The sequence below is a fragment of the Cryptomeria japonica genome, chromosome 1, assembly GCF_030272615.1.
Source record: "Cryptomeria japonica chromosome 1, Sugi_1.0, whole genome shotgun sequence".
NCBI lineage: Eukaryota > Viridiplantae > Streptophyta > Pinopsida > Cupressales > Cupressaceae > Cryptomeria > Cryptomeria japonica.
This window is the reverse complement of record NC_081405.1, coordinates 648,358,225-648,430,313: the sequence shown is the minus strand read 5'-3', so window position 1 is coordinate 648,430,313 and position 72,089 is coordinate 648,358,225. Positions and strand designations below refer to the sequence as shown.

General features: G+C 33.8%; 1 protein-coding gene across 3 annotated transcripts; it reads left to right on the top strand.

Annotated features, from left to right (window-relative positions):
- The first annotated feature begins 42,572 nt into the window (after nt 1–42,572).
- LOC131050409 (GDSL esterase/lipase At2g42990) lies at nt 42,573–45,304 on the top strand. 3 transcript variants are annotated; one of them, XM_059207644.1, is made up of 6 exons: nt 42,575–42,811; nt 42,920–43,085; nt 43,892–44,022; nt 44,194–44,424; nt 44,515–44,773; nt 44,888–45,304. In XM_059207644.1, exons 2-6 carry the CDS (start codon nt 43,070–43,072, stop codon nt 45,079–45,081), a joined length of 831 nt encoding a protein of 276 aa, XP_059063627.1. In that variant the 5' UTR covers nt 42,575–42,811; nt 42,920–43,069; the 3' UTR covers nt 45,082–45,304. The 3 variants fall into 3 exon arrangements, with proteins under 3 accessions (XP_057840552.2, XP_059063627.1, XP_057840550.2); XM_057984569.2 differs by having other exon boundaries at nt 42,573–43,085; nt 44,870–44,988; XM_057984567.2 differs by having other exon boundaries at nt 42,575–43,085.
- Nucleotides 45,305–72,089: the final 26,785 nt, after the last annotated feature.

The following is a 72,089-nucleotide window of genomic DNA, read 5'->3' as shown; positions in this document are numbered from 1 at the left end:
CATACTATATACCACTCACACCAACCTTAAATTAATGACTCCAATATACCATTTTATTATTAAGTTTTTTTTCTAAGTCTATTGGTTTCATTTCACTAATGTTTTTTTTTATATTTAATATTTGTCATAGGGTGACATTCATCCAACACATAGCATAGACAGGGGTGTATCTCCCAGCCCTTCTACCCAGCAGGAAAACCTCATTGTAATTGTACAAATTAGATAGAAGCAAAATGTTATATTATTATATTCTTTTCTTAAGGGTTTTCAAGAAATTTTGATAATGTTACTAATATTCATGTCACAGATGGATGTTTAGGGAAAGGCACCTCCATTACCTAATGACAATACATCGGTGGACTCACTATTATGTGATGATGACATCGCATATTCCACAAACCTTGTCATGATGATGAGAAAGATCCAAAAAAAAATTAATAGAGAAATTATTGCTCTGGCATACCAAGTCCCTCAAACTGATGCAATAAAAGAGAGGTTGCAACAATTGATGCAGAGAGAACAAAACATGCAAGTAAGCAGTAATGAAATCTTTAATTATAACATAAGTTCAAAAATGGTTTATATTTTATACTCTTTTATGTTAGGAACTAAAATATGTATGTGTTGTTTTTACAAGAAATAGTGCATCCTTATCAAGTTGGTAGCCATGATCAGGGTACTCCAAGTAGTTCAGGTGATGTCCATGTTCCATACATTAAAAATACTGCTTTAAGAAATTGGTCCTAGTTCCTCATTGTGGTCTTTGTGCTCCTGCACCACTGTGTTATTTCTCATATATTTAATGTTTTGTATATTTAATGTATTATTTTTTAGGTGATGTCCATGTTCCTGTGCAAATGCCACCTCATCAAATCTGATCATCCCCACCTATATTGCCAACTACAATGTCGACAACACGCAACATGCAAACATCCAATAGTGCACATCATATTGACCCCAGAGTTGGTAGATCCCTCTTTTTCTCTCTCTTTTGTTATGTATTTATTTCCCTTGAAGTGTTCTTTCTTGGGGGCATTTCATAGTGGATTCATTTTCTCTAGCAAGACATGTACACGAGGATGTAGAGCCCACTAGTGGTGATACCATAGCAACATTTCCTATATCTTCCCGTATTGCTAGTATGGAAACATTGCCAGTCACATTTGTGGTGACCAAAGGTTTTCTTCCCATAAAGATAGAGAAGGTTCTAGGTACTTTACAGTTATTATGCTATATAAAGTAATTTTAATTTACTTATTGATCACTTGTTTTGGACTAATCATCCCATGATTTATTTACAGGAAATGATATTTAAAAAAAAAATCTTAATGAAATTACATTGGATATCTTTGGGACCACCATACATAAATGGTGGAATGAGCAAGAAAAAAAGTTAAAAGATGAGCTCGTAAACCCTTTGGTTTGGTTGTTCAAAAATGACACATTAGAGAAAAGCAAAGTCCTTGATCAAGTTGGCAAACATCTAAAGTATGTGAGGGACCAGTATAGGACACATTTAGAGAAGAACAAAATGTACGAGTGTCCCCCATGATTCTAGAGAGGGAGTGGAAGGACTTGATTTTGGATGCAAAGGAGAGATTTTAAAGGAAAAAATGAAATACAACACCATGCAGAAGAAGGTATGTGATACTATTAAGAATGTAAGTATGTACTAATTACTCTTTATATTTATATAATCTAACATATTTCAAACTTTTCATAGACTACTCAACACATCAAGGTAGCTAAGACATTACTAGAAAAGCACGGGCAACACAAACTCAGCTCTGGTGGTTATATGAAAGTTGCCACACGAATTGTAAGTATCAATAAATGAAATATCACATCGAAATAATAAATTACAAATATTTTTTTAATCATTAAATAATACAAGAAAAAATCATGATATTAAGCAAAACATTCAAGGCTTTGAATTCGATAGAGTGCCCACAAAAGATGACATGAAAATTACCTTCTGGGAGGGCTATAGAGTCATGGTTGAACATCTAAAAGGATTGATTGGTTAAACAAAAGAATAAAATGCATCCGTCAATCATGTAAATAAGCTAAATGAAAATTATTTAAAATTGAATACTTGAGAAATAATCTATTCGAGACGTTAATTTCTAGTATAATGTGACTATATTTGTTTTAAATAATCAAGCAATCATAACAATGCACATGACATTGGAATGCAACCTGCACAAGGTGGAACACAACCTACACATGATGAAGGTTGTGGTGTGAATCCCAGTACTAGAGGTATTCACGTGCTAAACAATTTTTTTTCTATGTAATGATTATTACAATTAAACATCTTAAATTGAAATTGGTGTAGTAATTAGTGTAACCTTTTTTGTTTTTATTTTAGAGTATGTAGACCGTGGTGAGCAAGTTGAGCCTTATCCAGGTAGACAAAATTAGGAATGTGATGGGGCCCCACCAGGTAAAGAGAACCACTGTTATAACTTTAAACAAATTAAATTGCAATTGGTGTATTGATTAATGTAACCTTTCATTTTTCAACTACAAAGGATTTAGAGGGTGTTCAAGATGTTGAGGATGAGCTTGTAATGATTATTACAATTAAATATCTTTATTTGAAATTGGTATAGTAATTAATTTAACCTTTTTGGCTTTTAGTTTAGAGCATGTAGACCCTGGTGAGCAAGTTGAGCATGATCTAGGTAGACAACATTAGGAACATGATGGGGCCCCACCAAGTAAAGAGGACCACTGTTATTCCTTTAAACAAATTTAATTGCAATTAATGTATTGATTAATGTAACCTTTCATGTTTGAACTCCAGAGGATTTAGAGGGTGTTCAAGATGTTGAGGATGAGGCTAGACAAAATGATCAGGAAGATGATGTGGCCCCATCAAGTAAAGAGCACCCTTGTAATTTTATTTTAATTAATGAAATATTTGTAAGATACATGGTTAGTCCCAAAGACACTGAGAGGGGGGAGGTGTGAAATAGTGTCTAACTAGTAGATGAAAGATTTAAACTTATTTGCAACTTTACAAACCAAATTAATATACTAGTAAGCAAGTAATAATGTAGTAAACAGAAAGAAAAGAATAATCATCAATGCACACCATAACACAGATATTTTTGGCGAGGAAACCAGGTAAGGGAAAAACCTCGATGGGATTGGTGACCCATAATATTTACTCACTGACCAATATGAATAAATATTACTTAGTACAATAGGGGCCTGCACATGCAAGAAGGCCAACTGCCTAGAGCTCACTACTCAATACAAAAATAGGCTCACACTGACTACACAATGGGATGGTTAAATGCAATGAGAATGTTCTGCTCAAAACAACATCTGCAATGCTGGATTCAATACTAGTTTAAGCTCTTTCTGATACCTCTTCCAAAAACATTGCTTCACTCTACTCTTCTTCTTATTCTCTCTCAAGATAAATACATCAAAATGCATATAACAATTATTCGCTTTCATATGCTGCTTACATACATACCTATATACATACACTCTCTATTCAAATGACCTACAAGTTCTCATACATATATGAGTCTTTACAATACATAATGTCGGCTATACAAATAAAATATTACATTACAATATATTTCGCATAAACAATATTATTTCCAAGTTAGCTTGGACTGCTGGTATAGTCTGTTGTCGGTGTAACTAGTTGCCAATTTGAATAACCTATGTAGTGACGACCGGTGTCGGTAGGTGAAGTTTGTTTGCCAGTAGAACCTTTGAACCCTATTACTAGTTGGTTTCCATCAATGACAACATCAACCATTCTCGTCTGATTGTATAATGCCAACAATCTCCCCCTTTGGCATTGATGGCAACACTCATGAGAAAAATCCAAAAACTGATATCCAAAATGAAGTCAAAAAACTGAGATTGCTCCCCTTGAGAAAATGATCTCCTTCTGTACATTTTTCTCATTACACCAAGTCCCCCTTTGACATCAATGACAAAGGATGTCAAAAGACTAAAAAATTCAAAATTTACCTAGAAACTTGTAGCTGGTTATGTACAATCTGAAAAATGTGTGCCAAAACAAAGTTAAGACCTTGCAAAACCTTGGTGCTATCAGAAATTATAGTCTCTCTCTGTTGGATCATCCTGGTAAGATAATGCATCTGTTGCTTCGGTGATCTTTCCCCTTGAATAGTTGCCTTAGATAGCTCATTTTGGTGTGTTAACAAATTATCCAATCTAGGACCAAGTTTTTTCTTTAACTCTCGGGTTTTTATCTTTAACCTTACTTTCTCCCTTTCCAATTATTCAATCTTCTCTTCATAAGTAGCCATCTCTTGATCCAAAAATGATGTGAGTTTTGAAGAACCAATCATATTGTCAGCAATATGATCAATTTCTTTTTGTGTTTTCTTTATTTTCTCATCAATATCTTTTGTTAGATGGTGAGATTTGCATGCTTCCTTGTATAGTTCTTTGTATTCCAGAATGGTGGAATTCAATGTCTATAACAATGAATGAATCTGTTGTGTGCAATCCTTTATTGTTTTATCAAAGAATTCATCCTTCTCCTTATTAACTCTTTCCTTAATGGTCTCCTCATTTATCTTATCTATAGTTTGAATGTTAGAAGAAATGAATTTGGACAATGTGTCAAATTTACCTATAGACCCAACAGTGTGATCAAGCTTGCATGCCGGTGCAATCATTTGCAAAATTGGTAAAGAATCATCAATAGCCTTAAATGCTAAGGCATTGCATTCTATTATCTTCTTGATGGAATCTAATAATACATCAATTGCATTTGTCAATCTATAATCCATAGTAGAAGTACTGGGAGGAGTGCTAGGATATGAAATAACTTTCTTCTCTTCTCCAGATACTTGTTAAGTTTCCTTAACCACTTCTTCTTCCTTGTTTCCATCCTTAATCTTTTCTTTATCCACTTTCTCTTATTCTCACATTTACTCTCATTCTTATAATCTTCTAGCTCTGATTGTGTCTATTCTTGTTCCTTTTCTACTTCAGCCGGTATTTCAATGTTCTACTAAGTGTCCACAGTTTTGAGCAATGATTTAGGTTTCTCAACATTTATATCTTCAGAATTATTTTCTTCTGCAGTTTCCTTGTCCAACACAATATTGATGTCCTGAGTGTCAACATTCATTGTGAATAGAATTTCTGACTCAAAATCAAAATTATTTGTTTTCACTTCCTCTGATATCTCTTCTTTAGGCTCATTTTCCTTTTCTGTTGGTGCCTCTGATACTATCAGTGGGGTGTCTTGTGCTGGTGGCAGAAAGTTATCCTTAACTGTAATGTTAGGTACACTGCCAACCTTACCCTTTCCCTTGTCTATTTTCTAATATACTTTAGTAAATGATTTATCAATTTTTTGTCTATCTTTCTCTTCTCTTTTCTCCTTCTCAATAAAGAATATATCCCATTTATCAGCTATTTCATCTGCAATCTCTTTTACTTTGTCGGCCATAAGACTAACTTGCCAGTGACCACTCACAAAAAGGAATCCTATTAGCTTCAGATATTAAGTCATCTATTTCTTGTTTAGAATTAACAGGATGAACGGCTAATAGTGCCTTAACCTTCAATTTCTTGTCTAACTCCATAACAAACATTCTTTTTGCTTTGAGTCTTAAGTATAAACTATTAGGAAGAACATATACAACCTCAACAAGAACCTTCTTATATATATCCACATACAAATAATTCTTTCCTCAATAGTATCCTTATCTGAATCAATAAAAGAATGATAAAACTTACTAACATTACTAAGATTTCCTTCCTGAGTTATTTCATTTATTAGCTCTGTCAGCGAAAGAATATCCAGTTCCTTTTGTTCCAATTGCTTCTTTGGTGTGACCTTCTTCTAACTACTGGGCTCTCTCACATCCCTTTGTTTCTTTTTTAGTGTTCTTGATTTCTTTGGTGATGGAGCAGGTGTCGGTGAGGGTTTTCTTTTCTTTCTTTTCACCCTTTTGAATTCAACAGCCTTATCACTATCAGAGTCAGATGAGGTAGCCACAGGAGAAATATGTGCTACTGGATGTTGTTCTGATTTTCCTTCTTTTTTAGTAACACCTTTCATCATATCTAATTTTAGTAATCCCTTCTTAACAACTTCCAAAAACTTTGAAGCACCTTTTATTACTTTGTCTCTTTTCTTCTTTTGCTTCTTCATAGCAACACCACTCTCTATAGTTTCAAAATTTCCAAATATTTTCTCTAAGGGTTCCGGTGGAGCATCTAGGAGTATTTTTGCATATGAATCCAAGATGTGTGAGTGAACTTCATAACCCATCTCTGTTATCCAAATAGTTCTAGGTCTAAATACCTCCATCCATAAATTATCTCTTTTAATGACAAAGCATATTTGTTTGTCGTACTTGTCTACAATGCTCTCGAGAATCCTTTCCCTTTGCCTCATTTTAGCTTGAAAGTTCTTGAAATAATCTTTTACCAATTTGTCACTATCTGAACCTATGCTGGTAATTCCCTCCTTAATCTATTTTCCAACACAAATATCATAGGCAAAGTCCTTGTGTCCAATACTGGGAATCTCCTTTGAGAAATATAGAATTAAGAATACAATTAAATTCCCAAACCTGAAAGTTCCCTTCTTGTCACCTTTGATCTTGCTTAAATTTTCTAACAGTTCATCTTTCAACCATTCACACATGTCAATTTTTGCATTATTCATAATCATCTCATAGGCACTATGATTGCATAAACTTGAAACAAAATTTAGTCTATTAGTGTGAGCAACTTTGTATCAAATAACCATACTAGCATATTTAACATTGTTGTCTACTATATCACTAACCCTAAGTGATCTGTTGTCAATTGTAGCTACGATTAAGTTCATAACCTCTTTGTTTGGAATTTTCTTTGTCTTCTTGGGACTAGTGCTAGTAGAAGCTAAACTAGTAACAACCTTAATTGCTTCCTTAGTGATCTTTAAAACTGAATCTAACCACAAAAATTCTCTATGTACTCGGCTAAGAACATAACAAACAATCTCATCTGAGAATTCAGGCATGTGAAGGATGTTAGTGAACCCTAAATCTTCAATAACCTTGTGTTCTGATTTGACTATACCTTGGTTGTCAGTGATAACATTCATGAACATGTTCCTTAAATCCCCAGACCCTAAATATTTGATGTTACAGTGAATGTATGCCCTAGGATCTTCAACAAACACAACTCCTTTCAGAATTTTTGAAAATGTACCAATGGAGTTATCTAACTTTCCTATCTTAGGGATTATTTTGAAAACTGGTCTAGGACACTTGAGATTTTCCACAATAGTAGGGTTTGCAATAAATTCAGGAATGGAGGATGAAGAAGCCATGTCATAAGATAAATATCTTTGACTGTCGGATAAATACCTTTGACTGTCGAATGCAAGTGAAAACTTTGGATGCCCTAAAAAATGTTTGCTGCTTTGCTTCCTAAATTTTGATGCTCAAATTTCACACTCTTCGAATGCTTGAATTCTTTGGTAAGTTGAAATGAAAAATTCAAGTGCTTTATAACCAAAAAGTTAACTTGCAATCGCATTAAATGCTTCACCGATGAAGTGAATTCCCAACATATGTGTCGGTAAAGAAGAAATATAACTTCTTACCACCAACTGAGGATAAATTCATGATCTTCAATTAGTTTCCTTACCCCTAAGGATTATTCCTTAGCTAGATGAAGAATCTCCTGCTAGTGTAGAATTACTCTATTCTACTAGTGCAGGATTACTCTGTTTTGCCTATGCAGAGACAGATTCATCATTTCTTCAATCTCTCTTCCTAATCCATTGTTTAGAAAATTCTTGCTTGATTTCATTTACCTTTTATTTTCCTTTCTCATTAGATCCTTTTTTGTTTGTTGGTACAGTCTTGCTTCTACAAAATTTTGCAACATGCCCAATCTTATTACATGCATAATAGGTTACATTGTTCCTCTGAATATCTTTTCCTTAACCTTGATCAGTTTGAGTTTTGTATTGATTAGATAGATGTCCAAATCTATCACAAACATATAATTTCACATTGATTCTACAATTATCTGAGTTATGACCATTTTTATTGCATTTGGAGCATTGATTGGTGGATGAGTTTGTATTCTGATTATTCCTAAATCTGCATTGATTTTCTCTATGACCAAATTTGTTGCAATTAAAACATTTTCCATTGAATTTATAAGCATTAGGTTGCCTTCCCAGTTTTCTATGATAATGATTATTTTTAGTTCTGGAACTTTCTCTATGCTCAAATCCAATTCCAACTATTTATCCATCAGGTTTTTGACTTTTTAGCATATCACCAAGCTTATCTAAACTCTTCTTGAATTTGTCTTTGTATTCATTTGCAGTGACCAACTTACCTTCAAGAGTGCTAACTTATCTCATAAGTTCCTCTTTGTCATGTTACATGTGAATCAAATATGTTTTAAGCATAGCATATCATTTTGATAACTAAGCCTTACAGATTCATCTGATCTTTCATTAAGTCTTCAGGCCAAATCTTCCTCATTCTTCTTTGTATCTTCAATATCCTTACATAGTCCCATGGTTAAATATTGCATCTCATTCCTCATGTTACTTTTCTCTTTTCTCAGTTTCTCTGCAATATCTCTAAGAGTTTCCTTTTCTTCATCATCTTGGTTTTGCAGTTGCACATGTAATTCTTTTCTCTTATTATTTGCTATAACCAAGTTATCTTGAAGTGGTTTGATAAATTCCCCAGCAGTTCTGAGTTCATCTTCCAGTTTGATATTCTTCAATTTTTTTGCATCAAAATCTTCAAGAGATCCTTCCAACTGTTGTCTCAAACTTTCCATCGATACCAGTTTCAGAATCTTCCTCAAGTTGTTAAGCTTTTGCAAATAGAGGACTAGGCTCTGATACCAATTGTTAAAATCTTGGTTAGTCCCAAAGACACTGAGAGGGGGGGCTGAATCAGTGTCTAACCGATAGATGAAAGATTTAAACTTATTTGCAACTTTACAACCCAAATTAATATACCGGTAAGCAAGAAATAATGTAGTAAAGAGAAATGGAAGAATAATCATCAATGCACACCATAACACAAATATTTTTGGCGAGGAAACTCAGTAAGGGAAAAACCTCAATGGGATATGTGACCCACAATATTTACTCACTGGCCAATATGAATAAATATTACTTAGTACAATAGGGGCCTAGACATGCAGGAAGGCCAACTACCTAGAGCTCACTTCTCAATACAAAAATGGAGTCACACTGACTACACAATTGGATGGTTAAATCCAATGAGAATGTACTACTCAAAATTTCCTCTACAATGCTAGATTCAGTACCGGTTTAAGCTTTGTTTGATGCCTCTACCAAAAACCTTGCTTCATTCTTCTTTGCTTCTTATTCACTCTCAAAATAAATGCATCCAAATGCATATACAATTATTCATTTTCATATACTGCTTACATACATACCTACATAGATACACTCTCTATTAAAATGACCTACAAGATCTCATACATATATGTGTCTTTACAATACATCATATCAGCTATACAAATAAAATATTACATTCAATACATTTCACATAAACAATATTATTTCCAAGTCGGCTTGGACTGGAGGTATAATCTGTTGCCAGTGTAACTGGATGCCGGTGTGAATAACCTATGTAGTGACTGCCAATGCTGGTAGGTGAAGTCTGTTTGCCAGTAGAACCTTTGAACCCTATTACAACATCAACCATTCTCATCTGAGTGTATAATGCCAACAATACTTGTAACAATAATAACAAAACTCATGAATTTAACCCATTTCTTTGTTATTGTAGTGGATCCCCCTTTGCAGATGCGTCCTCATCATGAGTAAAGGACTAGAAATAAATTAACTAGATCACAAACACAAGGCAGAAGAACTGAAGAGGAGACAAATGATGAAGACAACGATCGTCCACCTAGCCTTTACCTCCAAGCTTAAGAAAGAAAGAAAAAAAAATGATTGTAATCTTATTATATGTTAACAACTGGATTTTATGTGTTAATAAATTTAATTATGTGTTAATTAATGCTAATGAATGATATGTATTAATGAATGTTGATGAATCTTAATGAATGATATGTGTTAATGAATGTTACGTGTTAATGAATAGTAATGAATGTTATGTGTTAATGAATGTTAAGTGATAATGAATGAATGTTATGTTTCATTAATGGATGAAATAATGTTAGACATTAATGAGGAATTTAGAGTGATATTAGTAGGAGGGAGGGATCAAATGAGCTTCCAACTTTGCATGGTTGGCCCTATTAAGTAGAGAATATTAAACTGTTCTTGAAACAAAGAGAAGCTCAATAAGGTAACACACTTTTCAATATTTCATGATGCTCCATTGTTAATATTATTGATACTAAGCATCTTGTTTGTAGGTTACATATTCAGTGTTGCAGGTTGTGAGCATGCTTCTATGAGACAGTTCCCCATTACAAGTTAATGCATGCCTCATTGGTTTTGTGAGTTTATTTTGTTCTAGAATAGACACAATTTCTTTGTTCATTCCTTAACATTTTCTCATTTTGTTTTAGAATAGACACATTGCCTAATTTTATTCATTCATTGTTCATTTTGAGTTTATTTTGGGTCTAGTTTGAAGAAAGAGCATGCATAAAAGGAGGTGGAACTGTTGGAAACTGACTGTTAAACTAAGTTACTGATACTTCACTTAAACCCTTGCATCTTAATTTTGATTCTCCCTGGGTCCTGGTCCGAGCCTGATTCCCCTTGGATTCCTCCAAGGTCCTTCTTACATGGCTGGGTCCTCAGTGATTATTCATCATCTTCTGTGCCTAATTTTGGGGCAAATTAATAAAGTAGTGCTAGCTGAAAAGTGTACAATTTAAATTGTTGTCTCATATATGCTGCAACCTTTTGTAAGGGGTGTGATTTGACCCAAATTGCTATTCAAATTGCAATTCTCATAAATACAGAACCTGTCATCATTAGTGCAATCTGATCTTTATTTTTGTTTTTGTTTATTTCTTCATACTGTCATAAGGATGTGAAACTGTTATTAGTGATTTCTTATTGGTCAACTGGTTATCATATTGATTAGTAATCAACTCTAAGATCTTCCAATAGTTATAGTGGCATTATTTATCACTAGATTTTGTCATCCTACTATCTTGATGAGTAGATCTAGTATTGTCAATATTTTTCTGAGGGTTTCAAGACCTAATTGAGCATCATTAATCAAATCAGTTTCTGCATTTATGCAATTCACTATATGAGTGTTTACTTTGATTTCATTTAAGTCTATCATAAACTAAATAAATTGAAGATTACATTTTCTCTTAGCTACTTTTATATCATTGGAGTCTAGATTTTATGTCATATATGTGTATGTGTGTGTGTGTGTGTACGGATGTACCCATACCCATACCCAAGAATTATATTTTTTGGTGATGCCATGAAATCGTACTTGATTTTGTATCTGTATACATACATGAATTGGTAACTTAGATGTTAAATTATCTAAAATCCATCTTGTCTCATGTATGGCCTATGAGGGGCTTCTAATTGATGTAGAACTAATGAAATTGTCCTCAAAACTCCACCTTTTTCAGGCCTCAAACTGATGATGAACTTAGAAATCCACATTTTCTCTAAAAACTAAAGCCTGAACTGATGAATGATACTAAAAACTTGCATTCTAACTTGAAGTTCACTTAACTGAAACTCCCACCCTTTAGTCATTTCCATGTGCATGTTTATGGTAGTCCACTCTATTAAAAAATACTATCATACTATACTTTCATTTCTCATAGAAGGTGAATATATCTCCATGTTGCATTGTATAACCTCAAACTTACTATCATATGCCTCTATATTTAGAGACTAATTTCTATCACAATCCTTATTCTTGACTCCTCATTACTAGTCTGCAACACTATATCACCATTGCACTGAGCCTCTATGCATGCCTTAAGACTATTAAATATTTGAATGCCTTTGAGTTCATTTTTTTCTTTGATAGAATTGATCTTCTTATCTCTCTATGACTATACTTTGTCTTTCATTTTCTTTGCGATAAGGATTTTATCGACTACAATTGACATTGATGGAATCTCCTTGTATTGCCCTTAAGTTTGGGGCCTTGAAATGGAGTGTACACCTTATGATGGTACGATCTCCTTTGTGTTCTATAATATTCTCATGTCTCCAACTCAAATGATTATCTTTTACAATAAGATATATCTTTGTAAGTACTTTCTTTGTTAATCATTATCTCCTTGATCTTTGTATACCTAAGACTGAAATATTGTTCTTCATAGTCTTGCTACTCACTATTTTGTAGAGTTTTCCTTAGGCATGTGCAATATCATGTGTTTCCCTTTAAACAAGGTCTAGGACTATACTTTACCCTACATTGGTATCCATGACTGCATATTGATTTCTAGGTCTCTATCTTTATAATATCCTCCTTTGATAGAATTTTTAAACAACAATATGACTATTTGTATGACTATTTATGAATGATGTATGTACTGGTTGCAAGACATTTTTGGAATTTACTATTATGATTCCTTTTGATAAGTCTTCTTGCATGAATTCTTGTGGCTATTTCATCTTTATCTTCTTGATAATAAAGTACCTACTATGCTTAATCCTTTGTAAGCTCACTGATATTAATGCTATTGATATTAATCCTTTGCAATCGGCAAAAGTCCACCCGATGATAACACCTACAAGTAGAAGCATGTGATCGAGATAGCATACACCATTTAAGTCCATTAATTGAACACACACTAGTGACAATTGAGAAATCTTGTCTTCCCATTAGCCGATGATTCTATTGGTATGACTTATCTAGATGGACACTAGCAAAAAGTAAAATGCATCAAAAAAGGTTCCAGTGATAAGGGTTCATCGGTGTAGACAAAAGAAGTCAAGATTTTTTTTTTTTTAAAATCTTGGGGAAGATCAAAATTTTGATGAACACCACAAGACAACCAACAATGTTGCCATACCTATGACAACAAAAAAAGCATAGGATGCACCTCATCTGTTATCTTAATTGTTTAAATTTTGACATATCCTTGAAGATGGTCCATCGACATAACACACACTAGCGACAATGCAAAAATCATGTCTTGCTAATAGCTAATGAGGCTCTTAGTAAGACTTATCTCGATGGAAACTGGAAAAAGTAAACTGCATCGACAAATGTTACCACGTTAAAGGGTCATCGGCAAAGGTTACGGTGATAAAGGATGCAACGAGGTTGAAATTTTGATGTGTCCTCATCAAACAAACATGTTGCCTAGTGGCAATGGTGTCTTGCCGATAGCTGATGATGTTATCGATAAGACTTATCCCGATGGACACTACCAAAGTAAAAATGCACAAAAAAGGTTACGACAATAAATAAAGGGTCATCGGCAAAGGTTACAGTGATAAAGGATGCAAGGAGGTCAAAAGTTTAACATCTCCTTATCAAAAAAAATATTGTGGGTGCATATAAATTTCCGATGTGGTGTCATTTGATTTTAGACGTGAAACCATCATGTCCGAATCATCGATGAAAAAATAGCAATGAACAAATACATTAGAATTCTGACATTTAGTTGTCTGAATTCTGATGAACAGTCATCGAAAAATTGCTCCAAATGTACTAGTGTGTCTTTTGGAGATATAAAATAGAATTATTGTGATTTATTTGGATGATCTGACAGTATTCTCCAAAAATAGAGTTGATCATTTGCATGACCTAGAAGTTGTTTTACAATGATATCGGGAGGAAGGTATTTCATTAAACCCTAAGAAGTTTGTTTTTGTTGTAACTGAAGGTAAATTGTTGGGCCATGTTGTTTCGAGGGAAGGGATTAAAATCGATCCTAAGAGGGTAAAGGCGATCATGCAACTAATTTTGTCTACAAACAAAGATGGCATCAGGTCTTTCTTTGGCTAGGTAAACTTTTTGAGGAAGTTTGTCCCTGATTTTGCCAAACTGACAAAACTTATAGCAGAAATGATGAAGAATCATCTAGTGTTCAAGTGGAGTGCTAAGGGGAAATAATTTTTTGAGGATATAAATGTGGAAATCGCAAACACGCTAAAACTAATATACCCCAATTTCACCAAGGACTTCATCATATACTGCTATGCATCAGAACATACCTTATCATATATATTACTACAAAAAAATGAACAAGGTATTGAAGCCCCCATTTCTTTCATGAGCAATCTACTCAAAAAGTACGAACTGAAATATTATCCTCTTGAAAAACATGCTTGTGTAGTGGTAAACGCCCTTAAAAGTTTTAGGTTTTATATTTTGCATTCTCATGTTGTTGTCTTTGTGCTCAAAGCCACTATAAAGAGTATCCTCACCCATTAGGAGATTTGTTGTAACAAAAGAGGGGCTTGGATAGCCAAGGTGTAAGAATATGATGTAGAGATCAAGCCTACTAATTTGGTAAGGGGGAAGGGTCTAGCTAAAATGATTGCAGAAAGTAAGCCTACTGAAGAAGAGAATCTCCCCTTCATTTTATTTACTAGCACAATAGATGAATGGTTCTTAGATGTTTCATATATCTTAACATATGGTGATAGTCCTTCACATGTGTCCCCTAAGGAGAGAAGGAATTTGAAACTCAAGGAAATTATGTTCTTTGGGAAGGGAATTTGTACAAGAGAGGAGTAGATTGTACTTTCCTTAGATGTGTTGTCAAAGAACAACAATGGAAGTTGTTAGAATTATTTCATAGTGAAGCATGTGGAGGTCATTATTTAGCCTTCGTAATAGCCTTGAAGATCCTTCACCATAAGTTTTATTGGCCTGGAATCTCCAAGGACACATAAGAATGGGAGTCTAAGTGTGAAAAATGTCTGATGTTCACTGGTAGACCTCATCTGGTTGCTTTACCTCTAAGGCCTGTGGTCATTGATGAACCTTTTCAGCAATGGGGTATGGACTTTATCAGCCCAATTAATCCTAATTCTAGTGTTGGACATACCCATATCTTAATGGCCATAGATTATTTTACTAAATGAGTAGAAGTCATTCCTGTGAAGAACACTTCTTCCAAGGTGGTATGCAATTTCCTAAAGGAGAATATCCTAGTAATATCTGGGATGCCTAAGAAATTGGTCACTAATAATGCCAACTATTTTTCTTCTGCTGAGATCACTCTATTCTATTATGAAAATGGCATAAGTCTAGCACACTCATCGAATTACTATCCTTGGGGCAAGGGGCAATAGGCAATCCGAATCTAGTCTCCATCATTAAGAAGCTAGTAGACGAAAATTGGAGAGGATGGCATAAAAAGTTGTATGATTCTATGTGGGTTGATAGATTAACATATAAGAAAGTTATTGGTTTGTCACCCTTTCATCTGGTATATGGAGTGGAAAGTGCCTTACCATTACCGTTAGGACTCTCAACACTTAGTTTGAAAAAAGCTACCAAGGATGAGAAATTTCAATTTATAGTAGAAAATGAATCATGTATTTGAACAAGTTGAAATAACTTAGAGATGTAGTGGTGGATAAGACTACTCGACACTGGCAAATGGTAAAGAAGGTATTTGACAAAAGGGCCAGATAGAGGATTTTTATAGTTGGAGACTCAGTCCTCCTTTGGGATAGGAGAAGGGAGCCAAAAGGTGCACATAAAAAGTTTGATTCATTGTGGAAGGGACCCCTCAAGGTTAGGCAGATTCTTGGTGACAAAAATTTCCTACGGAACTACCAAGATGGCACTCCATTACCTCTTGTTTGTAATGGGCAAGATTTGAAAATCGGTTGTTAAAATGTTATGTTGTATTTTGTACATATTTTTGTTTTCCCATTTGTTTGGTTTGTTGTGTCTCATTTTTTACTCCGTTGCCCATTGAATAAGGATTTTGTCAAGTTTTTCTAGATCCTTTGTGTCATGTTAGTCCTTATCCCCTTTTAGAGCTAATGTTACCCTTTAAAATTTAATCATGACTGAGTCAATCCTCTCCATTTCTATTTATCAAGGTTCTCCTTGTTTGTCTCATAACTTAAGTGTTTAGTCATGACCTTTGTGTAAATTTGAAGCTAGTCGAGCGTTGTCCACTTTTTCTAACCTTTGTCATCAGGATATAGATTTTCAAAAGTCCCTAATCGCTTGACCTTCCTCTTTTTCTTGTTTTTTAGTCACTCACATGGAGGTTGTCAAAAGTTCAAAAACCCCGACCATAGGTCCTGAAGTTTTTGTTTTCCATGATCGATCGACTTGTGAAGCCTTGCTCAAATTTGCAGGGTGTTGCCACCATGTGGGGTTAGTTGTATGGACTAACCTTGATTTGTCTTGTCAACATGATTATAGGGATGAAGGAATCATTTTAAAACGGCTAAATAAATGCATTTTTAAAGACATATCACATCATATGAGTACATCAACGAGGCGGTGAATATTTTTTGAACGAGCTTTCATTATTCACTTGTTCTTTCATGAAGTGAGCTATCTAGTTTGAGCCCATGCAGAGTTGAATCCAGAAACATTGAGTGGGAGTGAAGGACACAAAGATAGAGCACTTGAACCTGGGAGAATTTCTGCGAGACCTTGAATAGAAAGAAAGGACCCCTTTGTGAGACAAAATATTTCAGAGTGGTTTAGCTTATGTAGTTGATTTTCCACCTATCGTGCCCTATTGCATGTTCTAAAAGATATGACCCAGTGACACTGGAAATTTGAAGAGAGGATGGAAAGGTCATTACACAAATCAACTCTAAAATTTTTTCCTATGCTCTATGCCTCCCTAAGAAAGAAGCCTCTGATTTGTATTTGCTGGTGAAGAGTAATTTCGAGCTCATGAAGAATGGTACAGATAATACATTGTCAAGGCCTAGTTGAAGTCTAGAAAAGAAGGCAAGTCTCAATTTCCCTCCAAGCTTAGAAGAATACATTTCAGGGATGAATTTTTAGAAATTATTGCCTTATTGCATCATGTAGTAGGAAATGCCTGTGTCGACTCCTTTGAATTTTGGATGTGCTGCTTCATCTTAGTGATTTGTTAAATGTAAAATTCCATCAATTGGGTCTTTGTAATTAGTCACCACCTAAATATGCAATTGAGGAATTTTCAGTAGTTTTGGCCTGTACCATGTGTTCATACTTAGTATATGTTCTAGCCAATCAACAGTCCATTTGGCCTGGGTTCGAATTGTAATGCCCCTCCTCTACATGTTTGCCTATTTTCAAAAAAAAATTGCATCTCACCTTGCAGGTCGACATGCAAACCTTTTCCCATGTAAATGATGTCTTCCTATTGGGGCTTGTTAAGGAATTAGAGGGAGACTCTAAAATATTAATTTCTCATGAGGCCACTACTTTTGTGATGGAATTTGGGAGTTTCTATATTCAATTTGATAGGTTCACATACCTCAGAATTGGGGGTTTTGATAAAGCTCTATTAAACCTGCCCTATTTTTCTGCTGAATTTTATGATATTCTTGGAGGCTTATCACTAAATGGTCATGGTTAAGGTCAAATATTTGAATATAGGGAAGAAGGGATATTCCTTCCCATTGTCCATGTCTCACTTTTCTTGCAAAACAAATGGTGTTGAGAAAACCCTAGAATAATTTGGTTTTCATTCCTTGTCGGCCAGGGATAGTTTTGATAGCAAAGGCAATGTGAAACACTACTTGTATGTAGCCAAAAATTATGTACATCGGCTAGATATTGAAATTTTTTAGGAAGATTGTTCTAGCGATTGATAAGTGTTTAGAAGAAGTTTCATGAGGCTCACTTTGCAACAAATTCATGCTTTTGGCATTTCTTTTAATATCCCTAATAACATGGTGGAAGATGAGGTCATTCTTGACCTAGAATACCACACTCTTGCTAACAAGGCTCCACTTGGGATTGATTGGCTAGAAGGTGAGCTCTCGGATTTGATGGCTTGTATAGCTCCCGTGTTGATAAGAATATTTGATTGGTTGAATGGAAAGTGGAGATAGCATGTTAACCCCTCACAAGGATAAAATTCATCATCTCATAGAGATCAAGTGGTTGTTTTGACCACTTCTATCTAGATGTCAACAAATAAAACTGCCTATCAATTTCCCAGCCAAGGTTCATAGTTCGATGGTGATGGGGAAAAACCTGAAGAAATTGGAACCAGGCTTAAATCGTCCTGTAAGAAAGATGAAGAAGTTGTTTCATCAAAAGGGAATACACCACTTGTTGACTCTGAGGGAATTTACAAACAAATAATTAATGATAATTCTTTTTCTGATTTATTGGAAATTCCTTCCTCTCCTATTCAAAATACTCCTATGAAAATAGAGGTGGAGATGAAGAGAAAAACTACTACATTTACCACCAGTGAAGTTGATACAATCACCCTATTGTTTCAGAGTTCCTGGAGGCCCAAAAAGGCAAAAAAGATGTCTCGAATCATCTCTGATTCTGTGTATGGTCACAAACTATTCGAAATTGCCGACCCCATAAAGGATATGAATGAAGGTGAAATAATAGAGAATGATTACAAAATCACCCATGTCAATATGGGACTTTCTACCCTGGAAGGAGATGTTTATCATTTTGAATTTTTAGTGAATGCACTAATTAAAAGAGAAAAGGAGAAAAAGAAAGAATATTTCAAGCTATAGTCTCAAGTGCAGTCATTGAAGGATTTTATTTAATCTATTATAAATCCTATCACAGGGGAGACCTCAAGTTAAAATGTGTAGGGAATAGCCCCTGATACTATATAGAAAATCAAGAGCAACCTCAGATACGCCAAGGTTGTCACCAAGTGGATGGATGAATTATATTAGGGTTGTGTCATTTGTGTTACCAAGTTTAGGAGATTGTATATAATTGTGCTAAATAAGAATAAGGAATTCATGGTTGAGTTACAACAAGTGCAGAAAGAACATGGCAACATGTTTGTGCTTGCAAAAGAGGTCGCAGAGCTCCTTTCTATGAACCATGATACGCTGGTGATTGAAAAATTAGTGGAGCATCCTAAAGAAATTGACCCTACCTAGCTTGAGGCATTGGATTGGAAGGTAAAAATTTATGATGATTATATATATGACATTAATAAAGCACCGGGGAGTTACTTTGATGCCTTGGTTAAGATTAAAGATAATTTTAATGCTTTGGAAGTTGATCTAATGGATGAATTTGAGGAAAATATATGTGAGCTTAATCAAATACAGAATCAGTTCAAAGAGATTTATCAGAAGGAAACTAGAGATCCTCAAACCACTTTCCCCAAGATGTTTTAGAGGTTGAGTAATCTACAAGCTTACATAGTAGCCTTTGAAGCTAAAATTGATGGCATACACATTAACTTAGCTAGTATAGACAAATCGCTTTCTAAGTGGAAAACAAGGTTGCAAATCATGGCCACACATGGGGATAGAAGCATTACCATGGTCATCAATAGGTACCGAGAATATAAGAAGAAGATCAAAGATCAAGTGGCGGCATGCGATCAACAAGAGGTGGATGTTATCGGGGATCAAGATTTTAAAGTTGGAGTGATAGTTGTCATTTTATAGTTTTTATTGCTTTTATTGATATTGGCTCTCTTGCCTTTTTAAAGACTCGATTTTAAATAATGGTTGTCTTCAAGAAACCATTACTTTTAAGCTTTAACTAGTTGGACTTAAACTAAATTAAGGATCTTTTGGACAAACTTTAATTTTCTCATTAGAGAAAAAACTTCTATTTATTATGTATATTTTTGTTTTCAGTTAATTTGAATATAGAAAGACACTAATGGTTTCATATATCCATGATCTTTGAGTTGTGGTGTATGCACTCCTTTGTTTGTTTAATGACATATTAATGAATGATCTATATTAGAAGTGATTGATTAAGTATTTATGTTACTACAAGAGTGTTATCTGTGAATGATGCTTCGATGGTGGTTTTTGGTTTATTTAAAGATTGGAATTTTTTTTAAAAAATGATTTATGTTGCATGTATGCCTTTCTAAAGCTGTCTGGTTAAGAGCATTTCCTTAGTTTTCTTTCTGGTTAAAAGAAATTATTAATGGCTCATTATTTATTGAAAATCTTATGAAGGTAGCTGCCACCTTGTAAAATAAGCAAAGAATCAGTCAGTTAATGGTTATTTGAGACTGGTTCAACCGTGGTTACATTTGTCACCTTTGTGGGCATGAGAATATAGAGTTAGGTGATAAATTTGTTAACCAACATATGGTGAGGTTGAAAACTAGGGAAGATACATATCACTATGCCCTAAAGGTAAAGGATAAATTAGAAACAATGAAACGAGCAAGAAAATTTAAAATTTTATTTTGTAGAGGTAGAGGATAGTTGGAAAACAGTATAGCCATGATAAGGAGGCTTAGCCGTCAAATAATCAGAAGGTGGAAAATGAAAAGAGAGGAATACCATATCATGTGAGATGTAGAAGTGGATATCGAGAAGTGGTGTAGATGGAGGCTTTTGAGGGACCTATTTCACATGTGGATAGTCAATCCAAATATTTATGAATTCCAATAATATATGTTAAGAGGATCAAGGAGAATAGTGGTTGCAACTGCACATGCAACCACAAAGAAAAAATAATAGATACAAGGTTTCTTAGTCAACTAGGTGAACTTAATAGAGGAGAAGTTCTTATGATAAATAATATATTATTGAAGCGAACAAAAAGAGAAAATAAATGTCCAAACAAAAATCTTCTTTAGAATAGTAAGTGAAGTAAGGGGTAAATTTTGCGAGGTCATAGTAGTTATTGTAAGTACTAACAATTTAGTCTAAATTGAAATGGTAGATAAGCCAGGGCTAAAAGGAATAACTCATCCTATTCCTTTCAATATGCCATTTTTTTAAAAAGGGTACAAAGTCATTGTTGATTGCTAATTCCTAGTGATTTTTTGAATTGGCACTTATGAAGATGAGTTTTGGTATGATATCATACCTATAAATGTACGTCATTTTCTCTTTGGAAGGCTCTGACAATTTGACATAGAGGAAATACATGATGGTAGAGAAAATACTTATACTTTGGAAAGAAACAAATTGAAGCATATTCTAATACCATTGATAACTAGGAACTAAGAGGTAGAAAATGGTTCAAGGGTAAAAGCACAAACCTATGTCACATTCAATGTTGTGGTGGTAGAAAGGATTATTGGATTCATGGAAAGTGTAAATACAATTGTTATGAGAATTCAATGTTGTGGTGGAACTATGAACGAAGATGAAATTGTTTCTAAAGTCCTATGAGCCCTACCACCAGCTTACAAAATGAAGGCTACTGCTATTAATGAGTTGAGAAAAATGGCTAATACATCTATCAACAGAGATACTTTGTGATACAGATGACTTGAAACAACACTACTCTTATGGCACTCATTGACCCAAACATCATTAAATTTGATAGGTTTAAGGCATCTAACAAGATTAAATCCAAACTTCCATAATTTGTTCATCAAATTAACTCAATAAAATAGAGACATTCTTGTTACAAACAAACAATCATCTTACCAAAGCACAACTATCATCAACCAATCACAAGATCTGATCAATTCAAAATGAAATTGTCCTTTTCATTATGACTGTCATAAGATTTCAGCAATTTTGTATCAGTCGTTAATAACTTTTTCAAATGACCATATTTCACCAATCTCTTCAGTGGAGTTTTAGATAACTTCATGATAGATGTTTAGTTTGATTTAGAAGGAGATCTAATGGAATGCCAAGTTATGCCATATTTCGTATGATAGGTAACCCTAGGAACAGATTTGGTAAGTTTTAGAAGATTTATCATAACTTTCAAAATACTCAATGAAAAGGCATAAAATAAATTCCAAAGAAAAGTTAACTCTCCCTTATACAACTTCCAATAGGTTTTTTAGACTCATTCAATCAAAATACCAATAGAAATATGCCTTGGAAGTAGTAAGAACGTGACTGTCATAAATGTTGAACAAGAACATCAATTTTTCCATTGATTCTTCAAAATGCATTGCAAATGATTCGCATAGAATTCACTTCCTTCCTCATTCCTTCTACCACTATTACATGAAAGATTTGCATCCACAAAAAAATGGTTTGTGAACTCTGTAACTGTCAACAATAATGCAGAATTGTGTGATAGTTAGAGGATTTAAAGTTCTAACTTTACAAACTGTCCTCCAAACTTTGTCACTATTTTGAATTTGACAAAACAAGGGATTTAATAGAATCCTATCAGTTTCATAACTGTTCTAACTGCTCCATGGCTGAACTGCAACACTTTGATAACATTTTAAGCACTTTTTTAGCTTAACAACCTTTGATGACAATTTGACAACTTTTGTGTTTGAACTCCAAACTTAATAAAACTTTGTATGGATGCTCTAAACATCCTAATATGGAATCAAATAGATACTTTACATCAATTTTACCCTTCTTTGGGTATTTTACATAGTTGGACCTTCTTGACTCAATCAGGACCTTAACGAACTATATGAACCATTGGCTTACATCACCTTACAAGATGAATCATAATACTTTGAAATGACTCTTATTTCATTAAAAAGACTCATAACCTCATGAAATTTCCCATTGAACACATGGTGTATCTATGGTACACCACTTTGTTTGGGAAACTATCTACTTTTGAGCTTAAAGAATTTGGACCTTCTGGAGTTGTGAAGTCTGAACCTTCTTTTCATGCATCTACATCTACAACCGATAAGTAAGACTGGAACGCTTTGTATGCAAAGGAACTGGAAGATATGAAGAGAGAAGATGATAAATTTGAGCAACTTGAAGCACTATTTGCTAGAAGAGTACCTAAAGGACCAGTAAGAAGTAAGTATGAAGGAAAAATACCTTCAAATGTTTTGCATATAATAAGATTGGTCATTTTGCATCTAGATGTCCTGAAAGGAATTCAAGATTTGAAGAAAGAGTTATAAGGTCATTTAAGCCTAACCCTGGATATCACAACAAGTATAAGTACAAGAAAAATAGAGACAAATAATGATACATAATGGATGAGGAAGGCATTACTGATTCTGATGATGAACCGACAGAAGATTCTTCTAGTGGTTCCAACAATGGGAAGGAATGGGTGTTCCTGGCTATCAAAGAATATGATCTGGCATTGGAAGATAATGTACCTAAAGGGAAGGCACTTGGTGCTAAAATTGAAGACAAGGATGAATGGGTAATTGACAGTGGTTGTTCACATCATATGACTAGAGATAAAGGGAATTTTCTATCTTTACAAGAATTTGATGGCGGTCTAGTTAGATTTGGAGATGACAAAGCATGTATGATCAAAGGAAAAGGAACTATATCATTGGATGGTAAGAACAACATTGACAATGTTTATTATTTTGAAGGTTTGAAGCATAATATTTTGAGTGTAGGACAACTATTAGATAAGGGATTTCAATTACAGTTCAAGGATGGAAAATGCAAAATCATTAATAGATCTTGATTGGAGATTGCAACCGGTACATAGACAAAAGGTAATATATTTTATTTAAACTCTGATGAGAAGACATGTTTGATTATGTAGATTGATGAGAGTTAGATATGGCATAAAGGTTGTGTCATGTGAATTTTGGTTGCATTGTGAAGATCAGTTTAACTAAGGCAATTAGGGATATACGTAAGATTATGAAGCCCTATAATCGGGTATGTAAAGAATGTCAAATGGGTAAACAAGTCAAAACCTCTTTTTGGAGTATACAAGATAAATCAAATGATGTTCTTGATCTTATTTATACTAATTTGTGTGGCCCTGCTAGAGTTAAATTTTTTCAAGGTGATAAATATTTTATGCTAATGATTGATGATTATTCTAGAATGATGTGGGTTACTTTTCTAAAAGAAAATTCTGAAGCCTTTGAAAAGTTTAAGACCTTTAAGGCTAAAGTGGAAACTGAGATAGGATTGAATATTAAATGTTTGAGGTCAGGTCATGGTGGAGAATTCACATCTAGTGAGTTCAATAACTTTTGTGTGAAGCATGGTATAAGAAGGCAATTTTCCTGCTCCCCGAACACCTCAGTGGAATGGAGTTGTGGAAAGGAAGAACAAAACTATCTTGGATGTTGCTAGAAAAATGATGATGGAAGCTAGTCTATCTCATATCTACTAGAGAGAAGAAGTGAGCACAATAGTTTATACATTCAATAGAGTACATATCAAAGGAGAAACCATTAAGACACATTATGAATTATGGTTTGGCAATACACCTACAGTTAAGTATTTCAAAATTTTTGGTAATAAATGTTATATCAGGAGAGATGATATCATTGGGAAATTTGATCCTAGATTTGATGAAGGAATATTTCTTGGTTATTCTAATGAAAGCAAAGCATAAAGATGTTATAATAAGATATTACAAAGAATTATGGAGAGTGCTAATGTCAAAGTAGATGAGCTGAATAGAAGTCAGATCTGAGTTTATGAGAAGGAATCGATAGTGGAAATGATTATATCTAAACTAGTAGCACCTTTACCAGAACAAAGTGTTGAACCAGTTACTTTGGCATTATCAGAGAATTCTATAGAACTGAAGAACATGGAAGACTAATAGAAAGTCAAAAGACTCCTAGGTATGTGAGATTGAATCATTCAGAAGATTAGATCATTGGGGATAAGGGCAATGGAGTGATGACAAGAAGAAGACTAGCAACTAATGAGGTATGTTTAATTTCACAATTTGAACCGGTATCAGTAATTGAGGCATGTAAAGATGAATATTGGTTGAAATCTATGGAAGAAGAATTAGATCAGATTGAGAAAAATAGCACATGGACCTTGGTTTCTTAGCCTAAACATAAAAAAAGTTATTGGAACTACATGGATTTTTAGGAATCAATTGATTGAGGATGGTCAAGCTATAAGGAATAAGGCTAGATTGGTTTGTAAAGGATATTATCAAAAGGAAGGAATTGATTATTGAGAGACTTCTGCATCTGTAGCTAGCATTGAAGTTGTAAGATTATTTCTTGCCTATGCTGCATATAAAAACTACAAGGTTTATCAAATGGATTTTAAATGTGCATTTTCGAATGGGGATCTTGATGAGGAAATTTATATTGAGAAACCTAATGGTTTTTCACTATCAGATGATACATATATGGTTTGCAAGTTAAGGAAAGCTTTATATGGATTGAAACAAGTACCTCGAGCTTGGTATGCAAGGTTGGATAAATATATTTTGAAGCTTGGTTTTACTAAGGGTAGTGCTAACAATAATTTATATTATAAGATCACTGATGATGATATATTAATTATTGAAGTATTTGTTGATGACATTATTTTTGGAGGTGAAGATAAGTTATGCATATAATTTTCTAAACATATGGAGAAATAATTTGAAATGTCTATGATTGGTGAGATGAATTTTTTCTTAGGTTTGCAAATTACTCAGACTGACAAAGGTATTTTCATCTGTCAAACTAAATATTCTAAGGAATTGTTGAAGAAATTTGGTATGGGAGATTCTAAACTGGTAAGTACTCATATGGTTACAAGTGAGAAATTGACAAGAAAAGATGTTTCTGCACCGATAAATCCTACAAGATACAAATCTATGATTGGAGGTCTGCTTTATTTGACTTAGACTATGCTTGACATTATGAATGTTGTTTGTATTGTTTCAAGATTTCAAAGTGATCCTAGAGAAAATCATGAGATTACAGTGAAAAGGATTTTTAGATACTTGCAAGGTACATTAGAATATGCCTTGTGGTACCCTAAGGATGATAACTTTACTTTATGTGCATATAAAGATGCTAATTGGAATAGATATGTTGATGACTGGAAAAGCACTTCTAGTGGAGCTTTCTTTCTTGGAAAGAAGTTGGTTTCATGGATCAGAAAGAAACAGTCATGTAATTCTTTATCTACTGCTGAAGCTAAGTATGTTGTTGCTGCTACTAACTATACACAAGTTCTATGGATGAAACAATTGTTGAAAGATATAAAGGTGGATTGTGATGCACCGATAGTTATTCACTATGATAACTCTGTTGCTATTGATATGTCAAATAATCTGGTATTTTATTCTAAAATAAAGCACATATCTATCAAGTATAAATTCTTGAAGGAAAAGGTGGAAGAAAATGAAGTTAGATTAGTTTATGTGAACACTAAAGAGAAGATTGCAAATATTTTTACTAAACCTTTGCCCAAGGAATCATTTGATTACCTGAGAGATAGATTGGGAGTTTCTTCCCCTTCGGTAGAGACTTGATTGATGTGGTTTGGCATCAGTCCGACATGCATTATCAGAGATACTATTCATTCTGGCACTAAATGGGATGCTACTACTCAGGGGGAATAGTCAGCTTTGTGATTCAGTGGTTCATTATTTTACTTTGATATTTTTGTCAAATTTCTAGCATTGATTTCAAAGGGGGAGAGATATTGATGTGGAAAAGACAAAGGAAGAAATAGAAAAACTCATAGGGGAGAAATATGAATAAAAAATTAAAGGGAGAGATATTGATATTCAGAGTTGTATGTGGGAGTTTATTGGTTGTCTTCCATTGGGGGAGACTTGTTTGGCATTTCTTTGTACTTAGATGTTTTTCACATTTACTGTTGCCATCAATGCCAAAGGGGGAGATTGTTGGCCATTTGGTGGAATTGATTATGTGTTGCATTGATGTTTCGTCATTGATGCCAACACTATATGTTTGGATGCTTTATCGACACCCTTCTTCTCCCGGTAGGTTGAGTGGTTTCTAGTTAATTTGGATTTGGCATGATTCAGTACGATCTAGTATAGTTTGGTGAGGGAATTGGCTTGTTCATGATACTCATGCTCATATTTGGTTAGTTGGTTTTGGTCTGGTGATCGGATGCAATCATGTTTACTTGGAAGCTTGGTTTCTGGTTTTGATGAGGGTTTCATCGACAAAGATTTTGATAAAGATCTTTGATGAATTACATAAGTAGTGTTGGTGTAGCTTCTGGTGGAGTTTCAGTATGTTGTTGGTGATCAAGTTTGAGACTTGGCAGATGGAGATCATTGATGTAGCATGTGGACCTATATTGGGTCCCGGCTGATCTAGGTTATGGACCATCTTTAATGTACTACATGGATTGGACCTCTCAATGTATTTTCGGGATGTCTTATGTGTTGGATATTATTTGTCTGTTGTAAGGCTGACATGGTTTGTAATTATGTAATTGGTTTATTATCTAGTGGCTGACCTAATTGTTTATGGTCAAGGGTTTATATATATAGATGTAATATCTCATTGTAGATCATCAAGGTTATGTCAAAGGTCATGGTCAAGGAATGTAATGTGCGAATAATGTAATATCATTTAGGAAGAGGAGTTGGCCGATCATTAGAGATCAAATTGGGTTTATGTAAGAGGATTTAGTCCTCCGATATTGAGCTTAATCGAAACTATACTCACGTATAGGAGATGCTATCTTTTGCAATTCAACACTTCTCTGGGTTGTAGTCTGGATTTTTGTGTAGTCAGCGAGGCTCCTTTTGTGATGAGTAATGTGCTCTAGGCTATTGGCTTTCTTGCAAGTGTAGGCCCTTCAATTGTAATTCATATACTTACTACAGAAGTATTATTTGATTGTGGGTAGGCTTCCCACCGTGGTTTTTCCTTTTACCAAGTTATCCACGTACAAATCTTAGTGTCATGTGGATGGTATTCTGTGATTATTTGTTTATGCTTAATTGGTTTAACTATTATTACAGTATTTGGTTTAAGCATTTCAGTATTCATGTTTTGTGTTATGATATTAATGTTTTGGGTGTCGGTATTAAAGTTTAAATTGATAATGGTTTTAGTAATCCATGACAACTAATTCACCCCCGCCCCCCTCTTAGTTGTCTTCTGGTTATTTGAACTATCTAACATGTATATGTATATATGCATATGTATGTGTGTATATGTATGTGCGTATATGTATATGTGTGTATATGTATAGGTGTATAAGTGTGTATATGTATGGTTGTATATGTATATGTATGTGTGTATGTGTGAGTGTATGTGTATATGTATGTGTACATATATGTTTGTGTATGTATATGTATGTGTTTATGTATATTGTATTTGTATATGTATGTGTACATAGATGTATATGTTCGTGTATGTGTATATATATGTGTGTATGTGTGTATACATGTGTGTGTATGTATATGTGTATGCACATATATGCATGTATGTACATATGTATGTCTATATGTATATGTGTATGTGTCTATGTATGTATGTGTATGTGTGTATGTATATATGTATGTGTATATGTATATGTGTATGTGTGTATGTATGTATATGTGTATGTGTATGCATGTGTGTGTATATATGTAATATGTGTGTGTATGTGTATATGTGTATATGTGTATATGTCTATATGTCTATATATGTATATGTGTATATGTGTATATGTATATGTATATGTGTATGTGTATATGTATGTGTACATATATGTATGTGTGCATGTATATGTATGTGTGCATGTATATGTATGTGTGTATGTGTATATGTATATGTATGTGCATGCATGTACGTGTATGTATATATGTATGTGCACATATGTATGTGTCTATGTGTTTAGATGTAATATGTATGTATGTGCATCTATGTAATATGTATGGTTCTCATACAATATATGAACTCATTAGATCGATTAAGTGGACCATTCATTATCAGCTAGGTATATTAGTTAAGTGGATCATTCATGTTCATTTTATACGTTCAATTGACAAGTAGAAAAGTTAAACATGTATGCATATTTAAAGTTGGGTCCAATTGACTTAACATGTATGTGCATGTGGGCATTTGTATTTAGGGGTCTGTAGATTTGGATTGCTTCTCGATAGAAATTTGTCCAATGGGAAATAAAAGGAATAGATTACGAAAGTATGATCCAATAAAAGAGACAAAAAAAAGGGATACAACACTTGCTCAAGAACAAGTTCCCATTGATGATGAAGTGGTCCCGATTTAGGAAAGAGAAGAAATTGTCCTAGTCAATCCAAAAAATATTCTTTGGTATGTCCAATTTGATGGAGATGGATGAAGACACCCTTTTCAATGAGATTTCAGTTGAGGATATGGTACCAGAAAGTACAATAAAACTACACAAAAAATTTTGGGGGATGAATATTTTCAAGATAAATCTCTAATTGGAAGAGCACAATTGTTTGCAAAGTTATTTAGGAGAAAAGAAATGACCCCCATTTTGGAGTTTCTAGGTGTTGATAACAAGAAAAAATCATCAAAGGGATCAGTAAATCAGACAGTGATTGAAAATTTGCAAGAAGCTCTGAAATGTATCGAGAGCACAAGTTGAACTGCTGATTTAAGTGTTGCACAGAGAGCATTAATAACTATGATTTCTAGTAAGAAATTATCAAAGAGAAGACAAACTCAAGTAATTGTCCAGTTATTGGATGTCTCTAGAAGAACTGTGCAGAGATATATTAAGAAAAGAAACAGGTTGGATGAGAATATTGAAAATAAGTGGGTCAATATTTGCAGGGTTCTTCAAAAAAGATAGAATTGCTAAAGATGTAAAAAGACTTGTTATTGAATACTGGACCAATCACTCTCATGTTTCTTCAAATAGAAGATACACTATATATATTAGAGATGGAAATGGTACAAAAATTGCACATCCAAAATACTTTATAGACACAACATAGAGCGAACTATTTGAAGAATTCAAACAAGAATTTTCAGATGTCAATATATGTCAAAAAATGTTTAAGGGATTACGACCATGTTTTGTGCGTATCAATAAGGTACGTGAAACTTGTTGTTGTCGAGATCATTTTGAATTTAAGTTGCACCTCCAGTCATATAAAAAGGCAATGGTAAAAACTAATCCAAATGTAGTCATAAGTGCAACACAGTTTGTGAAGTCTATTTTATGTGTCAGATTAGAAGGTTCAAATGAGTACAATGTGCAATTTATAAAAAATACATATGTTTATTGTGGAGATTTGAAGAAATTTGTACAAATTGAGAACATTGATCTTTTAGTGCAAGTTCTATGGAATAAATTTGAATATGAAAAATATTAAACAAAGTTAGGAGCTGAATAAAAAAGAAATTATGTTAAAAGATAGTAAATTGCCTTACAAAGAGTTTGTGTAGATTTTAGAATATGATATATCCACATATCCTACATTCTCATGGTGCAAGATGGAAAGAAAAACAGTTTTGTATCTCAAAAAAATTCTTTCCTCTGAGTTGTATTCTTTCAATAGTAAACTTCTCTGAGAACTATGCATTCAATCCTCACATAGAGATTCAAAGTCAATAGTATCATTCTGAGCAAGTTGCCTTTTTTGTACAAGTTTTGTATAGACATGTAGAGTTTCATGTGGATGATGTAGAATTTGGTGAAGATGAATGCATTATCATTAATGAAGTTTATTTTTATATCATTGATGATACTTGTCATGACAGGAGTTATGTAGCACATTGTTTTGAGATTTTTTTTTTAAATATCATACATCATCGAATAAATTATTGACAACATTGGATTTGGTCTAATAGATGTGCTGGTAAGCGAAAAAATTGATTAAATTTCTTGTAGTCTTTTAATTATCTAGTATAATAAAGTTTTGTCAACTAATATACTAGATTTGATTGTAACTTCATAGGACAATTTAAATCTATAGAAGCATTCAATTGGTTGTCATGACAACATGCTAAACGTGGTCTATTGTTTTTGTGGAACTTTTTTGGGAGTGGAGATGGCAAAGGAGAGCATGATGGAGCAGGAGCCTATGTGAAGTGTGCATTTCGCTAATATGAACTTGGAGGTAACAACATACAAAATTTAAGTGAGATAGTAGAATGGTGCAACAATCATTTTGGTGCACGTGACATGACATACAACAAACACTATTTTTAGAAAGTTAAAGATATTAATCGATCCAATCCTTATAATTGCCAAACAATTAATGGCATTATAAGTTTTCATTAAGTGATGACTACAGGACATATCAAACCTCTAGTGATTCAGGTTAGAGAAAAATCATGTTTTTATGTTTATTGTATTTAAAACAACCCAAATATTCAACAATGTTAGAACATTAGAGATGAATTTGTTTCACAATGAGAGATGAAACAATTTGTTGCAATGCATCCTTTTGAAAATAGTGAAATTGTAGATATTCATGATCCTATATATTCAGCTGATTGTGAACGTGTTTCTGATTTAGTTGTGTCAAGTACACTTGTATTTTATTTAAATATCCTTACATATAAATTCATGTGCTTTGTTTAAATTTTAATTCTTTTTACATTCTACCATACACTTTATAATTTAATTATTTATAATTTTTGTGTACAAGTGATATTTTTGTCATGCTTGCAGATCTTGACAATGTAGAAGGTGTTGACTATTACCTACTACGATGCACAAACCATAATCAGTGGAAGATGCTGATGGGAAACAATATCCCACTGGATCAGTTGTTGTTGAAAGTACTTACTATCAACAAATGAAGATAAATAACAATGGTGTTACATTTACTAAATACATGCCCGACCAGAATTTTTTGCATTATAGTCATTTAGTAATAGCAACAAGATTACATTTTGAAACTTTACAAAAGAGAGGTTGTGGCCCCCAAAATTGGAGGTTGCCTATCAAAGATCATGAAAGGATATTAGAAATAGTAAAAGATAGAGAGGATCCAGATTTTATGTACCATGAGATCACTTAATTTATTAGAACAAGTGAACTCGTGTATTTTTTTTACCATGATACATGTATATATATGCATATATGTATACATATATGTATATATATGCATATATATGTATTTACTATTTCTTTGGATCGGCATACATATGTACGTATGTACATTCAAGCTACTTTTTGGATAGCTATACATATATACATGTATGTATGTACACATTTACACATATACATATACATATACATTTGAGTTATTTTAAATTGATTAATTTAATAATTAAATCAACAATTCAACTAACTAAATCAAATCAACAATTAACAATTTAATTAAATAATTGATTTAATAATTCACTGAATTGGTTTGAATTGATTTGAATAACTTTTTGATTTGAATTGATTTGATAAATTTAATACTTAAATCAACAATTCAACTAACTAAATCAGATCAATGTCTTCTTCTGGCCAGCTTATCAATTGGGTTAAAAGTGAAGTGCTTTTCATCAACACTCCTAAGAGAAGACAACATAGAACTAGGAAAATTATGGAATGTCAGATTGCTAATCTCCCTGATACCTACATCGACCTCCCCCTAGGCATCTCTCCCCCTGATTCCTTTTGAAGTTATTTGGTGGATAAATATCAGAGAAAGCTTGCTGGTTGGAAAGGTGCTCTCTTAAGTCAGACTGGCAAGTTACAACTTCTTAAAGAATCCCTTCAAAGAATTCCTATTTATGCTCTTAGTCTCTTCAGAATCCTAGTTAAGTTTGTTGATGCTATTGAAAAAATCCAAAAAAAAATTCTTTGGTCTAGGGTTGAGGAAAAGAAGAGAATGACTTTAGTGGCTTGGGACAAGGTTTGTAGATCAAAAAGCAAGGGTGGTCTGGGTCTGAAGAGAATCAAGACTCTCAATAAAGCTCTTTTGTCTAAACAAATATGGAGATTGTTCCACTCTGATAGTGAGTGGTGTGAAATTTAGAGAAGTAAGTATCCTCTCCTGTCTTCATCTCTTTTCTCTTTCATCAATTCTGATTTTAGTATAAATGGATCTCACATTTGGAACCATGATTCTAAGTGTAACGACAACATCGCCAAAGGGGTTAAATGGAGAGTTGGTAATGGTAGGAAAGTCAGATTTTGGGAAGATCCCTAGTTGCTTGATAAGCCTTTTTTGGAAATCCCTGATTGGGCCCCTTTTGCTGCCCCTTGTAAAAGAGTTTTTGGTTCCTTGGTTGAGGGATACTGGATATGTGACAAATGGAAAAATATTGAAGGTATACACCCTAGCCTCATCAATCTCAAGAAACACTTGTTTTCTGCTTGGCTAAATAATGAAGAAGATATTCTTATTTGGAAATTTGAGCCCAAAGGCGACCTTACTATTTCTTCCATGTATGGAGTGCTAACTCTAGCCCCCTTACAGAACCCCTTCTGGTCTAAAGCTTGGATTAAGGATCTTATTTCGAAGATCAATATCTTCTACTAGGCTATTCTCCAAAAAAAAAAATTGATACTAGACAACCTGAAGATTAGAGGTTTTAATCTCCCCAATAGGTGTGTCTTGTGTCATGAGGAGGAAGATTTTGTGGACCACTTGGCTATTCACTGCTCTTTCATTGTATCTATTTGGGAAAGATTTCTTAAGAATTTTTGTATGGAATGGGTGTTTTCTAACTCTATTCAAGATTTGTTCCATTCTTGGAGTTACCATTTGTCTAATCCCTCTTTGAGAAATTTGTGGCAGCTCTCTCTTCCTCACATCCTATGGAGGATTTGGAAAGAAAGGAACAACCACATATTTAGGGATACTTCTCTCCCCCAGGCTGTTGTTTTTTCAAATAATTCAAAGGGCAATATTGGAGAACCTCAGGATCATTAGAGAACCTTGCGATCCTATCAATTGCCTAGAAGCTCACATCCTCAACTCTTGGAACTTGAAGAGTGATGTTAGGATTGATTCTAAACAAAGTAAGAGACTTGAAGCTAAATGGTACTCTCCCCCTCATGGATGGTTCAAAATCAAGTTTGACGATGTTGCTAAAGGCAATCTTGGACCAGCGAGATGCGGTGCAATTCTCAAAGATGAAAATGACATTTGTAAGGAAAATGTTGATGTTCCTATAGGTTGCCAAACTAGCCACATGGTAGAAGCTATGGCTTCTCTCCAAGGCATCCTTCTGGCTAAAAGGTGGAACTGTCCTTACCTCTGGATCGAGGGGGACTCTAATAATATCATTAACTACCTTAAAGGAATTACTAAGCCCTCATGGACTATCAACAATATCATGAAGCTTTCTAGGGATCTTATTAAAACCTTTGATAAATCTTTTATCTCTCATATTTATCATGAAGCAAATGGCCCTATTGACTAGGTAGCTAACATGGCTATCAGTCATGACAATATGTTTACCTGGAAGGGTGAAGAGGATCTCCTTAATGATGCCAAATTGATCATTTTCATAGATAGATATAATTGCACCTCAAAGATTTTAAATGGATTATATAATGATTAATAACATGACTTGGAGGGCTAATATTAATTATTATTGTGTTAGTACCAATAATGATAAGATGAATGCCACCTTTTCCCATTCTTTCTAGGTTTTTGGGGTCGCTTCTAGAGATTTATTTCCTATAGCTATCTGCAACTCTCAATTTTCTGGTTTGAGCTGTGAAATCATGGGAGGTAGCAGGCGTTGCTACGATCCCAGTTATTGTAAGGAATCAAAACAAAAGGAGGAAATCTGGAGTATCGTGCAGAAGGGCGTGCTAACAAAGTAAATGGAAAGACTCCATGGGAGGGATGCTAAAATCACTAAGTTTTTTAGCAAAAAATAAAGGAAAGGTGCCCTGAAGATGGGAGATCAAACTATCTTATTGATGAAGACCTCATTGCTCAGGTGACGGGTCTCCGAAGGGAGGGAAATAATTTCTACAGGGACATAAATCTTAGCAAGGAGGCCACTGAGCGATACCCTAAAACTACTAAGGAGAAGAAGCACCTGGTTAAGCTTAGCAAGACCTACTACCCTCCCAGGGCTTTTGGTAAGCCTTGGAGGGAGGTTCTATTTTCAATAATGCGCTACATCACTCTGGATGGTAGATTTACCAAAGTTTATGGCTACCATTTCATGTCGCTCAACCATTTCAGGTATGAAGACAAAGTTAGCATACCCTATTTCCTGATTTGCTCGATGAATGCCACTATCAAAGCCCATAGATTGAACCCTAAGGGAGACACTATTATGCACCAAGGTCTTATGGTTCTAATCATATTAAAGCTAATCAAATCACCCACCCCCAGCTTTCTATCTCTGATTCTGAGGAGGAAGGGTCAGATTCTGATTTTTCTGTGGGTGAGGATTCTGACGGTGATTCAAAAAGTGAGGTTGAGGAGAGTCTAGAGGACTTTGAGGTTGAATTTGGTAAGAAAAGAAAACATGTGAGAACTAAGCCGTCCTCTTCTAAGGGAAAGAAAAAAAGCAAAGAGAAGGTCTTCCAAATTCATTCTTCCTCCTCCTCGGAGGTCTCTGAGGACTTTGAAAAGGATGACTCTTTGTCCCCTCAAAAGAAGAAAACTAAATCTTCCTTTCAAAAAAGGAAAAAGTAGAAAAGGTAGGGCAATTCTGATTTGGAGTTGGAGGACAAAGAGCAGAGCAAGGATTCTGATGCAGACCAAAAATTTGAGGAGGAGATTATGGGGGATGGTTTCAACAAGAGTGTTGGTGGTGATGCCAAACAGATTACTGATGGAGAAGTCCCCAAAACTGATCAGGCCAAGGCTGGTGAAAAAATCCCCCCTTCAAACCCCTCTGTTGTGGGTTTGAAGGGGTTTGTGGATACCCTTGACTAGCTCATAAACAGTCACATGAATGTTGTAGAGGAAAACAAGAAACTGAGTCATAGGGTTCAAATTCTAGAGACAATCAACATTGATGAAGGTAAATCCATAGTTGAGTATGTTGATGATTTGGGAAAGACTATTGCCAGAGATGAAGAGGCTAGGGATGCCTTCAACCCAAGGTTTGAGCAAGTGGAGAGGGCCCTGGAGGAAATTAAAAACAATGACACTGCTAGGGACCAAAGAATGGTTGATGCTGAAAACAGACTCAACAAAATCGATACCTATCTTAGAAGCGTTGCTGAACAAAGTTATAAAATTCTGAAGGCCTCGGCTGACAACATCAAAATCCTAATCAGTAAGCTAGAGAATGAGAAGGGATCCCTGGAGCAGGAACCTAACACGAAATGCATGGGAGATGTGCAAGGACCAAGAACAAGGACTAGAGGCAAGAAGAGGGAGAAAAAGCCAAACAAGGAAATTGAAGAGCTCAAAGTTTCTTCGGCAAATTATGACCTATTGGTCATCAAGGTTGTTGATCTTCTTAAGTCTCTATAGGCATTGTTAGCTGACTAGGTATTTTTCTGGTTCTTTATGCTTTGTTGTTCCTAGTCTTTCGCTGTCTATTCGGATCACTGGCCTTCTCGCCAGTCTTTTGTTTGTTGTCATTATGCTGGTCTAGTTGTTCTTTGCTAAACTATCTTTTGTTCTTTTTGTCAAAGGTTTTAGGTCATTAAAACCTGTTCTTCTAATTAATCAGAACAATTAACAATTCAACTAACTAAATTGGATCAACAATTAATATTTCAACTAACTAGTTGATTTAATAATTCATTGAATTGGTTTGAATTGATTTGATTAATTTATTTGAATTAATTTTATTAATTAATTGATTTGAATTAATTTTATTTATTCATTGAATTGAATTTATTTGATTAATTTCATAATTAAATCAACAATTCAACTAACTAATTGATTTAATAATTTATTGAATTGGTTTGAATTGATTTGATTAGTTGAGTTGAATTAAATTGATTAATTCATTGAATTGAATTGATTTGATTAAGTTAATAACTAAATCAACAATTCAACTAACTAAATCAAATCAACAATTAACAATTAAAGTAAGTCATTGATTTAATAATTCAATTTATTAGATCAACAATTCAACTAACTAAATATCAAGATTTATCATATAAAATAACATGATCAATTCTATGTAACTTGAACTAATTTTAAAAATATAACATAGACACGTGTAATAAACAAACAAGTGTGTCTTATATGTATATAATGTCATCAAACATGTACACATGTCTAATATCTACAAGTGTCAAATACATATATGTAAAACAATGTACATGTACATATAATCTCATCAAACAATGATAATGTATAAACTAAGTCAGTCAACCCTCCACTAATCCATGTCTTAAATGTCATCCCTACACAAGAAAGTACACATAAGCATACATATATATAAGCACATGAAAATATTATCTAACTATAAGTATGCAAATTTTACTTCAACATACGTACATGCAAATTTTATCTGGCCTGATCCATCATCTGCACCACCAGAGTGTGCATGACCTGCATGTATCTGAGATGAAGAACTCAAACATGGTCCACAAATCTGGATCATATATAATTCAAAATTAAAATTGTGTTAACTAACAATTTTGAAGTTGAAATCCACTATTTAAAATCAATTAAATAATATGACCTTGTAGAAAAAAAACAATGTGCATTATGCTTTAAGTTTCTAGATTCAATTGTGTATATTTTGTTAGCATCAACGTTCGAGATCACACTCCATAAACCATCATCAGAATGAGAGAGAGAAAATGGATAAATTGCAGACCATATAGCTTAAAAAGGAGAGGGTAGATGAGATGCACAACTACCTAGGACAAGAAAGGACACAAAATAAAAATAACATAAATAAATAAATAAAAGAAGAAACACCAAAGAAATCAAAATAGAAATGGAAAAAAAAAACAAAGAGCACACATGCACACAAGAGAATATGTATGTGTGTGTGTGTATACATGTATGTATACTTATATATTCTCTTTTGTGCATGTATTCTCTCTCTTTTCTTTTTGCATTCCTTTTTGTATGGATTGTTATTTTGGTTTCTTTGGTGTTTATTCTTTTATTTATTTATGTTATTTTTATTTTGTGTCCTTTCTTGTCCTAGGTAGTTGTGCATCTCATCTACACTCTCCTTTTTAAGCTATCTAGTCTATAATTTATCCATTTGCTCTCATTTTCTCTCTCTCATCTTGATGATGGTTCATGGAGTGTGATCCAAAACATTGATGCTAATAAAATATACATTATTGAATCCAAAAACTTCAAGCATAATACATCATGAACTATCCTTAAAACAATGTGTATGTGACTGTGACCATGTGTAGAAGGAAAAGGAGGCTGCAAATATCCTAATGTTTCCAATGTAATAAGACATTGTATATAATTTAAAATTTAAATTGGGTTAACAATTTTGAAGTTGAAATCCACTGTTCAAAATCAAATAAATAATATGACCTTACACAAAAAACAATGTGCACCTCACAAGACTCAAAGTCTCTCCCGATCCTATTGACCTTAGATGAATGGAAGGACACGTGGTCAACATCTACATCTAGTGATGCATCCTCTAAACCATCAATAAGAAGACTAGTATAGTGACCATGAACTCAAGCAGGAGGTGTAAAAGTAATAGGTAGTAGCGGTGTAGGTCATGGTGGCTCAAGTGTCAGATCGCCTGGTGTAGGCTAAGGAGGAGATGAGGGATCAACTAATGTATATGGTGGAGGGGCTGTAGGATGCACTGGAATTCCCTCCTCTCTCCCCCATATAAACTTGAGATGCTATACCACCATGGCTCCTAGATCCACCTCCGTGTACATGCTATCTCACCTGTGTCAGTACATCCTCAAGTGAGATCCCAAGAATCAAAGAAATAAGTGTATATGAATTTCCAATAAATCACTAGACAACAAACACTCATCCATTAAAAAGGATCAACCTTTATCAACCGTGCAATGTCAAGTGGAGATGGTATGTGTACAAGGGCATAAGGATCAGTGCCACTGCTAGATGTCACATCTGTAGCCTGTGAAATGGTACCCTATGATCACAAAAAATATCTCTGAACATGATCAAATGTAATCTAGTTGACCTAAGTGGCAATTTGTGCAATTCTGGAGTAGATATGTCACCTAGCATCATTAGCTGTCGCATCTGCTACCTGTGATAACTCCAAATATTTTGGTAGAAGCAAAAGGTTTGGACCAACTAGCGTGCATTTATTAACGAGCAATGGTGCATCAAGTCATCTAAATTTATCACTGAGTGTCCCTCTCCCCTACCCAACATTCACTGGTATAGATATATAATCAATGTCTAAGCCCATATGAAACTCTCTAAACAATTATTTGCAAAAATAAAGTGGCGACTCATCCTTTTGTGGTGACAAATGATGAGCTACCAGCCATCTAGGATATATGAATGGTACCAGAACTGGATCAGTGCATCTGGTAACTAAATATCCTCTAATATTGCTCTGTCTCAGACCCTAATAATGGTGGAACATAGTATGGACCTGTGTAGAAGATACATCCCTGCTCACGATTTCTCATTTCACCATGCGAGTGACGTTGAAAGAAAGGGAGATATAGAAAGAATCGATGGAGATATCATCATAAGGATTATATGTTTGAATAGTGTCAATCATATGTAGCAACTCATCCCTAATAGTCTGTGCCCTTTCCTTATTAGATGGGGCAGTGGCAGAATCTAATGTAGATGCAAGATTGTCTAGAGCATGTTGTAGGGCTTGAGTGGTTTTGGAAGATAGTTGAGCCCTAACATCACTATTAGTAGAAGGCATTTGACCAGACTATCTAGATATTTGGTCAGTACCCTCACAATGAACACTACCATTTGATGCTTGATCGACCATGTGGAAAAAAATTGTATGTAGATAATTATAAAAGCAACGAATTTAAAAAATAATTATTCAAAACTATTTTAAACAATTCAAACTAAACCTGAAAACTATTTTAAACTTACTCAAATATATTTCAAAATGATATACAATTGTAATTTAAAGTACAATTAGAAGTAATTAAAACATTTGATACAAATTACTTTAAAGAAACATTAAAATTAAATACGTGTGCATACACATACACATACACATACACATATATAAATTACTTTAAATAAATATTGAAATTAAATACATACACATACAGATACACACATACATACACACACACATACATGTACACACACATACACCCACATTCACATACACACATACGCATATGTGCATGCATGCATGCATACATACACATACACACATGTGTGCGCATGTTTGTATGCGTGTGTATGCATGCACACATGTGTATGTGTATATGTGTATGTGGGTATGTGTGGGTGTATGGGTGTGTGTATGTATATATGTGTATATGTATATGTATGTGTGTTTATGTGTGCATGTGTGTATGTATATATGTATGTAAGTGTACATGTGCATGTGTATGCATGTGTATGTGTATGTGTGTATGTGGGTGTGGGTGTATGTGTGTGTGTGTGTGTATGTATGTATGTGTATATGTATATGTATGTGTGTTTATGTGTGAATGTGTGTATATATGTATCTATGTATGTAAGTGTACATTTGCATGTGTATATATGCATGTGTGTATGTGTATGTACATGCATGTGTGTGTACATGTGTGTATGAATGTATGTATGTGTGTAAGTGTATGTATGTTTATGTGTGTATGTGTATATATGTATGTATGTGTATGTGTATGTATGTGTCTGTGTATACAGACATAAACACACATACATACACATACATAGACACATACATACACATACATACATGTGTTTATGTGTGTATACACAGACACATGCATACACATACACACATACATACATGTACATACACATACACCCACATACACACATACACCCATACAAACATGTACATATACACATGCATGCATACATACATATACACACATACACATACATATACATACATACATACATACATACATACACACATACATAATACAAATGCACACACATGTAAATCTATGTATGCATGTGTATGTGTGTGTATGTGTATTTGTATGTATGTGCACGTGAGTCTAGGTGTGGATGTGGGTGTAGGTGTATGTCTATATGTCTTTGTATGAGAACGCCAATTTATTTTTTATGTGCAATGTATTGATTATAAGTTTTTATGGTTTATATGTAAGGGTAATGAGAAAATGAAAATTTTTCAATTATTTAATTGATATGTGCATATTTTTTTAATACTTTTCTAATGTTTTCATTCTAATTTTTTTTTAATAGTTTTCTAGTGAATTTTTTAATTTTGCTAGGTTTTATTTTTTTTAATATTTTTCTAATGTTTTCATTCTTAAATTTTTGAAAAATTTTATAAACTATTGAATAAAAATAATTATAGCAATAAATATATTAGTTTTTTAAATTAAAAATACAAAACCAACAAAAAAAGGGAAAAAAGTGAATCTACTTGAAAAAATGGGGGCTGTAAATAAGCTCCTTGTGAGTCTGGCTAAACTAATAAAGCTCCTTAGTGTGCAAATGGGGTCAGTGGGGAAAATTTTGGTTTATATAACCAATAGTCTAGTCGGACCAGTCTGGTTGGCCTCCTGGTGCCATTTCAGGCACCACGTGGCGCCATGCAGCTTAGGTGTATTCTGGTTGGACTGAGTCCAATCAAACTACCCATAGTTGACCGAAAGTGTGACACGGGTTCATGCATTTACCCCCAAGGCATGTTGATAATAATAGGAAAATAAGTTTTGAAGGAGCTCAAACATGAAAAACTCTCTTTTTTTTTTACTAATAATAGATGGAATTGTTGGCTTACACAATTTATGAGGAATTGTCTTTATGTAGTAATTGTTTTCTAAAAGGTATGTGTTATTATATGCATTTTAATTTTTAGTTTCTTTTTCCTTAGTTAAGAGATGGTTTTCAAGACGAGAAAGCTCATTATCAAATTGAAGAACAAAGAGATCAACATTTATCAAAGAAAACTAAATGAATATGTTGTCTCCAAACTATCTTTTAACTAACCTGAATGTGCATATGACTAACCTGATGTAAGGGCATCACCCTTTTTTTTTTCTTGTCATTATCTTGTTCTACCTACCATCATGTATATTTATTATAGTTTAAAAAATTTCAACTACTTTTAAGAAACAATACCTACTTTCTAATGCATTAATGAACAAGAACATGGAAAAAAGGAGAAGAAATAATGTAAGTGAGAATTTTGAACTCAAAAATGACTTGTTGAGCATTTATAATGAGATTTTGAGCATTGTACTCATTTTAAAGTTTAGATTTTATAGAAACTTTTATATTTTGGAGATATTTTATAAGAGAAGAGAATAGAGGAAAGCAGTGGAGGAGAGAAAGAATATGGAAGAATAAAAGGGCAACAATCAATAATAAGGTAAAAATAGAAAATAGAGAACAAGAAAAACAAAAGAATAGAAGGGAAGAACAAGGGACCCAATATTTTGAAGGGAACTAAACATGATTATTAAATTGAATTCTTTTTCTTTTGAATGTTAATTAGATCTTTTTTGTGTGCATATCTAGGTTATCTTGTTGTGTTGTGTTGTCATAAGATTTATTTACTTCCAAGATAGATCTATGTTCTCATAGTGACTAAGTATTGCTCCTATAGCATAGTACCTTTGCCGATCATGTGGGTTTCTTTCAACAAACACAACCTGCCTTATCCATCTACTGGATTCGATTCAATGGGATATTAGCATCTACAATAAGAGTTGTGTGCCATTAGTGTTGTATCAGAGTGGAACTATGGCTTTGGGAAGGAAGAAAACGAATTTCGATTAGATTGAAATTAATCTTATAATAAGTGACTATTAGTGTATCTCTATTGCAAGGGATGTTAAAAAACGTGATAGGTAAATAACTAATAAAATATGAAATTTAATATTTAAGACAATTTAAGCAATCTCTTATATTGGCAGTTTGGTGCTTACTTCACCCATACTGGTAGTTGGGGGTTTGTGGCAACATCATTTCTCCCATATTGTCCACAGACGTAATAAAACATGTTATCCTAAATATGTTATATTTGGAGTATCCATTTCCACCACTCAAATTTGGCAGCCATTCCACTATGAATTGGAAACCTCGTGGAAGCTAATCTTCATTGCTTCAGTGTTGTTAATTTATCTTCAAAACTGTTGAGTTAATTTTGTACTGCAATTGAAGGATTGCCTTGTGGGCATAAAGTAATAATGAAATTTAGGGCAGAATCTCTCATTTTGCGCTCTACATTTTTTATTTTGATCATCATAATAGCCCAGAAATGTGATTACCTTTTGTTGGTCATGGGACAGAAAGTGCCTGCTGTTTTTGTGTTTGGAGACTCCTTTGGAGATACAGGGAATAATGATTTTACTGCTACAATAGTTACTAGTGATTTTCCTCCGTATGGAAGAGATTTCAAAGATCATATTGCCACTGGAAGGTTCTCCAATGGAAAGCTCATGTCCGACTACTTTGGTAATCTATATATTTCTTACTGTCTATAAATTGAAAGCATTAAATTGTCTTGGGTGCTTTTGGATTTGACATTTTGATCAATTCTTTAATCAACATTTCGATCATGCTTCATGATCCATCATCAGAATAAATTCATCATACAGTCAAATCCAAAAGCCAATAAGACAATTTATCATAGATTGTGGAAATTTCATGCAATTAATTGAAACCACTAGCTGTTTTATGTTTGTTGCACTGAAGAACCCGTGCTCAGTCTTAGCTCATAAATGTGAATTGTATATTGACTTTGAGAAGAGAAATAATTTGGTCTTGCAAGAGTTTAAAACATAACTTATTATGTCAGGGATATTGTTTTTTATTTGGATAAACAGTTTTTGAGGGGACCAGAAACCCCGTACAATAAGTTTTGAAGGGACCTGAAACCTTCAGATTTTTCACGGATCTGGAACTAACAAAGGGATGCTGCAGAAAGGTACAACAAAGCTAAACAACAGCAAAGCCACAGTCAACCAAACTGTAGAGGCACAAGAGGCTGCAAGACACAACAGCCAAAACGAAACAACTGCCAGCCACACATAATTAGAGAGACAATACAAACCAGGCTGACAACAGCAGCAGACCTAAACCATCTTATAGACCTGAGAAATAAAACACGAAGATTTATCATGTCAGAGATATTATTATTTGTGAAGTAAAATTGGTATTATTAATTGGAAGATTGTTGTTGTTTATATTTACATTAACTTATTTTTTCTCTACCCATTTTCAAATTTCATGATACTTATAACTCTACCATTGTATTACAGCTGAAGGACTTGGAATCAAGGAACTGTTGCCCCCATATTTGGACCCAAACCTCAAGGCCCAAGACTTGCTAACTGGTGTCTGTTTTGCAGCTGCTGGTGCAAGTTTAGACAATCTCACTTTCCAAATATTGGTATGCAGTTACAACATATTATAAAATTTTACAGACTGACATAAAATTATATTATAATCTTTCACAGGACCGTAATACATTTGTAGGAGAATAGATGTGCAACTGATGTACGCTTTTGTCAGCCTTTTTCTACTCTATTTTTATAAGCTGGATTTGTGTACATGAACGCAGAATGTGATACCATTTGGGAAACAAATTGAGTATTTTAAAGAGTATAGAAAAACAATAACAGGGCTGGTGGGAGAGGAAGAGGCCACCACCATAATTAGAAAGGCGATATTTTTCATTACTATAGGCTCCAATGACTTTGGTTACTACTTCCTAGTCTCACCTCGTCGACTTCAGTTCAATGTTCAAGAGTATACAGATTTCCTCTTGAATACATACACAGTTTATATCAAGGCATGCTTATAACTTGTCTCCAGTCTTTGAGTTTAGAAGTTTCCAATCATAATTGCAGTGAATTCTTATTTCTGAGTCTTGATTTTGCAGGAATTATACAGTCTGGGTGCCACTAGAATTGCTTTGATTAATCTTCCACCATTGGGATGTCTACCAATAGAGAGAACGCTTACAAGCCTTAGGAACAAGGGAGCATGTGACGAAGAGAGAAACGAGGCTGCATCTGGATTCAACTCAGGATTAAATGCCATGATTGATGGACTGAAACCTGCTTTTCCTAACCTTAAAATTGTTTCTCTCGATTACAACAATCTGATTTCTGAATTGATTGCAAATCCTAGCAAATATGGTATTTTACATTCCCATGATTAATCAGAATACAAATGTCATTATGCCTAGATGTTTTGGTATATTAATATATAGGTAGACTTGTCTAATCTTGCAGTGCTATAATACATTCCAGGCTTGGAGGTGATTGCAAGGGGTTGCTGTGGGACGGGCATAGTTGAAAGTTTGTTCGTGTGCAACCAGTTAAGTCCCTCTACATGCCCTGATGCTTCCAAATATCTCTTCTTTGATTCCGCCCACCTTACTCAGAAGGCATATCAAATCATTTCAAATGTATTTCTTACCCGAGATGTTCCTCAACTTCTTTAAAACTTGGTTTATAATTTTACAAGTTTGCAATTGCATATGATTGGCTGCAAAGGTGTCATATCCCCTAAAAATTATGTTAATACTTTTGTATGAGCCTAGTGCCAATGTAATTTGGACTGGGGATGGAATTTTATCCATATTGTTATATGGGCATATTTATATGTGTGTCAGTATTGAGCTTTGATGTTAATATTATTGAATGTAATTATTATTTTTATTATTATTTTGATGTTAGTATTATTGAATGTAATTATTATTTTTATTATTATTGAATGTAATTATTATATTTTTTATTACCAAATATAAATATTATCTTTTTTATGTCATCTGTAATTTAATGTGTTTATTTTTTTTAGATTAATCTGAATTAATAATTTGTTTGGTAGACTTGTGCGAGGTTTGTCGTTTCATTGCAGATATTAAGGTGCAATATGAAGTGGATTTTCTAGTTTTGTTGATGAGAGAACAAGAACTGATCCACCCACCATATATCCATAAGATAACTACTAGCAAAATCTCCATGAAGCAAAAAAAAATCCAAAACGTTTTCAACTCAATCTTTTCTGATGAGATTCCATTTTTGCTCGTGTCTGTGCACCTGCTCATTCCAGATCTCCAAGGGAATTGCTCATCCATTTTACCTTGCCTCGACAGCTTCCTAACTTTCTTCTTTATCCTGCTCTGCCCAGACACAAATCTTATGGCAGTTTTCCTCGTTATGCTGTCGGTAATGCTTGCACAAAATTTGATTTTTACAATTAAATAGGAATTCACACTGCAAAAGCTAATACTTCTTTGTGTAGTTAGCTGAGTCTACCTAGATTGGTTCGAGTCTGTATGTCTAAATTCTAGGAACCCTTAGCAATTGTTTATTTGTTTCCATTTATGTCCACAAGACATGGGTAAGAATTTAATTTGATCAAATTGCAGGCATTGAACAATAATGATGATAGTAGAATCATATATATATATATATTTATTGTTATATGACTAAAGAAATGAAGTATAAATATAAATAAGAATTATTGAAAACTTATATAAATTAAACTATATATATTTGATTTATAAACAAATAAACACTGAACATAAACATTTATAATAAATAAGATATCATCGCATGAATGGAGGGGCTAAATAAATAAGATTTAAAACAAATGTCAAACAAAATAAAGATTAGTAAAAATAAATGAATCAAAATCGAGCTATCAAATGCCTAAGTCATGAAAATAAAACAAAGGAATATATAATAAAAACATGGTCGGAAATAGAAGGGCATAGGAGAGCACATGAAGTGCCATCAATGGAGCACCAACTCCTTGAGAAGCTTTTGGAGGGATGTTTTTTCTTAGCTCGTTAGAGGGAGGCAAGATTGAGGCATCAAAAAATTTGGACAACTAGGTGAATTGATTGGGAATGGATTTCAAGCACTCAGATTTCTACAACTTTTAACTTTTAGGTTCTTTATTCATTTTTTTATTTTTTTATCGTTTGTTTTTTGATGTTGTTGGTTGAGAGCAAATAAAATATGACAATAATGTTGGTAGTTTTCCAATTTTAGATGTCGTTGGTAGATGTGGGAAAATTCTAGTTGGCTGTTTAGTTTCCCATTTAGCCTTACTATATTGTTGTTTGAGTTTTTCCAACTTATATGTGTGAATTTAAAAAAGGTGGGCTTATCCATTTGTTGGCGACTAAGCCAGACTTAGCAAAGCTTGTGCTATTGCCCCTATTTTTTATACACATACAAAATAATGTTAATGTATGGATGCTAGATATTTTATTTGAGTAGGATATGGCCAAAGATGGATTATGTTTGAGGACCATGGGCACAAAAAAGAATAAAACACATCACAATATCATATATGGCTACCAACTAATAAACCAAGGAAATAGAATTAAATTGTTTACTACCCTATAATTTCATATAAGATAGCATAAATAAACTATGTTAAATGGTTTTGTGGATATTGAAAGTATTATTTTAGAGCTAATTGCATGTTTGATTTTAAGTAGACAATTGTTATTGCATCACTTCCTATAGAGCTACAACATAAGGTATGGATGTTGTGTTGTTTTTGTTTGATAAATTGTGTAGATACCCTTACTATAGCTCACTCTATTAGAGACATACTCAATTAAAAACAAAGGAGAATTCATGTCCAAATCTTATCACACAAAATTATAAATTAATAGAAAAATTTCTACCTCAATGATGTCGCCTTGCATATATTTCTCAATTCTTAGTGAAGAATTTATATACATGAACTTTATTAATTTTTTATTAGGATAAAATAGGTTTTGAAGGCGCCCCAAAACCCTGACAATCATAGAAATACCATTAATTAATGGACTAGACTACTTGGCAGAAAACAACTATTTTAGAAAAGGACTTGAAACCTTTTGGACTTACAGGCGTCTAGATCCCAAAACCCAGAGGCTGCAAGAAACATAAATAGAAAATCATACCAGCCACAACCAACCAAACACCAACAAAACATCAAGTGTAAAACAAAGAATGAGGGTTTTATCAGGCACCCTCAACGAACAAGATAGGTTTTCTCAAGCTTCCATAACCTGTAACAAAATATCCAAGCCACAAAAAAACAAATCCTGAACCTAATCAAAATCAATCACTGGCCAAACTGGGCCCTTGAAAACTGCAACATCCAGCCTATCCCTAAGAGGAACAAAAAAGCATAGGGTTTTTCCAAGCCCTCTCAACCTCAAGAGTGGGTTTTACAAGGCTCGCACAACCTATAAGAGTGGGTTTTACAAGGCTCCCACAACTAGTCGAGGCCCAGACAATAGTAGCTCGTCCTAAAGGCACATTTTAGGACATAGGATTTTGACAAGACACCCAAAACCTTTTGCAAATAATTCCATGAGCTTTTTGATAGGCCCCCTTGACCAAAAACATGAACAACAGTAGTCTCAAAACTGACTCACACCATCTCCACCTCCATAGGAGAGAAAACCACCTCAAGCAATGATCCATGATAATAGGAAAGAGGAGAAAAAGAAACCCTCACCAAGGAACAAGCAAGGAGAGAATAGAGGGTCCACACAAAAGAAACATGCCACTCACAGGAGAAAACCATCTCCACCTTCAAAGAGTTAATCCCCACCTCAATAGGGGGAGAGGAGAAAGGATCCAGCTGAAGGAGAAGTCAATCCATATGCAGCCCAACTCTAGAGCCACCATTTCCTAGCAACAAAACCTTAGTATCAACCATAGAGGATATGCCACACCAAATAGGAACACAGCCCAATCAGAAACCCCCAAATTGCATCGAAGGGAGACCAAGAAGGGAGAGGAACGAGGATAAGGCTACAAAATTAGAATCAACATTACCATCATCCTCTCCACCTTCAGTATCTCCCTCAACCTCGTCTGTAGAAGAAACCTTACCGCCTCCAATGAAAACCCTACCTCCACAAAAAATTGCAGCAACCACTGAAGAAGGTAGACATACCACCTCCCCAACATCACCTCTGCCATCGAAACCACCTACCTCATCTGTAAAAACCCCTCCATGTAATAGAGGGAATCATTCCCATCATCATCATCCTCGCAACCATCTTCTCTACTCTTAGAATCCCCCGAAACACCCAAACCCACCTTGCCTCCCATCGTGCTCATTTCAAACTTGATGCAGGAGCACTAGTTTAGTTCTTACCAGTTGAGCAATTTTTTAGTGGAATTGGTTTAGATCATGACATTTCTTCTTATTTGAGTGTTTGGCATTGTCATTTAGGGTTTATTCCCTTGTGTTCATAGTCTTGTTCATGTTCGAGTTTCATGGCATTTGGAATTAATCCTGGTGTGTTATTGATTCTGGTATTGGCCCGGTTGATACATTCTTACCAGTTATTCTGACATTGTGTTGAACGAAGTTGGATCGGGTTGCGGTTGATCTCCATGACTTGCAGATCATTGATTTATGTTTCTTGTGCTGTGTCCGATGATCTCGGAGGACCGTACATTGTCTTATGCATTTTGGAAGTTGTTCTTAGTGATTTGAGCCAACATGCTAGCGTTAGCGTTACATGTCTCATGAACCGATTGGTCTTTGGGCCGACTTGATTAAGTTATTATTATTTGCGGGCGGTATAAATGGAGTTTTGTGAATCATTTAAGAATACATAAGTTAGAAGATTGAAGATAGAGTTTAGAGATCAAGTGAAGATGTAGATCCAATGAGATTTTGATCGGGTGGACTGAGGTCGGAAGGCTAAGGTCCGGATTAGGGTAGAACCGACAAATTGATTCTAGAGGCGATCTGATATGTGGAGGATTTGCGGATCTTGTAATTGTATTGTAAGTATTATTTGTACCTAGACTATAATCCAACAATGTGGCATGTGTAATTCTTCATATTGTAATAAGATTTATTCATACTCTTTACCGGTTATGTGTTCTGTTATGGTACCGGTTGTTCTGTCTATTGTTTCTAGCATCTTGTTCCTTATTACCAATATATTTTGCATGGTTTATGTGTTAGGTTGCAAGGATGGGCTTTCCTTCATTGGATCTCCCTACCTTGACTGCACCAAGTGGTATCAGAACTGGTTTGTGAACCTGTTGTTGGACAAAGTATTGATTATACACCAGTTCGTTGGAGAGGAAGTTGAGGCAACTTGTGGACTTGTTTAGATTTCTGATCGTGAGGCAGAGAAAGGTTTTTAGGTAGACTGTCGACCCTAGAGCTTGAGCTTGGGGCAGTTAGTGGATTGAGACTTGAACAAATTGCCGATTGAGGCAGGCTATAGTTTGGACCAGTAGATCGCTAAGGAGATGCAACCAAAATCTGTAGTTAGATTGCTAAACCCCCTAAGGCAATTACAAGTACCTACTGATAGACCGTCGTACCACATCAAGTGATGGGACTTACTTTTCAATTAACCCCAAGAGTTTGATGCAAAAGCACTATTCTAGTTCTTACCAGTTGAGCAGTTTTCAATGGAATCACTTTAGATTGTGACATTTCTTCTTATTTGAGTGTTTAGCATTGTGGTTTTGTGTTTATTCCCTTGTGTTTGTAGTCTTGTTCATGTTTGAGTTTCATGGCATTTGGATTTAATTCCAGTGAGTTATTGATTCTAGTATTGGCCCAGTTGATATGTTCTTACCACTTATTTTGGCAGTGTGTTGAGTGAATTTGGATTGGGTTGCGGTTCATCTCCGTGACTTGTGGATCATTGATTTATGTTTCTTATGCCATGTCCAATGTTCCCGAAGTATCGCGCATTGTCTTATGCATTTTGAAAGTTGTTCTTAGTGATTTGAGCCAACATGATAGCATTACACATCTCATGAACTGGTTAGTCTTTGGGCCGACTTGATTAAGTTATTATTATTTGCGGGCAATATAAATAGAGTTTTGTTAATCATTTGAGAAGACAAAAGTTAGAAGATCAAAGACAGATTTTACAAATCGAATGAAGATGTAGGTCTGACAAGATTTTGATCCGATAGACGGAGGTCGAAAGGCTGAGGTCTGGATTAGGGTAGAACCAACAGATTGATTCCAGAGGCCAATCTGATATGTGGAAGATGTGTAGATCTTGTAATTGTGTTGTAAGCATTATTTGTATCATGGACTACGATCCAGCTTGTGGCATGTGTAATTCTTCAGACTATAATAAGATTTATTCATACTCTTTACCAGTTATGTGTTTGTTATGTTATCAGTTGGTCTTTCTGTTGTTTCTAGCATCTTGTTAATTATTATGAGTATATTTTGCATGGTTCATGTGTTAGGCTACAAGGATGGGATGTCCTTCATTGGATCTCCCTACCTTGTCTACACCAAAACTGCATGAACTTTATTAGTTAATGTAATGGAATTGGAAATTTTATCATCTAACTTTAAAAAAATTGAATGGGAATTTGAATAATTATAACAAAGAAGAACACTTACTGTAGCAAGGAAATGATGAGTTGAAGTTCCTTCAAAGGAAATAATACTTTGATGTTATGCAAGTAGACATCTACTAAAGAAAATATGGCTAGCTAAAATGATATATTCGATAATGAAATGGTTAATTTATTGTATGTATGAAATTTCTATGAGAATACTACCTTATAAGCTTGGAAGTTGGAATGGTTTGTCAAAAAAATTTGAAAATGGATAGTTTAGTTAAAATTACCTTCAATCGAGGGTCATAGGGGCAAGTTGTCTTTTCTTCAAACATATTTTTGAAACCCATTCATGGCTAAAAAATAAACATAGAATAACTACAATACCTTTATAAGATAGGAAATGGTACTAGAAAACCATCAATGATTGTGTGGCAAGTTTACTACCTTATTGGCTTTGTTATAAATATGGCTATGTATTCTTAGTTTAATAACAACTAAACAACTTGAGATCCAGAATGGATTATAAAACCCTCATGTCAGTCAAACACCAAAATGGGTAGTTGAACCATAGAGATGGTTGAGTCAGAACCTACTTATTCCAAATTAGGAACCTATCTTTTATTTATAGTTCTCATAAAAGGTATAGGTGCTAGCTTTTATGGCTATAGATGGAGTAAGGGCCCTACAAGGGCATAGGTAGTTGTTGCATTCCTCAATGTGTAGGTTACCCTTCATATGAGGTGATCACAAAAGGAAATCATGTGCCCCATTTAGAGAAAAGATTATCTGTGTTCTAGATTTACTGTAGTTAAGGATCATATGATGTCATCAGACTATTATCCATACCTCATAGATAACAGGACAAATTCCACTAGTGACATGCCAGCAATGGATTTCTTTGGTTTCTTATCTGTCTAGTAAACTACATGATGAAGAATTTGTAATGAAGCATAAGTAGGTGTCACATCAAGCCCTACTATGTTGTAGTGATATGGAATTGTTTAATTAGTTTACAAATGGTAGGTACACACTGTGTAACTAATCTTTAGGATGTTATCCCTATGCACTACAAGATGGTCTGAACGTTCACTCTCTCACCACAAGCCATAGAATCTTCTTAGAGGGGTGGATAGGGATTATGTTCACATAGGAGGCTTCAGATTTCACTTAGAGATGAACCATGGTAGATTGAAGATAAGAATCTACATGATCTGGAAAGCAATTATGGTATGTTTTAGGTAACATTAACTGTTAGCACTCCATTAATCTTATGTTGAAAGTAATTTGATAGATTGCAGAAAACATATGGTATATATATGGTATATGATCTAGGAGAATATGCATTGATATAGAATATTATATAATGTTGTCATTCAATGTACTTACTCTTTGAAAATACTATGTTTTAAAAAGTAATGTGTGCAAATTTCTAGTCATGTTTGGTGTTGTAATTACATAAGTACCATAGCATAGATGTCAACCTTAGGACCTATGTGTTGGAAGTATGATGTTGTGGTTATCATTGATGTCAAACTTGTTGTTTCAGTTTGGTTTTAAATGTCTTAGTCCAATGTTATCTTACTGTGTTGATGGTGCAGGTTGTTCTATTGGTTGTTCTAGAAGCGTTTAGGTCAAGAAAGTGTTATTGATGTTGAGTATTATTGTTATCTTCATTGTTTATGGTTTTGGTATCATGGATATGTTATTTTTAACATCAAAAAATATTGTTGTGTTCTTTGAATGTTATGGCATTGTTCATTGTTTGTTGTGATATTCTATGTTTGACCTATCCTTAGGTCAAGATATGATTTATGCGAGCTTGTGTGATATGTTATGGGTCTCATTGTAACATGTGGAGTTTCAAATTTAAGTTGTTTGTATAGGAGAGTATGTTTTGATTGGTAATTTCTTATATGAATGCATAACACATGGATATGTCCTCGGTTACATTCATGTAATTGCAGATCAGTGACTTGATCATAGGAAGATCTGTTTTGGTCCTCTATTCCTCTTAGAGTGGATTAGAGTGAGGATTTTTGGTTTGGAAGATATATTTTGGTTCAAGACGATTTGGTTTGAGATTTGATGATCTATCTTGTATATAAGGCATATGTGTGTTTGAGTTGTATTTTATGGAATGAGAAAGGGTCTATGTGATATGGTAAAGAGCAAAGATTAGAGGAAGTGTAAGCAAAAATGAAGAGTTGTGTTTGAATGATATGCAAGTTGTGTTGAGACTATAGCAATGTTATGAGAGTGAATGTGGATAGTTGAAGTTTGAGTTGTGTGTTGATGTTGGTCACTTGATGTAGAGTTCAAGGACAACTTCATCATTAGGAGATCCTTCTTTTCATGTCATTTTCTATATCTTTCCCTGGGTGTAGTTAGCTTCAAGTTTTGCAAGTCACTTTTGTATCTTTCTCCATAAGAAGTTATCAATTATGTGTAGGTCTAGAACAATTAGTTCTTATCTTTGTAATCTAATATTCATAGTGGATATATTCTTGTGAGCAAGTTCTCACCATGGTTTTTTTCTATTTGGGTTTTCAACATATAAATTCTTAGTGTTCATGTGTTGATCTTGCATTACTCATTAATTATTTATGAAGTGCAATAATTAATTGCTTGTACTTATTCAACCTCCCCCCCTCCTAGTCTTAACTTAGGTTCAACAATTGGTATCAGAGAAAAGTTCCTCTTGAGTAAGATTAACCTCTTGAGGTAGATCTAGTATGGTGCAAGACGTTCATCGAAAAGTGTCGATCTTTGATTGTACAAATTTTTCATATTTGAAGGAGAGAATTGAGTCACATTTGGAGACATTACAAAATGGAATTTGGGAGATAATTCAAACTAAATACACACCTTTGTAGGGTGGTTCTTATACTCTGAACGAGATAAAGTTGAAGGAAGCTAATGCAAAGGCTAGAGCTATAATTCTCAGTTGTAAAATGATTCTGTGTTTGGGAGGGTGAAAGGATTGAAATTTTTTTTGTATGGAATAAGTTATGTTTGGTATATGAAGGAGATCTGAAGCAAAAGTATGAGTACCTAAGAATGCTTGAAGATGACAGCATTGAGAACTACATTCACAGAGTAACTAATCTTGTTGATGGCATTAGAGTTATCAGAGGACATTTTGAGGAATATAATGTTGTGCATAAGATCTTATTGACATTGCCTAAATCCTACAAACCACATAGATGTGCTATACAAGAGAACAATGATTTGAGTAAGTATACAAGGACAAAAGCACAAAATTATGTCACGTTTCAGGCCAACTTATTAGCACAAGTGAATTTAAGTAATTTAACTAAACATTAATTTTAGTCAAACATATTGTCTATAGAGATTCATTATAGCTATATTATATATGGGCCACAACTTTTCTAATTGAAATTGCCTACTAAATGTATATTTTATACCACTTTGGATCTAATTACTAATTTTTAATTTATTTTTGGAAAAACTCAATGTTTCAACAACTCCTACTCTTATAATTGTTTTTTTTTTTAAATGTAAAAATATCCTTTTATAGATCTATAAGTGAATTTTCCAAAATATATATCTTTTATAATTTTAATTAGTTTGAATATTTATATTTTATATTTGTTGAAAGTAAGTCATCAAAACTAAAATATAAGGTTGGTTATCTTATAAAAGAAAAATACTAAATTTTGGAAAAAAATAATTTAAAAATAAATGCATTGGAGAAAAAAGTCTATGTCAAGATGATATAATTCTTTTTGAATCTGGATAAATAATAAATAAATAAGGTGACGCAAAATGGAAACAATTATATTTTAGTACATGCAAATTTTCAAATTTATTGAAAAATATATATACATAAAAGTTAAAAACATATTTTTGCACCAAAGTTTCAAGTTTTCAATATACCTAAAAAAATGAAGAAAAAAGGGAAAAATATACTATATAAAGTGTGACGCATCGTGTAACTTCAATTTCAACATTTTATCATAAACTAAATTATAGTGTTTACTTTATAAGAAAGTATATTCAAATTATTTTCTTAATTTTTTGAAAAATTACAAGCATAAGATACACAAAAAATATACATTTGATTAGTTTACATCATTTCAAAATTCAAAACATATATTTAGCTTTCTATTGATTTAATTAAAAAAGTTGAATCATCATGACATAACTTTGTGATTTTACCCACCATTGATCATCTTACTAGTACATTAGTAGCCTATGAGATTTTAGAAATGGAGGAAGAAAAAGGAGAAAAGAAAGAAGCAACATTTAATGTTTCAAGACTTGATGATTCTGAATGTAGTGGAGACCTAGATGAGGTTAAACAAAATTTTGTGAGAAGATTGCACTGAGGCATTGAGAAATATAACCTCTTAAATATTTTTCTTGTGGTAGAATTGGACATTGTGCTTCTAATTGCACCTAGAAAGAAGATTATAAGAGATTGGCTGATGATGAGAAGAAGAACAAGTTTAAGAGACACAATTTCAATATAAAGGAGAAGGTTTATGGTCTATTGAGGAACATACATCTAAACATGAAGATAATAATGAATCTAATGAAGAATTTTTGTTTCTAGCAATTGAAGATACAAATAATATTTTAGAGAAACCAAAAGAAGAAAAAGTTGTTAAGACTGAATTGTGTGCTAAGATAGAATCGAATACATGGATTATAGACTCTAGATGTTCAAATCATATGACCAGTGATAAAGACAGGTTAATTAATCTTAAGAAATATGATGGAGGATCTATGAAGTTTGCTAGAGAAGATGGTTTAGCTATTCAAAGTATTGGAAGTGTTTTTATTGATGGTAAGCATAAAACTGATGATGTTTATTATGCTAAAGGATTAAGACACAATTTATTGAGTGTTAGTCAAATGTGAAGAAAAGGCTATGAATTTTTTTTCAGTAGCACTAGATGTGTGATTAGAAAAGAGAAGACTAGACAAAGAGTTGTAGGAGTTATAACAGGTGGAAATCTATACTAAATTAAGAATAGAAAAGAGGATAAATGCTTTGTAGCGTAGAAGATTGAGATTATTCAGACAAATACAAGGCATCAATTTTTTAGTGTTCTTGGAGAGCATTATCATTACTAGATGTCTGAGGCTGCAATATATAAAGAGTATTGAAGAATTGAAAGGGCTAAAGGAGATGATTATTATAGTCCATCCTCTAATAAGTTTTGTTGAAAGGTTGTTAGAATTATTAAACCTAGTAGAATTTGTTGTTTCTCATTAGTTGTCGATTATTTCCTTTTAATTTACTCTTTTTGTTGTGAATTTTTTAAGCTTTTGAAAAGAATGCATCTGAATAAAGTATTTCTAAATTCTATGTTTTGGATTTTCCATATATATGGTTGAAAATAATTTATATGAATCCTGGATGCCATCAAATTGTGAAAAAGAATATAATAAATGCTCTCAAGAATTTTAAGTGATAGATTCTAAAATTAAAGAAAAAATCAAATATATTATTACCAATTAATAATGCATCCATGTGAAAGACAAGATATGATTTCCACATATAATGCAACAAATAAAGAGTGAGGCCAAAAATAAGGAAAGAAAAAAACAAATCAACCAAATACAATAGATAAAAAGAGTGGGACCAAAGCTCTTTTTTTTTAATATTAATCACAATTTTCTTTCTCTTTCCAAAATTTTTATGTGATGGCTTCTAAAAAACAAAAAATTCAAAGATATTATTGCCTACTAATAATGCATCCATGTGAAAGAAAAGATATAACTTCCAAATACAATGCAAAAGATAAAAAGAGTACTTACTCAAATACAAAGCAACAGATAAAAAGAGTGGGACCAAAGCTCTTTTCATTCAACATCAATAACAATTCTCTTTCTCTTTCCAAAATTTTGTGTAATGGATTCTCAAAAAATATAATTTGTTTTCTGCTAAACATGTGGCCCTTCTTGTTTTGTATCTCTTTCTATGACTTATAATGCATCCATGTGAAAGACAAGATATAATTTCCAAATACAATGCAATAGATAAAAAAGGTGGGACCAAAAAGAGTGTAAAAAAATCCAATCAACCAAATACAATGAAACATACAAAAGGAGTGGGACAAAAGCTAGTTTCTTGTATTGTCTACTAATAATACATCAATGTGAAAGACAATATATGATTTCCAAATAGAATGCAATAGCTAAAAAGAGTGGAACCAAAAAAAAGAAAGTCATAAAACAAATCAACCAATTACAAAACAAGAGATAAAACAAGCGGGACCAAAACTCTTTTCTTTCAACATTAGTCGCAAGTTTCTTTCTCATCCCAAAATTTTATGTGATGGATCCTCAAAAAAAAAATAAAAAAATTCAAAGATATTATTGCCTACTAATAATGCATCCATGTGAAAAACAATATATTAAGTCTAGAGAATGTCAGTCAATGTTGAGTGTTTAACATTTGAAGTATAAAAATCAAAACTTAATGTGTATGATTTAAACGGTCCGATTTTTAACAAATAATATTTTATTAAACAAGATATAACAACAATTATTCTTGGTAGCTCTTATACTGAATCGGATTTATTTTTGAAAGCTCTATATGATTTTTTTTTATATTAACTTTTGTTTGACTGTAAAAAACCATAATTTTTTGTGGAGTTTGGACCGATTCACCCATTATTTTCCATCCTTTTTTCACTTGTATTATATTGAAATCAGAGACGTAAGGAGAAAGATAAAGTTTGTTTTAGCATATCCGAAGTCTCTCTCATCTTGCAAACTCTTATCATGTCTTAGCTTTTGGCCTCTCCCAATTCTTATCAAAAGTGTTTTGTGTTTTTGCTGGGCACTTGTATTGTATGCTTTGTCGATCTTTATTTTGTTTTCACAATCGTCAGGCTAGAAAATTGTCTTCACACAAAATTGTCCAGAGTTAAATTTTGAGTTCACATCGAATAGTTTGAGAAGAAAAACAAAACACACAGAAACAAACGGATCACATGATTATTGATTGGAACACACTGATTCCTGGTTAGTCGGCTAAAAATATTATTATTTAGAATTCATGTGTATAATATATAGTTAATTGAATTCTTTGTCTATTGGAAAAGAAAAAATTATAGTCTATATGTGTGACAGTTAGTCGAATTTCTCTTTCATTGAGAAAAATGCATAATTTACAGTTCACATGTAGAACAGTTTGTTGAATTCATTATTCATTAAAAGGAAAAATTATGATTGGTGTGTAAGAGTTTGTTGAATGTCTTGTTCATTAACCAAAATGTATCATTTATGTAGTTAGTTGAATATTTGTTCATTGATAAAAATGTATAATTTATAGTTCAAGTTAGTTGTAATTTATAATCACAATGCAAATTTTATTCGAGCTAAGTGTCATGCTATTGGTTTTAAAACTAACAATTATGCGGAATTTCATGCTTTGTCTTTTGGATTGGATATGGCAATCTCTTTGGAAATTAAAGACTTAATAATTGAAGGTGATTCTATGGTGATTATTCAATGTGTTATGAAAAAGAAATCGAATTGTTGGAATTTGCAGTATATACTTGATCCCATTTTACAAAAATTAGAATTGTTTGAATCTTTCTTGGTATCCCATTGTTACAGAGAAGTTAATAAGATTGCAGATTATTTGGCAAATTTAGCCATTGATAGCAATGCTAATTAGCGAGAGGTGGGTTTTGAGGAAATTCCTTCTAGGGTATGGGAAGGTTTGCAACAATAGTCATATGATTTTCTTGAGTAACGTCAATGTAAAATTTTATGATGATAATTATTCACGCTTTCCCCTTTCATTTCAAGTATTCATGTTCGTTATCTAGAGAAGAGTTCAAGGTCATGGTATTTGATATAATAGTGTTTTTCCAAAGTTTTTTTGATACTTTCTTTTTTGGCAGGAAGGTTTTTGGCTCATGGGATTTGACACAAGGCTTTGGAAAATTTTGTCTTCTTCCATTGATAGCAGCTATGGAGTCTACATTTGAAAATTATCCGATGGATTTTTTTGGCAAATTGTCATATGAGCTCTATGCAAAACTAATATTATATGTGTTGTGACCGCATTTTGTATGTGGTTTTGGGCGGGGTGTATAAATTGATCCGTTAGATACTATAGGTTTATTTTATGAGCTGTGACCAGAGGTTTTCTTCCTAGGGTTCTTTCCTCTGGTATGTTGTTTGAATCTTGTGTAAAAAAATCAAAAATATTAATAAAAAAGTTTAGTGGAATTATCCACTTCTATTGAAAAAAAAAAATCTTATGAATGTTACAATTTTTTTATTCTATTCTAATATTCCAATAATAATAGAAACAGAAGTTTAAATTTATTGTCAATCCCAATCATTAGTTTGCTTGAACATATGACCAAACATATGAGACTGCTTTCGGATTTAATAAGAATAGAACACTACTGGAATACATCCTGATTGTAAAGTTTTCTTATTAATTAAATTAAAAATCACAATACAGTTGTATTCTGATTTTCAATTTAATTAATAAATATAGAAAACTATCTAATCAAGATGCATTCTATATATTGAATAGACAATTGACAATCACAGCAGTATTTGACAAACAAAACTATCCATCCATACTTAAAATGCTCAACCAAACACAATTCATCATCATCAAAATAATTAGTAAAATCTAATATTGAAAAATAATGTATTGGTAAAAGTATTATACTTAAAATAAATTAGGGTTAAAATATGAGGTTTAATTAAGGTTAAAATATCATTTACTTAGATTAGAGTTAAAATATGAGGGTTTAATTAATTTTTTAGATTAGAATTACATTATGATTATAACCTTAATCTAAATTGAAAATAACCTTTATGATAATAGTAACTAAACTTTACTCTCAACCTCTCTCTCATATCATGGCAATGGCGAGCGAGAGTAGGTCATCGAGCAAGAGTGGGATGAGCGCTAGGGTTTCCTCTGGTGAAGATGCAATAGGGGAGGCAGATGGGGAGGATGAAGATGGATCTTTTGATGAGGTGGGTGCGGTTGTGGCAGATGTTGGTCTGTCGTGGGTGTCGGTTGTTGCCGAAGCCTCTCTTGGTCCCTATTTTGCAGGCTGCCAGTCTCTACTCCTTTATGATCTTTCAGAGCATGATGGTAGAAGCAATTATGGCGATCTTGGTGTGTTCTTCAGTGTTGATGGGGTTGGGGAGTCGGCTTTCTCTTCCACTTTGGTTGAAGGAAAGGGGGCTCATGTTAGTGAGTCGGTTGGTTTGGATGATGCTAGCTTGGTTAGATCCTACGCTTGGTGGTGTGGCCCTTTGGGTTTGGCTACCGACCCTAGTCGGCTAGGTTGCCTTGCTCCTCTCCTCAGCTCTGATGTCCTTCTTCATAGAGGCTACTTCTGTTGTCTCTGGGCTTTGTGTGGTCTGATATGTTGCATCTTTTGGAAAGCCCTCCCTTTGATTTGGGACCTAGGTGGTTCTTCTACATCTGGGTTCTTCCTAGGGTTTGTGTGCTCTCTCTTCCCCTTGGGTTGTCTTCTTCCCTTGGGATGGGCTTTTTTGTTCCCCTTTTTCTTTTGATTGATCTAGCAGGCCCTTTGGGGTTTCTTTTAGCTCTTTTGGATTTTGTTCTGCCCTAGAGCTTGGTGGAAGATTTGTTGATGGGTTGTTCTCTTCGGTCTGGCTATGTTTTTGCTTATAATATCTCTTGGTCTACCTTCTCTCTACAACTTGGGTTCTCTTCAATTTTCCTTATTGAGGTGGCCCTTCCTTCTTTATTGGTGTAGATGGATGGTTTTGGAGTTAACCTCCCTCCTATTGAAGTGGAGTTGGGTGTTGTAGTGTAGCCTAGGTATGTCTATCCTATAGAGGTAGATAGATGCTTTGTTGTTGGAGATGCGGTTATCAGATGCTTCAAGGGTGTTGGCATTAGACCTATGGTTTTGGGAGCCACCTCAAAAACTATTTGTAAGGTTACGGGTGCCTTTCAAAACCCCCATGTTATGGTTCAGTTTTTGGTGGTTTTGGCAGCCATTGTAAAACCCAATTTGAAGGTTAGGGGAGCCTTTCAAAACCCTCTTGCTTATCTTTGGCTGGATGTTGATAGTTTTGAAGGGGCCAGCTTAGTTTTTGTTTGTTTTTGGTTAAGGATCGGGCTAGCCTTTTGCTGCCTAATTTTTTTGAATATGGGTAGGGGATCCCAGAAAATCCCTGATGTTTGGATGTGGGTGATGGAAACCAAGAAGACTAAGAGGGGGGGTGGGTGTGAATCAATGTTCTACCAAAATGGATAAATTTAACCTTATTATAACATGCATTCACCAACTGGTCAACATTAAAGCATATAACAATAAGAAACAATGTAATCACAAAGATGAACACCATAACACCATAGATTTATACTTGGAAAACGTCAAAGAAGAAAAACCACAGTGGGATTGGAGACCCACAATATCTATCCACTGATCAAATGAATAAATATTACAATAAGGGGTCTACACATGCAGGAAGGCCAATAGCCTAGAACACACTGCTCATCACAAAAGGAGTCTCACTGACTACATAAACATTGAACAACAATCTAGAATGAAGATTGAACTGCAAGTATAGCATCTCCCATGCCTAAGTACAGTTCTACTTAATCTCAATATGGAAGGCCAAAAACCTCTTCCACAAATCCAAGTCGATCACCTATGATTGACCAAATCGTCTACATGAATGATTAATACATTATTCGCTTGCATATCTTCTCCCACGAGCTAAAATGAGATCTTACATCATATTTATACCAACTCAGGACCTAAACAATTAGGTCGGCCACCTAAAAGATAATACAATAAATTCATAACTTTAACCCATACTCAAATGATCAACCAAGTCATCTTAGGCTGAAAACAATGTAAACCAATCCTTAAATCCCACCAGTATTGTATCAGAAACATCCTCCAACATGTTATAGAAACTAGTCCATAGCATAGATACAAACAGAGCCAATTTATGTCCACACAGGCTACAACAATTATCCTAATCAACTAAGTCTTGAACATGATCACCATCAGCATCCTGAATCTCTACTAGAAGCTGCACCAACACTACTTAAGCATAACATCAAAGATCTTCATCAAAGCTCTGTTGGTGAAACCCTCACCAGAACAACAAACCAAGCTTGCCAGCATACAAGATAGCATCCGATCACCAAATCAAAACCAACTAAATAAACATGAATCAAAGTAGCATGAATCAGCCAATTCCTTAAGCCAAGACATACTGGAGCATACCAGATCATCATTATCTAATCCAACTAGAAACCAAACAACCTACCGGGACTAGAAGGATACCGTTAAATAACCAAAGTAGCTAGAGTTGTCGGTGTTGCCATCAATGACAAACATCAATGCAACACATAATCAGTTCCTCCAAATTACCAACAATCTCCCCCTTTGGTATTGATGGCAACACTAGATGTGAAAAATATCCAAGTGCCAAGAAATGGCAAACATGTCTCCCCAAATGGAAGACAACCAACAATCTCCTACAACATGATATGACAATAAGATTTAGAAATGTCTCTGTACCAAATAACCATCCATAGACCTGAACCAAACTCCCCCAACGGGATACAACCAATCTGAAATACCATTCCTCCAATAATCTCCCCCTTAGATTGATATCTTTATTAAGCTCTATATTATAGATAAGTATCTCTCCCCTTAATGTATATAACTCCTTATGTTTTTCACATGAACATCTCTCCCACTTTGACATCCATGCCAAAAATTTGACATAAATAGCAAAGCAAAAACATAAACCACAGAATCATAAGACTAACTACTCCCCCTGAGCAGGAGTATCCCCACATCAATATGGAATGAATAATATCTCTGATAATGCATATCGAATTGATGCCAAATAGAATCATCACGTCTCTACCAGAGGGGCAGAAAACCTCAACCTGTCACTCAAATGCTCAAATGATTCCTCAAACCAATCTAACTTCATTTACCTCCACCAACTCCTTCAGAAAATTATACTTGATAGAAATACCAGATGACAATAGTAGAAGAGTTATTACAGTGAATAACTATCGGTATATTACAATCCAACTCAATATCCTTCAACATATACGTCATCCATAGAACTTGTGTACAGTTAGTAGCAGTAGCAACATACTCAGATGCAGTAGTAGATAAAGAAGTACATGATTGTTTCTTGTTGATCCATGAAATAAGATTTTTTCCAAGAAAGAAAACTTCATCGCATAAGCCTATTTGGTTATTGGTATCTCTAACCCAATCTGCATTTGAACATCCTCAAAGCGTAAAGTCATCATAAAACAAAAACCATACCAGATAATCCTTGAAAGTATTTGAAAATCCTAGATACCAAAGCAAGGATTCAACATAATCAATTCCTTCCTTCTAAGAATATCCATTGCAAACCAATCAAGCCAAGTTCTAGTAACATCCAAGACCATGTGTTGTTCAAATCTAACTGATCCAATTCCTCTTCCATAGATTTCATCCAAAATTCATCTTTACATGCCTCCATAACTGATGTTGGTACATTTAAAGACATTAAGCATACTTCATCAGCTACCAACCTTCTTCTTGTCCAAGTATCTGATCTTTTGAATGATTCAACCTTTCATACCTAGAAATCTTCTGACACTCTGTTCCTCTTTCCTAATCTTCAATTACTGTTGAATTTTTTGATACTACTAAAGTAATTGGTTCAACATTCTATTCTGGTAAAGGTGTTACTAGTTCAATTAAGACCATTTCCACTACCACTTTATGCTCTTAAATTTTGATTTGACTTCTATTCAGCTCATCCACCTTGACATTAGCACTCTCTGCAATTCTCTACAATCTTTTGTTATAATATCTATATGCTTTGATTTCAATTAGAATAACCAAGAAATATTCCTCCATCACATCTAAGATCAATCTTCCAATGAAATCATCTCTTTTGATATAACATTTACTACCAAAGATTCTAAAATATTTAACTATAGATGTATGACCAAATCATAAGTCATAAAATGACTTACGTGTGAACCAAACTAGATCCAAGATCAAAGATCTAATAAGTCTTTGCTAGTTAACCTCCAAACTATCTTCCAAAGATCTGAAATAGGCTTTCAGACCACTACCAGGGGAAATGTAAGATATTTCATCAATTTACCTCCCCCTAAGGCGAATGCCTTAGTTACCAGATGAGTTTCCTACCAGTGTAGGAACAATTTGTTATGTCGGTTGAGTAATCGGGTTATATCCTTCAACCAAATGATCATTTGGGGCAATTGATTATGTCGGTTGAGCCTCAAACTTCATAACCCACTTGTTCTCATGCTCCATCTGAGTGTCATCAACCTTTTCCTTTCCCTTCTCATTAGATTTATGATTTCTTCTTGGTGGATTCTTGCTTTTGCAAAATTTAGCAATATGTTCTACTTTGTTGCATGCATAATATGTGACATTGTTCTTTTGAGTTGCCTTACGGTAACCTTGACCATTCTTTGACCTGCATTGATTAGCCATATGTCCAAACTTTCCACATGCATGACATTTTACATTCATTCTGCAATCTTTTGTCCTATGACCATACTTCTTACAACTTTAACACTGACAGAGAATTGCATTATTATTCTGATTTGCTCTATTCCTTCAATGTCTGGCCATATGACCAAATTTGTTAAAAACAAAGAATCTACCATTGAATTTATATGCATTGGGTTGCCTTACCAGTGACCTTTGATTCTGGTTGACCTTCTAATCTTCATTTGCAGTACCAGAGCTCTCTCCATGCTCAAATCCAAGACCTCTAGTGTCTCTAGTGTCCCTCTGATCCTTCAATAATTCATCAAGCTTAGCAGAACTAACCTTGAACTTATCTTTGTATTCACTTGCAATAGTCAGATCATCTCTTAGGATTGCTACAATTCGTTCCAATTCCTGCTCATTGTTCTGTGATTGCATCAATTCAGTTCTCAACATATCATTCTCATGAACCAACCTAATGCATTCCTCAGATCTTTCTTTCAGAGATATAGCAATATTTTCTTCCTTCTTCTTCCGGTCTTCAATCTCCTTTGGCATCCTCATAGTTAGGGCTTGCATTTCATTCTTCATGACCATATTCTCCTGACTCAACTTCTAACATATTTCATTAATGGAATCTCTCTCTTCATTATCTTGATTTTGCAGAAGTTCCTTCCTCCTAGCTTGAACAGATAACAACCTCTCTTGTAGGATAAGAATGAACTCCTTGGCAAAATTCAATTTGTCTTATAACTTCAGGTTCTTCATCCTTTCAGCATCATAATCTTCAAGTGCTACCTCAAGTTGCTTCTCCAAACTCAAATCCATGGATTCTGGATTCAGGAACTCCCTTAAGCTGTTAGACTTCCTCTGAGGCACAAGGCTCTAATACCAATTGTTGGAAACCAAGAACACTGAGAGGGGGGATGAATCAGTGTTCTACCAGAATGGAGAAATTTAACCTTATTATAACATGCATTCACCAACTGGTAAACATAAAAGCATATAACAATAAGCAACAATGTAATCACAAAGATGAACACCATAACACCATAGATTTATATGTGGAAAACCTCAAAGAGGAAAAAACATGGTGGAATTGGAGACCCACAATATCTATCCACTGATCAGATGAATAAATATTACATTAAAGGGTCGGCACATGCAGGAAGGCCAATAGCCTAGAGCACAATGCTCATCACAAAAAGAGTCTCACTGACTACATAAAACATCGAACAACAATCTAGAATGAAGATTGAACTGCAAGTATAGCATCTTCCATGCCTAAGTACAGTTTTGGTTAAGCTCAATACCGGAGGCCTAAAACCTCTTCCACAAATCCAACTCGATCACCTATGATTGACCAAATCTTCTATATGAATGATTAATACATTATTCGCTCACATATCTTCTCCCATGATCTACAATGAGATCTTACATCATATTTATACCAACCCGGGACTTAAACAATTAGGTCGGCCACCTAAAAGATAATACAATAAATTCATAAATTAAACCCATAATCAAATGATCAACCAAGTCTGCTTAGGCCAAAAACAATGTAAACCAATCCTTAAATCTCATTGGTAATGCATCAGGAACATCCTCCAACATGTTACAAAAACCGGTCCATAACCTGGATACAACTGGACCCAATGTAGGTCCACACAAGTTAAAGCAATGATCTCAGTCAACCAAATCTCAAACATGATCACCATCAACATCCTGAATCTCTACTAGAAGCTGCACCACTACTGTTTAAGCATAACATCGAAGATCTTCATCAAAGCTTTGTCGGTGAAACCCTCACCAAAAAAACAAACCAAGCTTGCCAGCATACAGGATAGTATTCGATCACCAAATCAAAACCAACTGACTAAACATCAATTTGAGTAGCATGAATAAGCCAATTCCTTAAGCCAAGACATACCAGAGCATACTAGATCATCATGATCTAATTCAACCAGAAACTAAACAACCTACTAGGACTAGAAGGATACTGGTAAACAACCAAAGCATCTAGAGTTGCCGATGTTGCCATCAATAACAAACATCAATGCAACACATAATAAATTCCTCCAAATTTCCAATAGGGCGAGTCTATCGACTTCATCTAATGCTTTAGGTTGTGTTGCCAACAGGTTTGGTGTTGGCTTTTGGCTAGTACTAGCTAGATTTGTTGATTTTGTCTACTGATTTTATTTGCTAATCTTTATGGTAGAAGTTTCTTTGTAGGTTCCAGATCATGACAAAATCTGAGGGTTTCCGGTCCCTTTAAAACCTGGTGTACAGGGCAAAATCTGAGGGTTTCCAGTCCCCTTAAAACCTGGTGTACGGGGTTTTTGGTCCCCTCAAAACCTATTTTCCCTTAATAAAAATAGTAACTAAACTTTAACTTTAATCTTAACTACAACTTTTTGTAATTGAACTGCACTCATAATTTAACCGCAACTCAAAGATTTATATTATATAATTTTAATCATACTCTAACCCTTATTGAATTGTAGTAATAATCTCTATCCTAATTGAACTCTCATCAAATCAACCTTAAAACTACATATGTATGCACACTTCTATCTTATTGAATTGTAGAGAATATAATTTTAATGATTGAAGAATGAAATATAAACAAAGATAATCCTTCACTCAATGTGTCTCAACATATATATATAATTAAAAAATATTTTGATTGATATATTGATTTATATTTTATTATTATACATATTATTCCAATATTTCTGTTATATGTTGTTATTATCAATTGATATTGTTATTATTAAATATTACTAAATTATTGTTATGTATTATGTTTCAAAATATTATGATTATTCACTTCATATAATATTATCTGTTTTACCTTTACAAATTATGGGCATCTTCTCCTCGCAGTGCATTGAATTTAATGCAAGCTGGTCTGTCTGTCCTCTGCGGAAGGGCTGTGGAAGTGATTGCTATGAATTCAACTATGAATACTGTCTCGATTAATTTCTTTGTCACATAATATATATATTTTTTTCCAGATAACATCAATAGTTGCAGATTATGTGGAAGAGAACATATATTTGTGTGGCATTCTTATTCATTATATCTCCTTTTACGTTTGTTTCTAAGTAGTATTTATTAGTCTTTTCTATGAACCAATAGGTGGGTTTTTATTTGTTCTCATGAAAATAAAAGTATGAAAGATGGAGCAGTAGATTTAAAGAAAATTCAGTAATAATTAATTTTCTTTAATGATTTATTTGTTATAGTGTCCATCGATGAGGGAATGTGTGAAAGATGGAGCAGTAGATTTAAAGGGCAATACTTCAATGGAGCCATCCAAGTATCATAGTGGTATATAATTTATATAAATGTTTTTTTAATTTTTTTCTATTCAGTTGAAATTGTAATATTTTTAATATAAGATTAAATTTTACAAAAGTAAATAACAATATAATTGGATGGCTGATAAGAATAAATAGATAGTTATGTCATCTTGTTATCGTGTTGAAGTTTTCAATATACACACAAAAATTATATTAAGAGTTTAAAATATAAGATTATCACATTAATATTAAACAATTATGTTTCATATGAAATAAGATAGTATGTGGTGATTGTATATTCTTATTTAAAAATATTTAGATGAACTTGTAATAGTTCTCATGTAAAATTAATTATGATATACCATTAAATTTATCATCTTCATATTATATAATAACATTTTTATAAAATATAATAATAACATTTTCTAATTAAAATAATTGAATCATATAAATATTTCTTTTTAATGAAACGAATTACAATATTTTAATAGATGATATCATATTAGGTTATTTTTAAAATTTAAATAGTCTTGGTTATAATACATTCTATATTAAAAACATATTATATAATTACTTGCCTTTAGTTTCCTTGTCATTGATCTTGATTTCTTATGTAATATCTCGCTTGGCGATTTCTGATCTACCTTTCGTTAATGCTTCAAGTTCCCTCGTTTAGGCATAGAAGCAACCATTCCTAGTGATCCTCAACCTTTCCAATATTACAAAATGTTAGAGGAATGATACCATAGATGTGCTTGTTGTCCCATCACTAAAAGTATCTTTGAAGTTGAAAAGCCTACAAAAAATAGAAATTACAAAAAAATTCAACCAACATAAATCTATGACCTTCCATCCACATATAAAAAATAATTTTCTAAATATCATTTCAAAGTCCTTGATTTTTTTTGGTGATGAGTATGAAATCTAATATGCATTATGTATGGGTAAAATCCTCTTTTCACATAAAATCCATGACATGCTTATAATGGACAAGAAGAACCAAGTATCTTATTAGTTTGGCACAATTTCTTTTGTTAGATCAAGTTTTCCTACTAATCGAAGTATTAAAAGATCAAATAATCCTAGTTGTATGAGGATGATCTTCTAGTGTGTTTCAAAAATAATAAATAGCCCATCACACATAGGATGTGATGAATTATTAACAATAAAGGAAAGGGATTAGGTATTCACAAACTTGCAAAATTTAAATAAGCTTCTATAAACATTACCAACCTAAGAATTTATAGCCTTGCATCATAGCCTTAATCAAATAGTTTATCATCATTTAGAATTCAAAAGTATACACTTTATTTGCTATCTTAAAAATAGATTAATTTTTTTTATAATTTTGGAACCAAATATAATATTTATAAACATTCTATTTTTTACTTTAGTGTCTCCAATTCATTTTACTTGTAGAACACTATTATCACCCAAAAAGCGTATTTTTTGTTGGTGTAAATTATGTCTCATAATTACACTTTAGTTAAGTTGACTTAGGGTAATGCATTTCATAGTAGTTTTGGTATGAGACACTTAGGGAAGTGTTCACATAGGGATGATGTATGTAGGATAAATTCCACCTTTTGTGGTCTTATTTTATTGTTGCATTCCACCTTTGGTGGGTGATCCACCTTGTAGTGTCAAAAATTGCATACCCATTTGTAAATTGACCTACATCTTTTGTAACCACTTTGGTGTCCATTCTGCTAGCAATTGAGTAGGCTCACTTCACCCCTTGCATCATCCTTTTCCCTCTCAAGATGCTCAAGACACCTTTTAGTAGCTATCCTTAAGCTTTTGTTTTATGTTAGCCACATGTCTCCCTTGTCTCTTACTGTTTTCAAGTGTTATTCATTTGGACACTAGTACACCGCACGGACATTCGTGCGTCGGGCATTCATCCTGTGATATCCTAACATTTGAATGATGGTTCTTAGCACTCCTTTCCACTTGTCACTTGAGCATGTCATTGGAAACAACCCCGAATCTTTCAAACGTCTCGTGACCCTCTCTTTCCCTCCTCTTCTCTAATTTTAAACCTATCTTTCTCTTCTTTCAATCTCTCTAGATTCAGGATATAATCTTTATTAGTCTTTGGGCTATCACAACTTTCTCCAACTCTCTCTCGCTTTTGCTACAACAGTCTCTAGTTTTCTACAACACTCTTAAGCTCTCACAATATCTTTTGCAACTCTCTTGGCTTTCTCAAGCCCCTTTAATAATATCTTTCTATCAGTATATCTATCTTGTCTTTGAGAATCTTGGGGTTTATCACATCCCTCTTCTATCATTCATCATTTATCTTCTCTTGCATCTATCTTTTATTCTATCTATCTATCTGGTTGTTTGTGGAGGTGGAAACACCAAAACAAGGATTTGACCAAGGCAAGTACCCAAGCAGCCCCAAACATTTTTCCTTTTTGGCTTGTGTGCAGGTCGCATTGAAGAAGATTCAGTTGGCTGGAGGATTGATAGCATGGACCTATTGTTTGTCTATTTTGTTCTCTTTTCTCCTTCCATTCTATCTTGGTTATTTCTTATATCACCTTTACTAGCTTAGCTTCACTATTTTTCATGTTTTTATTGCATTATAATTGTACCTAGAGCTTTCTGTACCTAGAACTGCCCCACACTGGTGTCCTAGTCCTACATGCTCACCCTTCGGATAGAGGTTTGGCAGAGTCGTCTGAGAGCCTCGAATTTTAGTTAACTACTTAGCTCTATTATTTTTATCCTCTTGCTCACCTTAGTGCTAGTTCGAGTGAGGTAGCGATGGATAGTTTGTTCTCTAAGATTCATCATCTTAAAGGTCCCAGCTCTACATTTTGGTGAACCTGACGTGAACACTTCTTCTGTATTATTTTCAAACCATTCTTTATCATTTCTTGAAGCATTTAGCATCCCCTCTATATAAGTAAAAAAAAATGGACAATTCTAAATCTTTCCCTTTCTTCCAAAAAAAATAAATTTTGGGGCATTGCCCCGAACCCCATTTAATGGTTTGTTGGCCTTCGACCGACAAATTTATGCATTCTTTCTTAAGTTTAAATTTATAAATTTTAAAATGCATATGTTATCTTCTTTTATTAACTTAGTTTCTAACTTTATTCAAAGTGCTAATGATGTTCCTTATCATGCTGGTGATGGTGACTTGGCTTTGCCTATGTTACTCTACCCCTTTAATCCCTCTCATAATATGTCTTTTGTTTCAAAGGATATTTTGTTACAAGAGGATGAAATCATTGACGCCTTTCTTATGTTACCCTACCATCTCTTCATTCTAGTACACTATTTTCTAGAGATGATGCATTAGTGAATGTTGAGTCTTGACTCATATATGATTTTCCAAAGGTCGATGTTGATAAAATTCCTTCATCTAAATCTTCTACATATCATAATGAGTCTGTGAATGTCATTTATGTCTCCACTACCCCTAAAAGGCCTAAGAGACCAATCATTCATGTGACTACAACTAGTCCTTCTCCAAAGAAGGTAAAATCTATTCATGGTGTTCCTTTTGAAAATGACTCACCAGATATTTTTACAAGATATGCACAGTCTAAGGCTCCATCTTATAGAATGGTAGCCCATACTTATAATACATGAAAAAATAAGCAACATCTTGATCATCCACAACCTTCTTTACCGCCTTATCAACCAGATCTTCCTCAAGCACCTAATCCTTGAGTTAAGAAATTTAGTGATTACAATCTTATTGAGAAACTTCGTGTTACTCCCACTAATATTTTACTTTGGGTTTTACTTCAAACTGCTCTAGTTTATCAATGTATAGTAGAGGAAGCTCTCTAGAAGATCACAATGCCTTCTTCTAATAGGCCTTCATATGTAAATACGTTGATGAATCATATTTGTCTGGACTTGTCGAATATTACATTCTATCCACATGAACTCTTGCCTCTATAAGTAAGAAATTAAGGAGATCCATTAATGATAATTGTTTATGTTAACGGTATCGGTATTAGATAGACTCTCATTAATATTGGTTCAACATTCAATGTTTTTAGTCTAGACCTATTGCCCAAAATCAAAATGGATTCTAACATAGTAGACTTCAGCTAAAACCCAAAAACATACTATATTCTTAAACAATAATGATAGGCAATTCAGGAAAACAAAACAACACCTACAAACTTCTTGTCAAGACCGTGATAGAAATAGAAAAAAGAATAATAGAAATTGATAATAGATTGTATTAAGCACCCACTACATGAGTCTAGGAGTCATCAATAATAACCAACATAAAAACATGTGAAACCAAAGGATTAACTTTATTAATACACAACATATGATGGAGGTTGCATTCAATAGTAGATATTT

Excerpts from the sequence above, each read along its gene's own strand:
- LOC131050409 (XM_057984567.2), top strand. The coding sequence starts at position 42,818 with ATGAAATTTAGGGCAGAATCTCTCATTTTGCGCTCTACATTTTTTATT. Across the intron at positions 43,086-43,891 it reads GCTCATGTCCGACTACTTTG|CTGAAGGACTTGGAATCAAG; the intron begins GTAATCTATATA and ends ATTGTATTACAG. Across the intron at positions 44,023-44,193 it reads ATCTCACTTTCCAAATATTG|AATGTGATACCATTTGGGAA; the intron begins GTATGCAGTTAC and ends ACATGAACGCAG.